We start from the raw sequence: 60,312 nt of genomic DNA, 5'->3' as shown, positions 1-60,312 counted from the left end.
GTCCACAGACGATGCAATCGCCATCACACTGCCCTATCCTATTTGGACAAGAGGAATACCTATGTAAGAATGCTGTTTATTAACTGTAGCTCAGCATTCAACACCATAGTACCCTCCAAGCTCATCATTAAGCTTGAGGCCCTGGGTTTGAACTCCGTCCTGTGCAACTGGGTCCTGGACTTCCTGACGTGCCGCCCCCAGATGGTGAAGGTAGGAAACAACACCTCCACTTCGCTGATCCTCAACCCCTGGGCCCCACAAGGGTGTGTGCTCAGCCCCCTCCTGTACTCCCTGTTCGCCCATGACTGCGTGGCAAGCACGCCTCCAACTCAATCATCAAGTTTGCAGATGACACAACAGTAGTAGACTTAATTACCAACAACGACGAGACAGCCCACAGGGAGGAGGTGAGGGCTCAGGGGGTGTGGTGCCAGGAAAATAACCTCTGACTCAACGTCAACAAAACAAAGGCGATGATCGTGGACTTCAGGAAACAGCAGAGGGAGCACCCCCCTATCCACATCATTGGGACAGCAGTGGAGAAGGTGGAAAGTTTTAGTTCCTCAGTGTACACATCACTGAAATGGTCCACCCACACAGACAGCGTGGTGAAGAAGGCAAAACAGCCCGTCTTCAACCTCAGGAGGCTGAAGAAATTTGGCTTACTATCTAAAACCCTCACAAACTTTTACAGATGCACAATTGAGAGCATCCTGTCGAGCTGTATCACTGCCTGGTACGGCAACTGCACCGCCCACAACCGCAGGGCTCTCCAGAGGGTGGTGCGGTCTGCACAACGCATCACCGGGGGCAAACTACCCAACCAGGACACCTACAGCACCCGATGTCACAGGAAGGCCAAAAGGATCATCAAGGACAACAACCACCCGAGCCACTGCCTGTTCACCCAGCTATCATCCAGAAGGCGAGGTCAGTACAGGTGCTTCAAAGCTGGGCCCGAGAGACTGAAAAACAGCTTCTCAAGGCCATCAGACTGTTAAACAGCGATCAATAGCACAGAGAGACTGCTGTCTATATACACAGACTTGAAATCACTGGACACTTTAATAAATGGAACACTAGTCACTTTAATAATTTCACTTTAATAATGTTTACATATTTTGCATTGCTCATCTCATATGTATATACTGTATTCTATACTACTCTACTGTATTTTAGTCTATGCCGCTCTAACATTGCTCGTCCATATATTTATGTATTCTTAATTCCATTCCTTTACTTACATTTAGATTTGTTTGTGTATAGGGTATATGTTGTGAAATTGCTAGATATTACATGTTAGATATTGCTACACTGTCGGAACTAGAAGCACAAGCATTTCGCTACACCCGCAATAACATCTGCTAAACACGTGTATGTGACCAATAACATTTGATTTGATTTTGACTCTGATTCTCAACAAGGGTGCCCCACAAGAGTGCATCTTCAGTCCCCTCCTGTACTCCTTGTATACCCACAACTGCATGGCCTCACACAGTTCCCACTCCATTATCAAGTTCGCTGATGACACGAGAGATTAACAAAAACAGCAAGACGGCCTACAGGGAGGAGGTAGGCATTTTGATGGCGTGGTGCCAGGTAAAGCACCTCTCCCTCAACATCAGTAAAACAAACGAACAGATTGTGGACTGAGGAATCAAGTTGGGCACGCCCCCATCCTCATCAACGGGGCTGCCGTGGAGGCGGTCAAAAACGTCAAGTTCCTCAGTGTACACATCTCAGAGGAGTGGAAATGGTCAAGCCACATGGACACCGTGGTGAAGAAGACACAACAGCGACTATTCAACATCAGGATGCTGAAGAAATTCCTCCCGCACACAAAGAGAAAGATGTGTTCTCAGCACTGTGAATATAGGACATACCACACACGCTTTTTGAGACAATTGAACTGTGAGAACTTCTATTCTGAAAATGCCATAAATTATCCATCTCTACATATGTACAATTAAGACTTCAGACACTCTCCAGCCCACTGTTACAGTTGCCCCTTCAATTATTAAAAGAGCCACACTTAGGAAGTTTAAAAATAACAGACAAGTGTTAAATACACCCATTCGAATGCTGAGATAAAGAGTGCTGTTTTCTATTTGGCCTACTATAAAAAAAAAAAATGTAACCTTTATTTAACTATAACAAGAGCGGAAGCTTATGAGTTGTGGTGGTGGCTGGTGTTGTTGTTATTGTTGACATTGTGTGGCTGCTAGTAGTGATGATGTCACGCTTGAGTGAAATGAGCTCCAATAGAGCCACACATCACCAGAGTGAATGCCCCTGCTCCCATCACACAATAGCCGTGGTTCTGTACAGAGTAGGCTAAACCCGCGGGCGACTGGGGTAGCTGGAGCGTTGTAGCACAGCGCTGGTTTTCCATAGCAGTCCATAAGAGTGACTGCAGATGACATAGCACTCCGCGTGACAGTAAATGACGGCGCGTTTTGTTATATCTCCTTCCAAAACACGAGTGTCTTTTTTTTTTATCTCACAAAGGAAGAATATTTTGAGGGATGACCCCTTCGAATTGAACCCTTGCGCGCGCTCATATTTAGACTACACACACGCTCGCGCGCTTAACGCGCACAGGCAGACTGCCACGCTCTTTCTGTCCCAACTAGTGGGAATGCTGAATATATGGGTGACTTTATTGAAAAATGCATTGTTCTAGTCCTCCTTTACTCTCCTGTTTGCGTCTCGGCGCCGGGGATAGGACCAAAAAGTGGAGTTGGGTGGGGCGGCAGACTCGGAAGCCTCCAGCACTTGACTTTGCTTTGATTTCGGCAGACACGAGAACGCAGCAGGGAGAGAGACGAGGGGGGTGGAGTGGTGAGTGAGTGAGTGCAAAGGGGCAGGACTTTTTCGCTCTCCTCTATTAAGAGGAAACTTTTGTGTTTTGTTCTCCAAGTTCAGCTCGGTCCTCAAGCCGTGTTCTCCGCTGCTCTTTTCTTCCATCTTCGCTATTTTCTTCCATTCGCTCCGATGCCTTCATTTTTCTGCGTTTTTACACTTTTCATTGCAATTCAGGATATCGAGATCATGCGCATTCAAACGGGACCTGTTCTGAAAATTGTTTGTTCTTCGTTTCCATTACTGTTTTAGTTGGAATATAAATGTTTCGCCGTGCACTGCTTGTTTTGGGGTAAAGATGACCCGTGTCTTTTGTGCTTTTGCTGGAGTCATGTTGGTGTTTCGCGTTCTTTTGCTGTGCATCGTGGAGTTGCATACTGGCTGCGATGCCGTGCTCGCCGCCGGTCTCACCACTTTCAGGGCTTTCGATCCACCTGCACAAGAGGGTGTTGTGCGGACCGTCGATCGGATTTACCATGGGGGTGGGAAGGTTGGTTACCTACTCTACATGGATGGGAGAAGGTTTCAGTTAGATATGGAGAGGGATGAGTCAATTTTGTCACATCACTTCAGTCCGAAATATGTGATGGCCCTGATGGGGGCGGGAGAAGGCGCCGCGCCTCTGCACCGGGAGTGTGTTTACCGGGGAACCGTGGACTCCAACCCCGAGTCCCTGGCGGTTTTCAGCGTCTGTGGTGGGGGTCTAGAGGGGTTTTTCGCTTTGAAACACGCACGCTACACAATCACACTTCTCATCCGAACCAAGGGACACGATAACGACATGCGTTCGCTGGATGACAAGGATGCGGAGAGCGCGCTCCACTACTTCACGCGGGAGAGCTTCAGCTTCGAAGCCATGCCTGTGAGCGAGAGCTGTGGGACCAAGGAAGGGCGCGGGCGCATGGATGCATCTAGGAAACACCAGCGTAAGGGTCGAGGGAACGGGAAACGCGACCGGCATGGTGTCACCCTGGACAGGGGCGAGGAGCGCAGCAGAGGATTGTGGACACAGTTGTCCAAACCTGCCTCTCCACCCTCACTGGGAAGTCGGCGCAAGAGGTCGGTTTCGCGCGCTAGGCACGTGGAGCTCCTGCTGGTCGCAGATGAGTCCATGTCCAAGAAGTATGGCAAGGACCTGCACCACTACCTGCTCACGCTGGCTTCCATCGCTTCCAAGTTGTACGGCCATGCCAGCATCGAGAACCCCATCCGTCTGTCCGTTGTGAAGGTGACCATGGTCACGGAGAAGGAGAAGGGGCTGGAGGTGTCCAAGAACGCAGCCACCACCCTCAAGAGCTTCTGCAAGTGGCAGAACCAGCAGAACCCACTGGACGACGACAACCAGCACCACCACGACGCCGCCATCCTCTTCACCAGGCAGGTAAACAAATAAACAAAACCACTGAGTCCGACTCTCACCCCCCCCCCCCCCCCCCACACACACCCCACCCCCCATCACCTGGCGGACAAAACACATACCACTGCGCGCCAGGTCCATCCCTTCCCACTCACTGGACTAGAGCGCATTTTACACTGAGATGTTACGCCAAGCATGACGTCAGTGTTTGTTGTTGTTATGGTACTGCTTGCGTGACAGACCGGTTCTGTGCTCGTACCTGTTATTCGGGGGAGTCATTTGGCCCTAAATATGTTTATTACATTGTTGTTAACAAGCAGAAATCTGCTTCGGTTTAGTGTTTCCAATTTGAGTGATTGTGTGCGTCACTCTCTATATATTTCTCTGTCTGTCTTGCACAGCCTCCCTCCTCTGTGTGGGCTCTCGCGCGTGTCTTATATCAACCCTAAAAAAGAGCGTTTCCTCCGCTTGTGTTTTTATGGGCAGCCTCTTCTGTCTGACTCTCCCAGTCCCCTGACAACCAACGTCTCGAGCCCGTGTGATCTATCGCACACGCTGCGCACGCACATTCTTCCACGGTTGAAGGGATGTAGTTGAAATCAGCTGCTGGTTAGAGTTCAGAATGTTACTCTCAACCAGAAACCGCAGCCAGCCTTCAGCCTTAAAAAAATGTTCCCTTCATTTTTTCCTTCCAGTTTTCTTTTTCTTTTTTCCCCCTGCTACATTTTTTTTCTCTGAGCAGAGCTGGGACTGTCAAAAAAGCAAACACATACACTACCATTCAAAAGTTTGGGGTCACTTAGAAATGTCCTTGTTTTTTAAAGAAAAGCACATTTTTTGTCCATTAAAATAACATCAAATTGATCAGAAATACAGTGTAGACATTGTTAATGTTGTAAATGACTATTGTAGCTGGAAATTGCAGTTTTTTTATGGAATATCTACATAGGCGTACAGAGGTCCATTATCAGCAAAGTCACTCCTGTGTTCCAATGGCACGTTGTGTTAGCTAATCCAAGTTTATCATTTTAAAAGGCTAATTGATCATTAAAAAACCCTTTTGCAATTATGTTAGCACAGCTGAAAACTGTGTCCTGATTAAAGAAGCAATAAAACTGGCCTTCTTTAGACTAGTTGAGTATCTGGAGCATCAGCATTTGTGGGTTTGATTACGGGCTCAAAATGGTCAGAAACAAAGAACTTTCTTCTGAAACTCGTCAGTCTATTCTTGTTCTGAGAAATTAAGGCTATTCAATGCGAGAAATTGCCAAGAAACTGAAGATCTCGTACAACGCTGTGTACTACTCCCTTCACAGAACAGCGCAAACTGTCTCTAACCAGAATAGAAAGAGGAGTGGGAGGCCCCGGTGTACAACTGAGCAAGAGGACAAGTACATTAGTGTCTAGTTTGAGAAACGGACTCCTCACAAGTCCTCAACTGGCAGCTTCATTTAATAGTACCCGCAAAACACCAGTCTCAACGTCAACAGTGAAGAGGCGACTCCGGGAGGCTGGTCTTCTAGACAGAGTTCCACTGTCCAGTGTCTGTGTTATTTTGCCCATCTTAATCATTTCTTTTTATTGGCCAGTCTGAGATATGGCGTTTTCTTTGCAACTGCCTAGAAGGCCAGCATCCCGGAGTCGCCTCTTCACTGTTGACGTTGAGACTGGTGTTTTGTGGGTACTATTTAATGAATAGAGTTTTTTTCCCTCTGGTTGCACATTTAACATGCTGATAGAGACGAGGTAAAACGGATGTAAGTTTCCCTGCATTAAAGTCCCCGGCCACTAGGAGGGCCGCCTCTGGATGAGCGTTTTCCTGTTTGCTTATGGCGGAATACAGCTCATTGAGTGCGGTCTTAGTGCCAGCATCGGTCTGTGGTGGTCTGTAGACAGCTACGAAAAATACTCTCTAGGTAGATAGTGTGGTCTACAGCTTATCATGGGATACTCTACCTCAGGCGAGCAAAACCTTGAGACTTCCTTAGATATCGTGCACCAGCTGTTGTTTACATATATGCATAGCCCGCCACCCCTTGTCTTACCAAATTCCGCTGTTCTATCCTGCCAATACAGCGTATAACCAGCCAGCTGTATGTTGATAATGTCGTCGTTCAGCCACGACTCCGTGAAGCATAAGATATTACAGTTTTTAATGTCCCGTTGGGAGTTTAATCTTCCTTGTAGGTTGTCGATTTTATTTTACAATGATTGCACTTTAGCTAGTAGAACGGAAGGCAGGGGGGTGTTTATTCGATCGCCTACGAATTCTCAGAAGGCAGCCCGACCTCACGTCAGGCTCGTCGGGCTTGTTAAAGGAAAAAAAAAGCTTCTGCCAGTTCGTGGTGAGTAATTGCTGTTCTGATGTCCAGAAGTTATTTTCGACCAGAAGAGACGGTTGCAGCAACATTATGTACAAAATAAGTGAAAAAAATAAGTTACAAACAACACAAAAAAACGAACATAAAAACATAATCGGTTAGGAGAATGTAAAACGTCGGCCATCTTCTCCGGCGCCATCTTCTCGACATTTTATGTTACCCCTCTGAAAACCAATAGCCTACATTGACCAAGACCACACTCGTTTATACAAGATCTCATGGTTTTGCCAAATTGACTTCAGATTCTGAGCTATATTCACATTTCTCCAAACATCACATTTCGAAGTTGCTCCAAATGTCAAATTTCGAATTGTTTTTGTCACACTGTGTTGACTCCTCCTGCTCAGCATCTTTTCATTTCTGCAAACATTACATTTGAAGTTAAGGGTTAAGGTTTTCGATAGGGTTACAACAAAGTTTAGGCCTTTATTCCGAATGGTTATGGGTTAAAAGAAAATTTAAAAAATAAAAATGTGTGTCTACCACAGGGATTGAATATATGACCTACGGATCCAAATCATGGGATTAAAATGGGATAATGATGGTATTATGATGTTGCCCCTAGTGGCCGGTTGTGAAGGTATTTCCGGATGTCCTCAGGACATGGACAGCCCTCCAATTTCTAAGTCAATCTTGAGTGATCTGCCTGCATTTAACACACACACACACATCTCAATCCCACTAACATCTCTGCATTTTTCACCCCTCTGGTGGGGTTTCTTGGTCCGTCAGCTGTGGTTGAGGTGTCAGGTATCTTTCTTGCCTCAGGATTGTGGTGCGTGTAACTAAGTCATGCAAGGTTTTTTTGTGCTGGAGACAGCTCCCAATACCAGGGAATGCCGAGGTAACTTTTTTTTGGCCCCGGCGCCCGGGTGGATCCTGTTGGCAGGGCCACGTGAGCATACCTGGGCTTGGTAGGTTGGCAGAGCAACTGTGTGCCAACTATTACCACCACCACCTGCATGGACATGGACTTCCCACCCACTTGGCAGTGCTTTCCCTCTGTGTCACCTGCAGGGGGTAGGGTGGCATGGTTGGCACAGTGGCTGGCAAAATGGGCACGGAGATACCTGGCGCTGGCACTACCCAGGGGCAAGTGACCGGTCATAACAACGGTAACAACTCCATAGCATAACAACATGATAACACCTGAAAGGTGTTTGGAGTGGGTCATGACTTATCAAAAGGTCAAAGGTCAGTGAACCCCCTCAGCCGATAGGATTTGAACTCTGATTCCATGATTGGCTGTAGTGTCAGATCACTGTATCTTTAAAACGCAACCCTTCCATTCATTTGTCTCTTATTGCTGTAGCTTGTCATCAAAGAAGTTAATGTCGTAGCTTGGGTGAGTCACACTCATTCAATGGAAGTCAAATCCCTCAGCAGACTGCATTCTCACAGTCAGAGACGAGACCCATCCATTCTTTGGCGATGTAGAGGGGGGGAGTTTATTGGAACATGGGGTTATTCATGCATGGGTCCAATTACTCCGGTCCCAACACCCCCGTGTCCTGAGTGAGCAGACCCTTGTGCCAGTGTCACCAGGCTCCGTGCATGCCGCACCGCGACAGAACAAGAGACACATTGAGGGGACTCAGTGTGTGTATGCATTTGTCATTTGTATGTGTATGCAGTTGTGAGTGCGTGCATGCGCTTGTGTATGTGCGTGCCTGTGTGTGATTATTAGGTGTTACGTCACAGTGTGACCGGACGCATGACTGCTCTCGCCAGGGACCGGGACATTAAACAAAGCCTCACTGTGAGGAGAAGAGCTCTCTACTGACAGAACCTAGAGCAGGGATCATCGACTAGATTCAGCCGCGGGCCTATTTTTTTCTGGAGCGGATGTTCAGGGGGCCGGGACATAATTACAAATAATTTGTAGACTGAAAATTAACCGCCAGAAGCCCAAACAGATATAATATTTGACTAAAACATAATCATTTCAAACCTTGCTTACATTTGTATACGATCACATATATCTCTCTATTATGTGTGAGAATACTTTGAAACAGATTTCCAAAATTAAAATCACTTGGAGTTGATTTGCTGGTGTTTTTACAGTCTATGTCCAACAATAACAAAAGTAATTTAAAAACAAACAAGTTTTTTGCTCAGAAAACTTGGGAGGCCAAATAAATTGTCCCGTGGGCCGCCAGTTAAGGAACCCTGACAGAAAGAGCCCAGAAATAATTAACTTGAAATAGCCAAGAAAACATCATTAATTACATGAATATGCAGCATGGAAATATTCACCATAAATATTACATCCTCGAGTTGATCATGTTCATTGTAGTCTCTTACTTTGATCGTTCCCTCATGCACTAGGACATACGTGTTTAAGGTTTTCTTGTTGCCAGAGAGAGAGAGGTAGAGACAGAAAGATAGAGGGGGGGTAGAGTGATAGAGAGAGGACATAAAGAGAGAGGGAGCAAAGAGCGTGTGTTTACTCTGAGAAAGAGACGGGGAGAGAGGGGGGGACGGAGCGAGGATTCTGAGAACGAGAGAGTGTGACTGCAGAGAGCAATGAAAGCATAGAAACGTTAAGCTACGTCTCCGTATCTGTTGACGGTTAAGGGCACGTATTCGCCAAATGTCCCAAAGTAGGACTACTGATCTAGGAACAGATCCGCCCTCTTATTCATAATGAGAAGTTCAATTATTGTTGTCTCTATGTTAAAGTACAGTACCCTGCAGATGTCCCTGTTAGTCTCACCAGACAAACAGACATGTCACCCCAGTGGTGCGCAGCCCAGTGGCTTTGCTCAAACCAATAACACCTCGGTCATTGTCACTTTATACACAAGACACACAATCACCTTATGCAGTTGCCGGGTCTGAAAAGTGAATTCATAATCTGTGAGGCAGAATAGCCTATCACACACTCTTACTAGGCAGCTATGGCATGTAACAAGATGTTCCTTACCAGTCACGTGGACCGAGTGATGGGTCGAAAGTTGAATGGCAGAGTTTATATAGGCATGAAATATAGGACCTGTGAAATACCCCAGTCTTATAACAAATAGAGGAGATATTAGGCCTACCTATGGGAGGAGAGGACCGGGAAACACACACCTTAAACACATGCGCGCATGTTCGCACACATGCATACACACACATGCATACACACACACACACACACACACACACACACACACACACACACACACACACACACACACACACACACACTATTTAAGCAGACACACACCGTACACACAGTACACACACACAATCGAAAAGCACACACACACACTGTAAGCAGAAACACTGTAAGCAGACACACGCACGCACACATACTGTAAACACACACTCACACATACACACAACAAACATGAGCGAGGAGAAGAAGCGACAGGAGGGCACATAGGACATACTCTGTTCAACACGTGCGTACATACTCAGTTGTACACGGCACACAATAGAATGTGCACATGTGCACTGGAGTTGGAATGATAGAGTATGGACATATGGACGTTTTGGAAGGGGGTCTGTCTGTTGCTGTCTGATTCGTTTAGTAGACAAAACAACGCCATGAACTGAAATGATCAGCTAGCAGTTAAGGTCTGGGATGATATTCCCCAAGCGGCTCAGAGTAGAATTGCTGCTCAAGGATTAAACCTTTTTAAATCCTACCTCTGGAATGACGATCACAGTCTCTCTGATAGGCGGATGTGGTTGAATATGAAGGATACTACCAGGTTATTAGATGAAGGTAACCTCTTAGATGTGTGAAATAGGTCACTGTGCCAGGAGTTTTGTCAGGGCCTGACCAGGAAAACTTTTAGGGGTGGGCTCTAGCCTAGTACGATTGCCATTTAATAGGCTAATGTCACTCTCACCGATGATTGGCAGGCCATTCATTTCACGGTTCGTTGACACTTACATTGTTGACACTGATTTTTGAGTGACAAGGTGTTGTGGTTAGACTCTCTGGACTCTCTCCACGATACAGTATTAGCGGTGTTTGGGTGTGTGTGTGTGCATGCGCGCTAATGCCACATACTGACAGTGTGTGCGTGTCTGTGATTGACGCTCTCCTTTACTCAGAGTGGCAGTGTGTTTTTCCAACGCAGCTAGGGTGTGTTCCCCGGTTGACCCGAGACTCGCACACAAACACACGTACACATGTACATGTACACGCAAACACACACACACACACACCGGCTCTCTTTCTCACACACAGACACACACACACACTCAGTCTTCTTATATGATCGTCTACTGACCTAAATACCTTACCACCGGCGCTGAGGTTGTTTTTCTCAACGTTTCCATGACGGCCCATTCCCTCCATTCTTTCCTCCTCTCTTTTCATTTCCTCCATCCTCCCATCCCTTTCCCCAGGTGTCTGATTCCATAACTGTGTTTCTCTTGCTCTCTCTTTCTCACCCGCCCTCTTTCTCTCTCTCGCTCACCCTCTCATATGTCTGTGAAAGCCCCTTAGGATAAAAAGGAAAATACCAAGCTGGAAACACACTGGAGAGCGGGAGGGAGAGGAGAAAAAAGAGAGACAGGCAGAGAGTGAAAGGGAGAGAGACACAGAGGGGACATGAGAGAGACGGGGACAGAGTGTAAGGGCAGTGGGAGGCAGAGAGAGTTAGGGACAACAAGTTCAAGTGAACAAAAGAGAGTGAAAGTGAGAGAGAAAGAGAGACAGGGACAGCTAGTAAGTAAGAAATAGGAAAACCAACACATCTATGGTGAACATGTTGGTTTCTACAATGTCCCTCCCGATTGGCTAGGGAGATTAACCCTTTCTTCAATGTCCCTCCCGATTGGCTAGGGAGATTAACCCTTTCTTCAATGTCCCTCCCAATTGGCAAGTTCATCTGATAGCGACAACAAGGAATTCAAAACATGTCATGTCTATTCTCTCCATCTACACACACATCAGTGGGCAAAATCTTAACATGACCAACACAATGCATTTAGTGGAATGGAATCAGACTGGACTGTATTTGACTTTGTTTTTATCTCTCCTTTAGTACGTAGGGGACTTTCTTTTTGAAGAGTCTCTGTCTAAAGAAAAAGTGTGTCCAAAATGTCACCCTATTTCCTACATAGTGCATTACTTTTTACCAGAGCCCTAAGCAGTTCACTATATAGGGAATAGGGTAAATAGGGTACCACACTAGGGCTACGGCCGAAATGGCACTGATGGCCCTATGGACCCTGGTCAAAAGTAGTGCACTATGTAGGGAATAAGGTGTCATTTCGGACACAGCCAGAGTTTGTGTCTAGAGTAAGTATAGGAGGCGTTCCCCCCTGTTGGTCATGTGTTGTAGAGCCCAGAACAGAACATAGACGGGTTTGTTCCTAAAGTGTTTCATCCGAGACGAGTAAATACACACCCCAGAGAGTCTCTCACACACGGCACAGCGGGCCTGTCAACATCACTTAACAGGGAATTCATCTTGTCCCCAGGGTGTGTGTGGGAGGGGAGCCTGGGGTGGTGGGTGGAGTGGAGAGGAGTGTGTGTGTATGTGCCCTTATCTCATTCATAGATGACGCGTGCACTTTTACAGTTAGTCATGTACACACTGTATGTATACTGTGAGAGTGTGTGTGTTTGTGTGTGCATGCTTGCATGCCTATGTGTGTCTGTGTGTGCATGCATGCTTGTGTCTCCGTGTGTGTGTGTTTCGGAGAACGAGACAGTCGATGGCATAGGGACACAGTGTTTGGTTGACTGATTGATTCCTCTACACAGCAGAGTAGCTTCAAGCCCTCTGGGCATCATCTGTATAGATCTGTGTGGGAGCTGGAACACTGGTCAATACACAGTGCCCTATCTGAGAGAGAGAGAGAGAGAGAGAGAGAGAGAGAGAAAACCCCAAAAAGACTAAAATAATGATTTTCCAGAGAAGATCCAGATCTCAGGGAATTAGACCAAAGTTCTCAATTGGTACAAAATATATAGAGTACTGTACACACTACAATTACTTAGGTTTAAAAATAAGCTCAACTGGACACCTTAATGAGGCAGTGAATGAACTGAGAGAGAAAGCACGCAGGGCATTCTACGCCATTAAAAAGCAAATTCAAATTGAAATACCTATTAAAATTTGGCTAAAACTAATTGAATATGTCATTGAACCAATTGCACTTTATGGCAGCGAGGTGTGGGGTCCACTTGCAAAACAAGATTTCATCAAATGGGACAAACACCCCATTGAAACCCTACATGCAGAGTTCTGTAAGATTCTCCTACGTGTCCAGAGGAAAACTACAAACAATGCATGCAGGGCAGAATTAGGCCAATATCCACTAATTATAAAAACTCAAAAAAGAGCAATTAAGTTTTGGAAACATCTAAAATACAGTGACCCCCTCTCATATCATTACCAAGCCCTGCAATGCCAAGAGCTGAGCAAAGAAAAGAGTCCCCTCATCCAGCTGGTCCTGGGGCTGAGTTCACAAACCTGTTCTACTAACACACTGAAGCCTCAGGACCAGAACATCCAATCAATCAGAATAAACCAAATTACAACACAGTCAAAACAAAACTACATTGCTTATTGGGAAACACAAGCACAAACACAAAGCAAAATGCAGTGCTATCTGGCCCTAAATCAACAGTACACTATGGCTAAATATTTGACCATGGTTACTGATCAAAACCTTAGAAAAACCTTGACAAAGTACAGGCTCAGTGAGCACAGCCTTGCCATTGAGAAGGGTAGACACAGGAAAACCTGGCTCCCTGTAGAGGAAAGGCTGTGCAACCACTGCACAACAGCAGAACCTGAGACGGAGCTGCATTTCCTGACAAAATGTCAAAAATATAAAACAATTAGAGAGTGTCATTTCCCCAAATTTGAAACCCTTATTCAAGGTTTTAAAGACCTCTCTGATGAGGATAGGCTACCCATCCTGTTGGGGGAGGACGCAGAGAGCTGTGGGTTGGCAGCGCACTACATTGCTGCCTGCCATAAGTTGAGGGACAGTGTCTGACAGACCAATAAACCTGCACATGTCCTCAACTGTATGATTATTGTTATTGTTGAATGTATGGTTATATTGACCGTTGGTTATTGTTGTTACTGTTGTCCCGTTGACAATTTTTGATTCTCATTTTTATTTATTTTTTATATTGTAAATATCCAAAGTAAGCTTTGGCAATATGTACATTGTTACGTCATGCCAATAAAGCGAATTGAATTGAATTGAGAGAGAGAGAGAGAGAGAGAGAGAGAGAGAGAGAGAGAGAAACAGGGATTGGAGAGAGAGAGAGAGAGAGAAACAGGGATTGGAGAGAGAGAGAGAGAGAGAAACAGGGATTGGAGAGAGAGAGAGAGAGAGAAACAGGGATTGGAGAGAGAGAGAGAGAGAGAGAGAAACAGGGATTGGAGAGAGAGAGAGAGAGAGAAACAGGGATTGGAGAGAGAAAGAGAGAGAGAAACAGGGATTGGAGAGAGAAAGAGAGAGAAAAACAGGGATTGGAGAGAGAAAGAGAACAGAGGAAAGAAAGAGCAGAAATAGAGAACTCAATAGCATCAACAAATTATGGGTCAAATGTCTATTGACATCTGATCTCTCATTTCTCATCTGTAATCTATCCGGCTTGTCCTTGCATTGTCTGTGTTTTGGTGTGTATGTGTGATTCCTACAGTATATGTGTGTGCCCTAAATTTACACTAACTTAAAATCAACATTTAACATGATACATACATTCAATCTCAGGTGATGGACAAAGTAAAGCAATATTTATAAAGTGCAGGCAGGTATTTTTTTAATGTCATTTCACCCTTTCCACCAACCCGTTTGCTTGTGCCCCCCGTATAGGACCTGTGTGGGCACCACTCGTGTGACACACTGGGCATGGCCGACGTTGGCACCATCTGTTCACCAGAGAGGAGCTGTGCCGTCATAGAGGACGACGGACTCCATGCTGCCTTCACCGTGGCACACGAGATAGGTTGGCACCGTTCACACACCTGCCTACAAACACACACACACACTCAATTACCTGCCAATACATGCATACACACTCACATTCCCACACATTCGTTTTATGTACGTAAGCACATGCAAACACACATACAAACTCTATTGCTATCACTGTCACCTGAGGTCTCTTCATAGTCCCCAAATCCAGAGCAGACTCTGGAAAACGCACAGTACTACATAGACCCATGACTACATGGAACTCTATTCCAGATCAAGTAACTCAAGCAAGCAGTAAAATCTGATTTAAAAAAATAGATACAACTACAGGTTATGGAACGAAGCTGACTGAAGACACAAACAGAGACACACACGCATATGCAGACACAGGCTAACACACGTACATTGTAATGTTGTAATATTGTTGTATTGTGGTATTATACATTTTGTATTGTAGATATGTAGTGGTAGAGTAGTGGTGTAATAATGTGTTGTATGTTGTACTGTTTTATTTATTTTTGGACTCCAGGAAGAGTAGCTACTGCCTTGGCATAAATACAAATATACACTCTCAAGAACACAATGCTCAGTGTGTAACCCCCTCCAAAAATGATTTGTATTTCTGTCTGCCTACCTGTCCGTCTTTCTGTCTGTGAACCAAAGGTCACTTGCTGGGCCTGTCCCACGACGACTCCAAGTTCTGTGAAGAGCGTTTCGGCGCCAGCGCGGACAAGCGTCTCATGTCGTCCATCCTGACCTCCATCGACGCCTCCAAACCCTGGAGCCGCTGCACCTCAGCTACCATCACTGACTTCTTTGACGATGGCAACGGTAAGAAATGAAGAGGGGGATGAGGGGAGGAGAGCAGGGAAGAATGTCAGGATAGGATAGAGGGGGGTGAGAAGAGGAGAGCGGAGAGGAGTTGACTAGCCCTGAACTAACGGTAAGGGAGGTAACCAAGTCTTTTTTGTAAAAGTCAGGAGAATACCTCAATGACTTACTTGGTTAACAAATGAGGGTTGGGCTCACCTACTGTACATAGTTAATGTGCTGTTGTCTTTGATACATTTAATCCAATGTCCCTTCACACCTATCGAGTGGCAGATTAGAATGATCGGAGGATTGACAAACCAGACAAACAGCCTTTGGCATTGGACCATGTCCACCCCTCTACCCCTCTACAGCCGAGTGTCTCCTGGACCCCCCTCGCCAGCCCCTGCTCGGCTCAGAGGAGCTGCCCGGCCAGAGCTACGACGCTGTGCGCCAATGCCGCCTGGCGTTTGGACCTGAGTACACGGTCTGCCCAGGCATGGACGTGTGCGCCCGCCTGTGGTGCGCAGTGATACGCCAGGGGCAGATGGTGTGCCTGACCAAGAAGCTGCCCGCCGTGGAGGGCACGCCGTGTGGCAAGGGTCGCATCTGCCTCCAGGGCAAGTGCGTGGACAAGACCCGCAAGAGACACTACTCGGTAAGGAGAGGGCGGAGGGCGAGAGGGAGGGAGGGGAGGAGAGGGATTGGGAAGCAACAACGCAATAGGCTGACAGCATAGACAGAGTGGAAGGTAGTGAAAGAACAGAGTGCTACTTTATTATTATTATGTATTCTCGAGAGAGGGAAAGGGGGAGGGAGGAAAGGAGGGGATGGGAAGGTGAGGAAGAGTGTTGAGAGAGGGAATGGGAGGCTTAATGCAATAAATAGAAATAAAATGCATTGTCACAAACACAGGATAGGTGCAGTGAAATGTGTTCAGCCATAGTAGTACTGCACCCCTGGAGCACGTTAGGGTTAAGTAGCTTGCTCAAGGGCACATCGACAGATTTTCACTTTGTCGGCTCAGGTACTCAAACCAGCGACCTTTCGATTACTCGCCCCACGCTATAACCACTAGGCTACCTCCTGCCCAATAGGGTGACAACATAGAAAAGTCTCTCAAATTATACTACTTGGTGAGAGGAATGGTGGGAGAGAGGTAGTAGAGGGGGGCGGGTGGACTGTGGAGTAGGGTGAGTAGGGTGAGAGTGCCAACAACAGCAATGAGAGACACTATAAAACAAGGAGAGAAGGAATGAGGGAGGGAGTGTAGAGAGAGGGACAGAGAGAATGGGAGGCAGGGATGGAGTTGGGTGAATGTGTGGACAAGGGCCACAGGAGATATATACTGAGTGTACAAAACATTAAGGACACCTGCTCTTTCAATGACATAGATTGACCAGGTGAATCCAGTTGAAAGCTATGATCCCTTATTGATGTCACTTGTTAAATCCACTTCAATCAGTGTAGATGAAGAGGAGGATACAGGTTAAAGGAGGATTTTTAAGCCTTGAGACAATTGAAACATGGATTGTGTACATGTGTCATTCAGAGGGTGAATGGGCAAGACGAAAGATTTAAGTGCCTTTGAACGGGGTATGTTAGTATTGGCCAGGCATAGGGCTGTGGTGGTCATGAAATTTTGTCAGCCGGTAATTGTCAAGCAAATAACTGCCGGTCTCATGGTAATTGACCGTTAATTACCACATTTAGCATCTCCTAGCTTCCACACACAGCCTAAAAGCCACTGATGCAGACCTTTTGAACTACATTTTAAGTCTAATAAATCCATGTAATATAGCCTACACCATCACAATAAATCCATTATTTATTTTAGACAGGTCTAAAGAAACATGATTTGAAGAAAATGTTTTCTATTTCAGAAGAACAGAATAGCATACTCTGAGTTGTCCTTATGTTAGGCCCTGATCTGTCTATGCCATATGGCTGTGGGCTACACTAGTTAATTTAGTAGACAAGATTTGTTTAGAATTCCATGGCATTATTTTATATCTTTTTATAGTATGAAGAATAGAATTGAAAATACCTGAATAAAATATAAATTATATTTCCCCCCCGAAAGATTTCAGGGAGTGCGCACATGCGGCTATTCTGTGTTGAGTGGTTAACAAAGAAACGGGTACTCCTATATGCTTAATTTAGAGTTATTTATGTAACTTTAGTTGTGATACAAATGTTGGGCTATATGTTTTAATTTTTAATACATTCTAAGGCTTCATGATTCGACTCTAATGATGATTTGAAAAAACTTGCATGAAAGGCATGAGCTCTGCTTTGTTTTTTAGGGCAGGCTGTACACACTTCATCAGTCTCTCATTCACAATCTAACAAGCACTTGATAGTGCCTCAAATTTCCCAGCTGCATCCCTTTTGTGTGGCCGTAATGCCCCCTAAAAAAGTCAGTGCCTTTTGTGGCCAGTGACCATTGTGCCCTTGGGCTGAATATAACAATTATAATTCCCTTCTCCCGGCTGCGTGCCGAAGGACCTCTTACTCACATGGCTCTCCGTCACGTGATTGTGTCTTTCTCACAGGCTACAAGTGAAGACAGACACATCGGGGATGCAACTGCACACATCCTTATCTAATTCCGAGGAGCATATTGAAGATATTGGAAGACCTGTCCACATTTTACTTTTCGTCAGCCAACAAGATGATTATGCCTAATGAACAGCAAAGCACTAGCCGATGTCAATCTACTATCCCCCATAGTACAAAAGTTAGGCTCTACACCCGTTGTAAAGCAGATTAATGTGCTTCATTTTAAGAAGTTATTTGGCCACTTTAGTGTCTTGATACAAACCTTATCAAAACATATAGGCCTATGGTCTAGGCTACATGAGGTGTGTGACTATGATTTTAAAAAGTCGCAAAAAAAAGGAAGGCACTGTTTCTTGCCTTAAGCTGGGCATCATTCACAAGTGATAATAGTGGTAGGCTAATATTGTCACTCATCAGACTATTCTTGATTTAATATTTTCTTTACATATACAAGGTGTCCGTAATGTTTTGTACACTCCGTGTAGAGGTAGAGGGAGGGTAGGAGAGAGTTGGAAAGAATTAGAAGGTTTCCGTAATGCTTACTGCACATTGTAATTTATTTGGGCTTTACTGTCACAGACTCTCAATTAATCTAATTCCATTGAAATGGATTCGAAACAAGATTACTAGAGGAGTGTCTGTGTGTATTATTGGCAGGTCGGCGAAGGAGGGAAAGAATGTTTCTTTTGTATGTGGGCGTGCCTGTGTGTTTACCCTCCTCTCAGACTGTTCTCTTAACAGGCTGTTTCTGTTTGAGTCTTTTCAACTTTTTTGTTTCAGTCACAGAACTCACTATACTTTAATCGTCACCACCATTTCGGTTGTCTTTGTGTCGAAGCATTACGTTCCAAAAAAAAAGTTTGTTCTATTAGAGTTACAGTGTAAGAGTGTCATTTACTTTTGAGTTATTAAAAGAGACATCCCACCAGAATCACTCTCAACAGAATATACAAAGCCTACTGTATATGTTTTGGTTATTCATATTTTGACTTGTGGCTATTGACACGAATGATATGTCAGGCTATAGTCACCTTACTAGAATATAGTTCTAGACCAACTAGACATCTATATTCAGTGATGTGGAGTAGTGAACTACATGTAGTGCAACTAGTAATTTAACCACACTTTAAAGTAGCTTGTTAGTGTTTTCAGTAGTTAATTACTTTTTTTGCCATGTAGTGGTGTAGCTAATTACTGGAAATATACTCTACTTAAAGAAATATATGGTTGTTGGCAAGAATTTCCTTTTTTTTCAGCAGCGGACCTGCCTAATTCTCACTTGAAACACAGTTTTTGTTTTTAACAGGCTAAATTACACACCCTGTTAAAGTATGACTCCAGAGTGATCTGTTCTTGCAATTTCAGATTTAGTAACTTGAGTTAAGTAAACTATATTTTTATTAAGGGTAGATTTAGGGTAGCTTAACTTATTCCAGTGTGCAGTATTGGGTAGCTTGGTAAACTATATATTCAGAGTAGATTCCCAAACACTGTCTATATTATATATCTAGACCAACTTACTAGACATCTAACTAGAATATACAGTAGATCTATCTAGACCAACAATCTATTTCAAAGTAATCGCAAACAAAATGTTCAATGAAAATATGCATGTTTATTTTGGATGGGAAGAGGAGAGGGGAGGGGATGGGAGGATAGGTGAGGAGAGCATAGGAGAGGACAGGAGGTTTCACACCTGCTGGAGGGGGGTCCCCCTAGGGGGCCTAAGGGTGAAGAGGAGGGGGGTACAACGACCCATTGAGAGCTGCAACAAAATAAAATCAGGACATAAGGGGGTTAGGTTAATCCTAGGATCAAAGGTGAGGGGTTACAATCCATTGTTAGTTTATTGGTTATGTGTTGGGTTAGGGCTATACAATGTTCTACTCCTCACCGTAATGCTACATAGCAACTTCCCCTGTAGGATTTCATCTCTCTTTCATTCTCGACCATCCTACTCACCAGCCTCTGTCTCTCATTCACCAATGCCTCTCGCTCCTCCTTCCTCCTCTCCAACTCCTTCCTCATCCACTCCTTGTCTGCGATGGCCTTTTCTCTCTTCTCTATCTCTCCGTTCTTTATGTCCAGGAGTTTGGCTTGATTTGCCAGAGAGTCCTCGTCTCTCCATCTCTTCAACATTGACTCCTGCCCCAGTCTATTCATTTCCATCCTCTCTCTCTCCATCCACACTCTGTTTCTTTCCACCTCTTTCCTCGCCTTCCTCAGCCTCTCCTTCTCCTTCTCCATCTTCCTTATCTTTCCCTCTGTCAACTCTTTCTCTTTTTCCAGCTGCGCTCTCACCCTCTCCACCTCCTCTCCCTTCACCTCCACCTCCTCCACCTTCACCTTCACTTCATCTGCCCAGTTCTGAACATTCTCCTTCTCCTCCCTGACAGCCATCCTCTCTTCCATCAGCCACTCGCTTTTCAGAACGATCTGCCGCCTCTCTCTTCTCAGAATCTTCCCTTCTCTCCCTGCAGTCTTCTCCATCTTCTCCACCTGCATCTCCCTCTTCTCCACTTCCCTCCTTGCCACCTCCACCTCCTTCCTCTCCTCCACCACCTCCTTCCTCTCCTCCGCCACCTCCTTCCTCTCCTCCGCCACCTCCTTCCTCTCCTCCGCCACCTTCTTCCTCTCCTCCAGCATCCTCTTTTTCTCCTCCGCTACCTCCCTCCTTTCCACCAACACCTGCTCCTCTCTCTTCTCCACCTGCAGCTCCCTCTTCTCCACCTCCACCTCCTTCCTCTCCACCTGCTCCTCCCTCTTCTCCATTATCTCCTCCCTCCTCTTAAACTCCTCCTCCATCCGCCTTAACTCCTCCTCCTTCTTCTGGTTGGACTCCGCCCTCTTCTTATCCTCCTCCATGGCTTTGAGCTGAAGGACAGTCTGTAAGAATGACACTCCGTAAGTCAGTAAGAGAGTACATGTTCATTTTACAGCCTATCTCAGCCCAACAGTCAGTCGCTGGTCATGATGACCCACTCAGACCTGAGTTCAAATACTATTTGAAATCTTTCAAATACCTTGAGCGTTGCTCTATATTGCTTGGAGTGCCAGATGGGTTGGGTTTACCGTTTTGGGACTATTCTATTGGTCTATTGAGCCAGGAAAGCTCAATCGAGCACAAGGTCCTGAACCCAGGTCTGAACCCACTGCAACTAACAACCCATAGATTTAGAATGAATAGAACCCATAGAATAAACCAAGAGAATGAAGTGTAGTGTGATAGAATATAGAATTAGAATGAATTATTGTAGTTATATAGGTTGTTAGTTGTGGTGTTATAGAATTAGAATGAATAGAACCCATAGAATGAATCATTCTAATTCTATGGGTTGATAGCTGTAGTAAGATATAATTCAGAATTAGAATGAAGAGAACCTGTAGAATGAATGAATCATTCTTATTCTATCTAACAACTAGACCTGAGTTTAAAATCTGTGCTTGATTGAGCATGCCTGGCGCATTGGACCCAATGGAATACTCCCAAAAGTGTGAACCCTGCCCATCCGGCACCTCAGACAGGCTTAAGCAAACACTCAGTGTTATATATTTTCTTTGAAGATTTCAAATACTAGGCCTATTTGAACCCAGATCTACGAACAACATTATACCTTTCCATGATGAGGAACTTGTTACCATTAGTCTAATAATATCATGGATGTTTATAAACAGTCAAATACACAAAGTACATAAAATACATGAAGTAAAATACAGAAACTTGACACTCACTTTAGAGACTGCCAGCCTCCGTGACCTCCCCTTCATCGTCAAGACCAAAAACAATACAAGATACTATACAAACAATATATAGAAATAAGAAAGAAATCAACAAAGTCAAAGCAACAAATAAAACAAATAATATGAGGAAAAATATAATGTACAAAAAATCTAGTACAAAAATTGAGTACAATAAAATAGAAATAGAGTAGGCTAAATAGTAGGTTGAATATTTCACCGGTGTTTACAGCTAGTAGCAGATAGTGTTGGTAGCAGTCCAAAAATAAATGGAATCTGATTTGTGCCTGGATGGCGTAACATTGGAATGTTTACACCATCCGTTGCCATGGTAAATGAGCATGTCATAGAGGTAAATCAGGGTAGATGTATCTTTGTGATGTCATCACAGTTCTGGAATTGCAAATATCAACATTCTAAATGATGTAATAATGATATCAACATCTGTGGCCTCTATAATGTTTGTAGGCCCAGTAATTAAGAGGAACTATTAATACAAATATAAAATCAAAAAATCACAGAACAAATAAACGAAGAAGAATAGAGACAATACATAAAAAATCAAGACAGTTCAGATCAGCTTTCTCTCCCCCAATCCTAACCTTAACCATTAGTTGGGAAAATGCTAAAATGACCCAAGATCAGCATCTAGGGGCAACTTGTTGTAGGCTAGCATGTGAGCTAGCATAGCACATTGCTAGAGTTTAACTTTGCCTTGATGTACTGGGTCACCTTTGAACATTACTTTCATTTCTATCATCATGCCGCCCCACACCCCTCTCAATGTATTCCACTTGCACAGACAATCACGTGCATGCAGATACACAAATTGATCAAACACACATAAACACATGCATCACACATGCACAGACAAATGAATAACACACACAGACACACACACACATTTTACACGTGGCTTGGCTGCCGGCCAATCCAACTTTTAACGTGCTCACTAGGCAACTTTAACAGTACTCTCTTATCTCTCTCCTTCCTCTCTCCCTCTCCTTCTCTGATCTCTTCTCTCTATCTCTCTATCTCTCTCTCAATCTCTTTCATATCGCCTCCTTCTCTCCTATCTCCTCTTTCTCTTTCATCTTCCCGCTCTCCTCTCCTCATTCTCCTCTCCAAGGCATCTAACCATGGTAGTTGGAGTTCGTGGGGTCCGTGGGGGGCATGTTCGAGGACGTGTGGTGGAGGGGTGCAGTTAGCCCAGCGTCTGTGTAACAACCCACCGCCCCGAAACAATGGGCGCTACTGCACCGGCAAGAGAGCCATCTACAAGTCCTGCAGTGTCACCCCGTGCCCCTCGCCCAGTGAGTGTAGTACTGCAGATTGACTGGCTGATGCGTGTGATCACATAGTGCTATAGACACACATAAGCACACACAAGTATACATTTGCTCATGCAAATACACAGACTCTCTCTCTCTTTCTCTCTCTTGCTCTCTTTCTCTCTCTTTCTCTCTCTCTCTCTCTTTCTCTCTCTCTCTCTCTCTCTCTCTCTCTCTCTCTGTCTCACACACACACACAGTCTGAAATTCTAATGTTCCCACTCTAACATGTGGTGGAACTTTCCTCGTCTAGGTAAGAGTTTCCGCCAGGAGCAGTGTGAGGTGCGGAACGGCCCCCAGACAGACCCTAAGGGGGTGAAGACCTTTGTGGAGTGGGTACCCAAGTTCGCAGGAGTGCTACCTAAAGATGTGTGCAAGCTGACCTGCCGGGCCAAGGGCACAGGCTACTATGTAGTGTTCTCACAGAGGGTGAGTGAATAAGAGAAGGGCACTGGAGAGTGAAAGAGTGTGAGTGAGGGTACAGTACTTTGGAGTGCTGTCTTCCACTACCACTAGTCCACTACCTTCGGTTAGCACGACTTGTAGTGTCCGTTCTGCTAGTAGGATCATGATAGAGATGATGATATTGATATACCCATGATAATGATATATACAGTGCCTTCAGAAAGTATTCACGCCCCTTGACTTTTCCCACATTTTGTTGTGTTACAAAGTGGGATTCAAATGGATTAAATTGTAATTTTTGGTCAAAATAGTCAGTAATGTTAAAGTGGAAGAAAGATTTGAGCATGTATAAAATATAACAATAAAACAAAAACACTAATATATCTTGATTAGATAAGTATTCACCCCCTTGAGACAAAACATGTTAGAAACACCTTTGGCCGCATTTACAGCTGTGAGTCTTTTTGGGTAAGTCTCTAAGAGCTTTGCACACCTGAATTGTACAATATTTGCCAATTTTTCTTATTCTGTCAGTAGGCCGCACAGGAACATTCAATGTTGTCTTGGAAATCAACTCCAGTGTAGATTTGGCCTTGTGTTTTAGGTTATTGTCCTGCTCAATTGTGACTTCGTCTCCCAGTGTCTATTGGAAAGAAGACTGAACCAGGTTTTCCTCTAGGATTTTGCCTGTGCTTAGCTGTATTCTGTTTATTTTTATCCCCCCAAAAAACTCCCCAGTCCTTAATGATTACAAGCATACCCATAACATGATGCAGCCACCACCATGCTTGAAAATATGAAGAGTGGTACTAAGTGATGTGTTGTGTTGGATTTACCCCATACATAACGCTTTGTATTCAGGACAAAAAGTAAATATCTTTGTAGTGACTGGGTGTATTGATACACCATCCAAAGTGTAATTAATAACTTCACCATGCTCAAAAGGCTATTCAACATCTGTTTTTTTTGTTTTTTGTTACACATCTACCAATCGGTGCCTTTCTTTTGCTTGAAATTCATTACTCGATTGAGGGACCTTAACAGATAATTGTATGTGTGGGGTACAGAGATGAGGCAGTCATTCAAAAATCATGTTAACCACTATTATTGAACGCAGAGTGAGTCCATGCAGTCCGTGTTTTAAGCAAATGTTTACTCCTGAACTTATTTAGGCCTGCCATAACAAAGGGGTTGAATACTTATTGACTCAAGACATTTCAGCTTTTAGTTTTTATTAATTTCAAAAATGTTCTACAAACAAAATTCCACTTTGACATGGGGTATTGTGTGTAGATCAGGCTGTAACACAAAGAATTGAAAAAGTCAAGCGGTGTGACTACTTTCTGAAGGCACTGTACATGATAATATACCCATGATGACTGTGAGAATACGGATGATGATGATGATTAGATTTAGTTTATATACCACTATTCATACAGAATCTCACAGTCGCTTTAAAAATATATATTTCAGGGAGATGGTCTTCCACAGATAAATAATGATGCAGTTCAGTAAAGTAGAGTTGAGTGCAGGTGCCGTCGATAGTTCATCATACAGCCAGCGAGGGAAGAATAACAGTCAGACAGTCAGGCAGTCAGTCAGCTCTTCATCAGGCACCTCTGTCTTTGAAGTTCACAGCTACTTCTCCTTTGTAGGTAGGCTAGAACATCTACCACCGAATCTGTAGCACCCACCTGGGTAATGCTTCTGCAGCTATAAGCGCCTGGGAGACCACCACACCTCGGCAGTAATCAGCAACAATCTCCTACGATGCGAGCCTCTATGTTGAGGATGATGAAGACTACAACAACAACAAAGATGATAATATCTCCTTATGTCTCCTTCTCCAGGTGGTGGACGGGACAGAATGTCGGCCGTACAGCAGCTCAGTGTGTGTGAAGGGCAAGTGTGTGCGTACCGGATGTGACGGCATCATTGGCTCCAAGCTGCAGTTTGACAAGTGTGGCATCTGTGGAGGGGACAGCACTGGCTGCATCAGGGTGATAGGCAACTTCACCAAGAAGAGGTAAGGGAACCCACATACACATATACACACTGAAATGTAAAAAACATTTGGCGTTTACATGTGTATTTGTCTGATGCACAGTACCAAGAAAAGACAAATCAAAACTGAAATTGAGATTTTTCACTTCAAAGTCAAAAAGTCTTCACTTAAATATAAAAAATTCTAAATGTTTGGCTGATTCTTGTTTATTGTGTAATTTATCTCACATGTAGTAGTTGCAGGTGCCAAATGGAAAAAATAGCCATTCAAACTATTTTGAAAAATTTAAACAGAACCTTCTGCTCTGTTGCACTCGATTGTAAAGTGAAAGGGTGTGAGTAAGCTGTATTTTCACGTATCTGTACATCTTGAGTACATTTGAAGGAATGGTCTATAGATTGTCTTCCTCTCCATCTCCATCTTTCATTCAACACATTGACACATTCTTCTTTAAGATATCAATTTCTCACACTCACTCTTTCACTCCCTCTAACATCCACCCGTCTCCCTCATCTCTCTATACATCATGAGTTTGTAATTCTAAATCACACCTTATAATGGTGAAAATAGACATACATCCCTTCAAATGACTGGATTCTGCTATTTCAACCACACCCGTTGCTGACAAAAGTATCAAATCAAGCACACAGCCATGCAATCTCCATAGACAAACATTGGCTGTAGAATGGCCTTACTGAAGAGTTCAGTGACTTTCAATGTGGCACTGTCATAGGATGCCACCTTTCCAACAAGTCAGTTTCCCAAATTTCTCCCCTGCTAGAGATGCCCCGGTCAACTGTAAGTTCTGTTATTGTGAAGTGGAGCAACGACAGCTCAGCCGCGAAGTGGTAGTCCACACAAGCTCACAGAACGGGACGGCCGAGTGCTGAAGTGCGTAGTACGCAAAAATTGTCTGTCTTTGGTTGCAACACTCACCACCGAGTTCCAAACTGTCTCTGGAAGCAACGTCAGCACAAGAACTGTTCGTCGGGAGCTTCATGAAATGGGTTTCTATGGCCGAGCAGCCGCACACAAGCCTAAGATCACCATGTGCAATGTCATGCGTTGGCTGGAGTGGTGTAAAGCTCGCCGCCATTGGACTCTGGAGCAGTGGAAACGCATTCTCTGGAGTGATGAATCACGCTTCACCATCTGGCAGTCTGACGGACAAATCTTGGTTTGGCAGATGCCAGGAGAACACTACCTGCCCCAATGCATAGTGCCAACTGTAAAGTTTGGTGGAGGAAGAATCATGGTCTGGGGCTGTTTTTCATGGTTCAGGCTAAGCCCCTTAGTTCCAGTGAATGGAAGTCTTAACACTACAGCATACAATGACATTCTAGACAATTCTGTGCTTCCAACAAGTTTGGTGAAGGCCCTTTCCTGTTTCAGCATGATAATTCCACCGTGCGCAAAGCGAGGTCCATACAGAAATGGTTTGTCGGGATTGGTGTGGAAGAACTTGACTGGCCTGCAAAGAGCCCTGACCTCAAACCCATCTAACATCTTTGGGATGAATTGGAACGCCGATTGCGAGCCAGGCCTAATCGCCCAACATCAGTGCCCGACCTCACTAATGCTCTTGTGACTTAATGGAAGCAATATCACGCAGCAATGTTCCAACATCTAGTGGAAAGCTTTCACAAAAGAGTGGAGGCTGTTATAGCAGCAAAGGGGAGACCAACTCCATATTAATGTCCATGATTTTGGAATGAGATGTTTGACAGGCAGGTGTCCACATACTTTTGGTCATGTAACTGCTTTCTCCCCTCTCTCCCTCCCCCATGCAGTAAGGGCTACACAGACGTCGTGAAGATTCCAGCGGGCTCCACCCACATCAAGGTCCGCCAGCACAAGCCCAAGGACCAGCCCCGTTACACAGCCTACCTGGCCCTGCGTCGTCCCAGTGGTGACTACCTTCTCAACGGCAAGTTCATGATCTCTACCTCAGAGACAGTCATCCCCCTCAACGGCTCGGTGCTCAACTACAGTGGCTGGAGCCAGCGGGACGAGTGGCTACACAGCATGGGCCCTGGGGCCCTCAGAGAGGCCCTTACAGTTCAGATTCTGGCCACGGACGCCAAGAGGCCCCTGGATATCCGCTACAGCTTCTTCATGCCTCGTCGTGTTTCGGCTCCACCACCGCCACCTCGCCCGCACACCTCCACCACTACTACTACTACTACTACTACTACAACCTCCTCTGCTAGATCAAGCAGTAGAACCACATTGGCCCTGGCTCTCTTTACAGCCCCAGGGGTGTCGACAGCGGCCTCTGGGCCCCAGTGGGTGACTGGCCCCTGGATGATCTGCTCCAGGACTTGTGACACGGGCTGGCAGGGCCGCACGGTGCAGTGCAAGGACCCGCAGGCCAAGCTGGCCAAGGGTTGCCCTCTGGGTGACCGCCCCTCCAGCTTCAAACATTGCCTAGTGAAAAAGTGTTGAGAGGACCAGAAACTAGACTCCCCTGAAAGTAGGAGGTACACACAGACAGAGACACTGGCTAATGACAGTCAACCCCTCCTCTTCCTTACCCCCCGCCCTACTATGCCAGGCCCTGCTTGGCACAGCTACAGACATACGACGGATACATGTGGACACTTCCGAATAGTGCAGCCGCCCAATCAACAACCACCCACTTGTCAAATCCCTCCTCTATCTGAAGGTTTTGTTTGTATTCCTCTGTTAATGACATGTTTTGTGTTTGCTTTTCTGTATGTTCTTGCTACTATGGGTTTGTCTCTTTGTCTTGTGTGACTGCACACCTCCGGACCATGGGCCTCCGTACTAGTCTGTTGCGGGGCACTTTTTCTCCACTTCCCTTCGGGGTCCTCTTTTTTCTTCTTGCTCCCCCCACGGCCAATTCTCCACATACGTTTGGTCTATCCAACTTCCTGTTTGGATTGCGGACCAGGAAGTAGGCTGGGGGCACAACCAAGAGCAAACGATCCGTACTGTAAACAGTCCAGAAATGGGGTTGAACCGCACTGCAAACATCCCAGGTCAGAAAATGGACATACAGTGATAGACTGAGTTGGGGCAGAGTTGTGCCCAACAGCTAGTGCTGAGCGATTAACCTACATTTTGTTTATTATTTTGTTTTTTAAACAACTAATTGACAGACTTTGTTTCAATTATTTGGATTCCATGTAGTTATGTTTTATTTCTGTGAACTCAATGCTCACATTGGGCAGTTTCTCTAGAAATAAATCAGATCAAGCCCTAACTGTGCGAGGTAGTTGGGAGTTACAGTTTACATCAGTCCAATATTCTAAATAGTTTAGTGCAGAAAACATGTTAATTAACTACAATGATCATAGTAGGTTGTGTGCATCCTTGTCCGGTCTGTGTGTTTCTTTTATACCTGCTACATTAGGTTAGTACAGAAGAATGCGCAATCATCAAATTAAACAAATGTAATATACACAACTGAAATATTTTATTAAAGTAATGTGAATAAATGATGGTTAGTAAGTGATAAGCAGTAATGGGCAGTAACTACCATTATTCCTTGTTTTATTCAGTGTTGTTACAGCATTCAACCCACATAATGCATTGTGCATTTAACGTTTTCAAAAATGATTGAAATGGAAAACCATGATTAGATTTGAATAATCAAACCGAAACCGAACCGACCTCAAAAAGCACTAATCGCTCAGCACTACCAACTGCCAATTCCCAGTGACCCCTATAGAGTGACACTGGGCCAAGAGACCATGGTGACCCTTCAACTCTGACCTTTGTGGAGGTTAAAGGTTGTAATTATATAGGATTACATAATGTGTGGGGCTAAGCTTGACATTTGAATGTTTGTCTTTGTGTGTGTGGTGTGTGTGTGTTTGTCTATATTGTGAACATACAAGTGTGAACATATAGTGTTTTTGTCATACTCAGTGTCCTAAACTCGTTTAATGGACTTTTACCCTCAGTTCCATTTGTATCACTATGCGGGTGCTAGAGGGTCGCTACCATTTTGTCACTGTTTATTTGGCTCTCCACGTCTGTTTGTCTGTCTTTCTGTCTGTTTGTCTGATTAGGAAAAAAGCAATTCTTGCTAGTATGACAATGTGTGCACTGGATACTCGCAAATACAGCAAGAGGGAAACTAACCCAGTCATACCTGACCAAATACACTTCTACAGCTCGCTCGCTCTTTCTCTCTCTCCATCTCTCTCACTCGCTCACCCTCTCCCTCCCTCTCCATCTCTCATTCATCATATTGACACGTTCTTGTTTAAGCTATCCATTTCTCACACGCAGTCTTTCTCTCACTCTGACATCCACTACCATCCATTCTCTGTCATCCCTCTATCCCTCATGAGCTTGTAATGCTAAACCGCACACCTTTTGAAGGGTGGTGATAGACATGCAATATACTGGATACATATGGGATCTTGCAACATAGGCACAACTCACTATTTGTCCTACACAGGCACAGACACGCATTCACATAAAGAATACACAACACCCTCAAATGACTTAATTAAGAGTATTTTCACTGTATTAGGCCCACATTAACGCATAATACACACATATGTATACACACATTTTAACTCGCACACTACAATACACATTTAGATAGAAACACCAGTATCACATATGTACAGAATACATTTTGCACACACATAAATATGTAAAGAAAATTAAACCACACGCATGAAAACACACACACACACACACACCAATATACTGTATATGTATTACTGTTTGACTCTTCCCATGGGAAAAGACCCTTTCGTTGAACGACAGAAACACAGCACTGAACTTGTAATTTATTGTTTGTACAACTGGTGTGTGGAAAAAACCATGTGATGAATTTATTTATTATTATGGTAATGTTGTATCATATTTACTATTTAACTAAGAATATGGCTGTGCAGAATAATTCATTATGAAGAAAATTGTGTTTTCTAGTCATCTACATGAATATATGTACATAAAATGTATATATTTAAAAGCTCTGTGTCGGTTTCATTAATTTATTGGATGTATTCAGAACTTTTTTCGATTTTACTAGGAAAGACCTCTTTTGAAAGGGCGACTTGAACTAAAGTAGCAAAGTATCCTCTCTCTCTCTCTCATTCAGACTTTTTACCTTACATACAAGAGGTTAAAGCCTTGTTCCCAGATCATGTTAGATTATGGCCTATGGTCATGCAACCATGCATACAGAGGTTACAGGGAAAGTTGTGCCCCATCACAATGTGATCAGAACTACTCCTGTTGGGTCACGTGACAATGCACTCAGGTCAAATGAAACGTACGGTGATCAGTCCCTTCATGGACTGATTTTAAAATCCCAGTTCAGTCACTCGAAAATCATTATTGACAATGAATGGGCGTTCTTCATTTTGTGAATCGGAATTTAGAGCGCGATGGAGACGGACAGCCAGACTACACCGATCTACAACAGTATAACAGCTAGGAGAGAAGAACGCAAAGACCATTTCCACTCTTTATGAAGAAGAGTGAAAACAACTGACAGGTGATGAATGTATAACCATTATAAATCACAGCATAAGTCACAGTTAAGAAAGGCAACATAAAAACCTAGTTGGCTGCTGTTTAGTGTCACCCTCACCTCATGGAGTTTAAGGAAGACCATACACTTGCTCTTCCCTTCTCTTTATTCAATGGCTGGACCGCATATACAGTGGCAAGAAAATGTATGTGAACCCTTTGGAATTACCTGGATTTCTGCATAAATTTGATATAAATTTGATCTGATCTTCATCTAAGTCACAACACTAGACAAACACAGTGTGCTTAAACTAATAACACAAATGATTGTATTTTTCTTGTCTATATTGAATACATAATTTAAACATTCACAGTGTAGGTTAGGAAAAGTATGTGAACCCCTAGTCTAATGACTTCTCCAAAAGCTAATTGAAGTCAAGAGAACTAACCTGGCGTCGAATCAATGAGACGAGATTGGAGATGTTGGTTAGAGCTGCCCTGCCCCATAAAAAACACTCACAAAATGTTGGTTTGCTATTCACAAGAAGCATTGCCTGATGTGAACCATGCCTCGAACAAAAGAGATCTCAGAAGACCTAAGATTAAGAATTGTTGCCTTGCATAAAGCTGGAAAGGGTTACAAAAGTATCTCTAAAAGTCAGTCCATGGTAAGTCAAATTGTCTATAAATGCAGAAATTTCAGCACTGTTGCTATTCTCCCTAGGAGTGGCCGTCCTGCAAAGATGACTGCAAGAGCACAGCGCAGAATGCTCATTGAGGTTAAGAGTAATCCTAGAATCTCAGCTAAAGATTTACAGAAATCTCTGGAAGATTCTAACATCTCTGTTGACGAGTCTACAATATGTAAAACACTAAATAAGAACGGTGTTCATGGGAGGACACCACGGAAGAAGCCACTGCTGTCCAAAAAAAAACATTCTGAAGTTCGCAAAAGAGCACCTGGATGTTCCACGGCGCTTCTGGCAAAATATTCTGTGGACAGATTAAACTAAAGTTGTGTTGTTTGGAAGGAACACACAACACTATGTGTGGAGAAAAAAAGGCACAGCACACCAACATCAAAACCTCATCTCAACGGGCTGCTTTGATGCCTTAGCTTGCTATCATCGACGGAAAAATGAATTCCCAAGTTTATCAAGACATTTTGCAGGAGAATGTTAGGCTATCTGTCTGCCAATTGAAGCTCAATAGAAGTTGGGTGATGCAACAGGACCACGACCCAAAGGACAGAAGTAAATCATCAACAGAATGGCTTGAACAGAAGAAAATACGCCTTCTGGAGTGACCCAGTCAGTCCTGACCTCAACCCGATTGAGATGCTGTGGCATGACCTCAAGAGAGCAGTTCACACCAGACATCCCAAGAATATTGTGGAACTGAAACAGTTTTGTAAAGATGAATGGTCCAAAATTCTTCCTGACCGTTGTGCAGGTCTGATCCGCAACTACAGAAAACATTTGGTTGAGGTTATTGCTGCCAAAGGAGGGTCAACCAGTTATTAAATCCAAGGGTTCACATACTTTTCCCACCCTACACTGTGATTGCTTACACGGTGTGTTCAATAAAGACATACAAAATTATAATTGTTTGTGTGTTATTAGTTTAAGCAGACTGTGTTTGTCTATTGTTGTGACTTAGATGAAGATCAGATAAAATGTTATGACCAATGTATGAAGAAATCCAGGTAATTCTAAAGGGTTCACATACTTTTTCTTCCCACTGTACCTGCATTTACTAAGGTGTTGTCTTTCACTACAAGATTGATGACGATGATGATAGATCATTTTACCACAATCCCAGGTCAGATGAGAGTAGAAGTGTGTGTGTGTGTGCAGTGCTGGCGTGCGTGCCTTTTCCCTGTTGCTATTTAAAAAGACATCAAAAGGGCATAGGGCATACTGTATGAACTACCACATGATGAGAAGGGACGGATGGAGTGTGATATGCCAAAGTGCAGACGTCACATTAGACACACACGCACACACACGCCTACACACACCCACACACACTCTAGAATGTAGTCACATTGACTCCTTTTTATAGCCAATGGGGATGGAGTGTACTTATTAACCTTCACGCCCTCATATAAATGAATATGTGTGCTAAATCTGGTGTAGTAGACTCCATCTCTCCCTATGACATATCCACTAAGATAGCGTAATAACTGTTACTCCCTTAAGAAACTGATATGTGTACAAGAATCAGAGTGTAGCTGCATATGACATTATATAATAGCCCTGACTCCCTTTACAGAGGCAATATGGGGTTCAGTGATCACTCATTTAAAAGTTTTAAAATGTATGTAGCAATCCCAGATTGATATGTTCTGGTGTATTGCTCCTTTCTAGGGACTTGTAAGAATGCTGTGGAGACACTGTAAGTCCCTGTGTGGCCTGTAGAGTGTATGAATTGATGGAAGTTCCAGTCCGGTGGTACTGAAGTCTGAGAACACTGAGGTCAAATGTGATGTTGTGCTGCCATCTGCAGGCTATAGGGCTTTTGTCACCAATAAATGATCTTCACCAACACAATAATACTACATGACTACGCCTTTGCAAACCCTTTTCTGTGCCTAAATGAAATACCCAATAAAAACCAAGCAACAACAACCTATTGCCTTCACTTGTGTTCCCAAAATACCATTGGCCCTCAGAATAAGTCATTTAGAGATAGCAGAGGTGCCAGTTCCATTGAAATATATGCCATTGAGCAGACTGTTTTATCCAAAGCGACTTACAGTTATGTATGGGTGGCGCCTGGAATTTAAAATCCTGCCGTGCCACGCTCTACCAACTGAGCCATACAGGACAAGATGTCATTCATAATACAGAATTAATTCAAAGATATTGGATTTGGCAATCAATGACCTCTCAACACAAATTGGGACTAAATGCCCCTCTATGCCACAGAGAGGTGTACAGTTAAGGCTGGTATCAAAGCCCTGTTCATTTTATGGCCATTTTTTGATTTAGAATCCCTTATGCCTCCATACCTGGGTTAATAAAGATAGAAATTATGATCTTCCATACAACCAATTTTTTTCCCCCCCCTTACATGTGTGACATGCAAATGCTGAGCCAAAGGAGTCTAGTCTTAGGTGGGACTAGCATGTGCCATGTATTGGATTTATGGCAGTAGTAGAGCCTTTGGTGGTCCTTTGTTACTTTTTACACGGTCCACGTCTGACATCTGTTGGACTACTATGTCACTACAACTATTCTCTCTCCCCGACCTGTTGCGCTTAAGGTGGCCCATCACAATTCTCCCCTCGAAATTGTAAGTTCAATTCATATTATGGGCTCCAACTAATGCGTTAAAAACGCATTTAGTGAATTGATTATAAACGTTTCCCTCATATACTCTACTTGCCAGGCCATACTCATAACAGACTCGCAGTTCACTAAGAGGCTGAGACCACCGTGTATGGCACTTTATTCATCTTATCTCTTGATCTTTATCTCTTGGCTGTTGGTGTTCCTGCACTGTATCTGTGACGTCTTGTTTTGTTCCCGTACGGTATGTACCACTTGTCTGTCCTGTCATCTGGGTGAATAGACTAACATGTACCTGTAAATAGACTTACCATACATAGACACGGCTGGGTTTTGTATTTTTATTCGTGTGTCATGTATCATTATTCAAACGTGATATATAATACTTAGCAAATATTTACTCGGTCACTGGGAGGGGGCGAGTAATCCGTCGATAATTCGTTTGGAAAGGTTCCAGAGTACTGGATTTACACAAGTGATGCGGTTTTCACCATATGTTTGAGAAGAGGAGCTGGGAAGACGAACGCGTGGAGGGGAGGGGGTGTCCGTCCAAGGAGAGGGGCCCAGCCTCGGAGGGTTGAGTGGAGAAGGAGATGCGTCCAAGGGACTATTCCACCTTAAGAACTCACCGGCCCCTCTGCGCTCCCTCTCCCCGAAGAGCTACGGAAACCCGCCAGGCCGCCACCGCGCACAGCTCGCTTGGCACTGAGGCTATGCAAACGACTCCTCGCTCCCGGTATCGAGCCCCGGTGCGATGGTTGCCATGTCTGACCTGCTATCCCCACATCTCCAGTTTCACAGACACCACACCACTGCCACAGATAAACCACTGCCACCTTCATGAAGTATCATTTACATTCAACGTGTGGGTATAGGCTATACGAGCACAGCGTAAAAGTAGCAGGGGCGAAAAGTATGAGAGTTTTTAGTGTAAATGATGAGAACATTTAGGGGGAGGACGGGGTATGGGGAGAGGAGTGAGGGCTATAAGTCCCGCCTACAAGCAGAGCAGGAGAAAAAAATTGTTCTGGGCCAAACGCGTCCCACTCCACATTGATTGATTATTATGGCACGTCTCTATGTCTGCGTTTTGTTGCGCACGAGATTTCGTCTCTAAAAGATCAAAGGGGCTTCAGGAAGGGGTGGTCCCGAGTAGGGGGATATATAGGGAGCCGGGGTCTGTCCGTCTTTAATGCAAAATCAGAGCAGAAACTAGACGGCACAGTAGAAAAAAACCTGCGCCCGAAGTCACATAGAAACTCAAACAGCTGTTGAGTATTCAAGAGAGGGCTGAAAGAATCACCAACGTTCCGAAGAGTTGGAATTTATCTACTGCTGTGCTTTTTTCGACCAAGAGACTATAAGAAGACTCGAGCTTGAAGCAACAAGATATGAAGTCTGAGCTGTAGACTATTTTGAATGGGTTTTGCACTGGATTTGTTTCCGTTTTAGTTTTTTTACACTTACAGAATTTCTGGAGGTGTTTTAGTTCTTGGACTGATATTTTTTAGTTATTAGTGGAGTCTTTTACGGATTTTACTTGCTTCCGCCAGACACTTCAATATAATTTTATCTTTCAGTTTGAAGGGTTTAACACGGAATATGAAGTGGTTCGTTTGTGTCTCGTTCAGTTTGATTACCGCTCTGTGCGTGAGCGCGGCGCACGGCACATGGGAGGAAAGTACAGTTATACCGGTCAGACTCGACCCGGTTCGGCCGGAGAGGGAAGCCGAGCAGGGCCGGACCCTTTCGGTAGAGGAGCGAGAGAAGGAGTCGGAGATGCGGGTCTACCGGTTGGACGTATTTGGCAAACGGGTGGTCTTGGAGCTAGAGCCGGACCAGACCTTCCTGGCGCCTGGGTTTGTGTTCCATGTGGTGGGGAGCCCGGAGTTGCTGGGGGAGCGGGAATCTGACAGCAGCGCAGCCGAGACTCGGTGCTTCTTCTCGGGCACGGTGAACGGGGAGGAGGACTCCGCAGCTGCGCTCAACCTGTGCCACGGACTACGGGGCGGCTTCTACCTGCAAGGTGAAGAGTACTTCATCTATCCCAATAATTCGACTGATGCACAGTCTGTTGATGGGGACCTCCACCTCATTCGCCGGAGAGGTCGGGAATCTTTTGCAGAGGAGAGCAGCTCAAAGTGTGGGGTCAACGAGGACGAGGTCAGGTTGCCAGAGAATCAGGAGACAAAAGTAAACCATGGAACCACTAACTCAGACCACCCAGGTATGCATTAACACTTCTAAAACCTTTGACTTGGGTCCCTTTAGGAATATGCTGACTTTCAATCATATTCATATGCCTACATCTTTTAGTAAGAAAAAACAATAAGCCAAGTTGTGTTGTATGTCTACATCATGTATGGCAAACGAAAAGGACTCTGGCCCAATTCCTGTACCAGCCGTGTCCTGGGGCTTCAATTCCTGAAACGGGCAGAGTTTAGCCAGAGGATTTGTCTATCCAAACTACCTCATCTTCTGTCTTGGAGTGATGCGTAAAATACCACTTTTACGCAAACATCTGAGCCTCTAATAATTACACACAGCGAATGCTATATATTTAAATGTTGAGGTAAGGGTGGATAAGCCGATACTTTGACCGGTGCATAGCTAGGGTTAACGGGGAATGGGCTCAGCTTTGACAGTATACGCAGGCAAGGGGAGAAGGGGGAGGGTAAGGCTCGGAGGAAGTGAGCGGGGAGTGACGGAGGGAGGGAGGTACGGGCCGGGGACGGTGGCTGGTGGAAACTAGTCTCACCGCCTCCTGGTACTGCACGTTGCAGGTCAGCACTGTCAGACATTTTCCCAGATTTTTTTTCTCCCCCTCTCACACATAATTTCCACGCAGTGAAGGTACATTTGTGAATGTAGTCCTTAGGAAGAGACGCCCATACAGAGAAAACGATTCCACGTGAAATTTCACAGATGAACTCATGTAAAAACGTGTTTTTGGAACACTAACACATGTAATAATCACATGTGAAATGCATGTGGTTTTTCAGTAAGGGGCTGCTGAGTCACCCAATGAGAGTCGCTGGAGCTGCTCCAGACACATCTGGAGACGTCGATCTCCTCAGTGCTCAGGCGCTCTTCATCTGCCCTAGAAAATACACATTTGTAGCCTTACAAACCATGATGGCCTGTAGTATCACTTGTTACAACTCAAATAAAATCACTTGTGACAACTCAGATATTCGCCATAAGCAATTTGACATTTCATCCTCAAGTCTCTCATCTCTCATCAGACTGTTTACAGACTAACAGTTCATCAATTTAAACCAGAGAAACCAGGCTCTCACAAGAGAACTGTCTTAAAAGTCTGATTCTAGGCCAGTTTGTCTGACCTCTCTCGATTCTTCTCTCTTTCCATCCAGCCCACCACCAGCGGTCCAAGCGCTTCGTGTCCACGCCTCGCTTCGTGGAGATCATGATCGTGGCCGATCAGTCCATGGCCGAGTTCCACGGTGCCGGACTCAAGCCCTACCTGCTCACCATCATGGCGGTGGCATCGCGCCTCTACCGCCACCCCACCATCCACAACTCCATCAGCCTAGCCGTGGTCAAGCTCTTGGTTGTCTACGAGGAGGAGAGCGGCCCCCAGGTGTCGTCTAACGCTGCCCTGACCCTCCGCAACTTCTGCCAGTGGCAGCGGCAGCACAACCCGCCCAGCGACCGCCACCCAGAGCACTACGACACGGCCGTGCTCTTCACCCGAACGGTATGTTGCTTTTGCATTTTAACACTGTTTCACAATGTTTTTACACCTATGTTTACTGTGGTAACAGGCAACACCTTCACAACTACTTGGTTGCTTTCCAAATGGCACCTATTTCACTATATAGATCCCTACTTTTGATTTGAAACCGGGTTCTGCTTTATGATATGGGTTTTGTGTCTGTGTGTGTATGTGGGAAAGCAGTGAGTTTGACAGATGTGTTTTGTCCCTTCTCACCCCCTATAGGACCTGTGCGGCGCCCACTCCTGTGACACGCTAGGCATGGCGGATGTGGGCACGGTGTGCGACCCGGAGAGGAGCTGCTCCATCATTGAGGACGACGGGCTGCAGGCGGCATTCACCGTGGCACACGAACTCGGTAAGATGCCACCCTGATGCCAAGCTGACACATATGCACCATACATTCACATCTCTGTCACTAGCCACACACAGTACACATCTCCTCTCTCAGTCCCAAACCAACCCCTTGTCTCCCCTCTCTCCATTCCTCCCTCTCTTTTGTGCCTTAGGCCATGTGTTCAACATGCCCCACGATGATTCCAAGCAGTGTGCCAGCGTCAACGGTGACCATTGGGGCTCGCACATGATGGCATCCACCCTGTCCAACCTGGACCAACTCCAGCCCTGGTCGCCTTGCTCCGCCCTCATGGTCACCTCCTTCATGGACAACGGACACGGCCAGTGCCTATTGGACAAGCCCCACAAGTCCCAGCCACTGCCTGCCGCGCTACCCGGAACCGTGTACGACGCTGACCGCCAATGTCGCCTGACTTTCGGGGAGGAGTCACAGCACTGTCCCGACCTGAGTACCACATGTGTGGCGCTCTGGTGCACAGTGACCACAACCAACGGACTGCTGGTCTGTCAGACCAAGAACTTCCCGTGGGCGGATGGGACGCTGTGTGGCCATGACAGCTTCTGCCTGGCGGGACAGTGTCTGAGCAAGACGGAGGCCGCTCGTCACCAGGTGGGTGTTAACACTGTTATAACACAGCCCTATGACAAAGTCTTAAAGTCAATGGGAGTGATGGAATTGGTCCATTGGGGGGAAAGGAAGTATAATGCAGCTTTGGGATTGGCTAGTTTTAGCTACATTGGATTAGGTCCAATGTTATGTCTTTTTTATATATATCAGGCTAGCTATAGGAGTGTTGAAATGTTATAGGACTCTCAAACTCAAATCTTGACCTTGAAGCCAGTTCCACTGCAATTTTTCATTGTTACCTTATTATCAGAGACTGATTTTGACCAAGAACACCAGGTGTGTGCAATGAATTATGTGGTAGGACAGAAAACCAGCAGGCTCTGGACTTCATAGGGTAAGAGTTGAGTACCCCTGTTATAGGGGCTAAAGTGTGTTATAGGGGCTAAAGTGTTATATGGGCTAGTGTGTGTGACTATGAATGACGATGATGTCCTCTCCTGTTGCAGACTCCAGTCAACGGTGCCTGGGGAGTATGGGGACCATGGGGAGACTGTTCCCGTACCTGCGACGGAGGGGTGCAGTTCTCCTTCAGGGACTGTGATAGCCCTCTGCCCAAAAACGGGGGCAAGTACTGCGAGGGCAAGAGGATCCAATATCGCTCCTGTAACACCGAAATCTGCCCTGACAGCAACGGTAAGAGCCTCTACTAGCCTCACTTATTACATACTTAGTTCATGCTTATTACAAAGCTAATACACTAATTACTCTTATTACACACACATATTCATATATTTATACTTGGAAATTATACAACCTTATTTAGGCACATAGGCCACTGACTTGCATATTGTACTTATACTTTCTACACGTTTGAGAATAGCCATATTTGAATATCACAGCCTACTGTAAAGTAAACATAAGGCTCAAGCTAATCTAACAGTGAATATCACACCTCTCTCTCTCTCTTCATCCCTCTTTCTCTATAGGTGTGTCGTTCCGCGAGGAGCAGTGTCTGGCCCACAACGATATTTCGTCACAGGTGTCATTCGGTTCTGGAGACGGCGTGGAGTGGGTTCCCAAATATGCCGGCGTCTCGCCCAAAGACCGCTGCAAGCTGGTGTGTCGGGCCAAGGGCACAGGCTACTTCTTCATTCTGAAACCCAAGGTAAGTCAGGTCACACCACAGATACTTTTGCAAAAATGTAGACAAACACTATCTAGGCTAGCTAGACTAACTAACACTGCCTAGGCTAACTAGGCTAACACTGTCTCTAGGCTAAGCTAATGCTGTCTAGGCAAATTAGGCTAACACTTTCTAGGATAACTAGGCTATCACTGCCTAGGCTAACTAGGCTAACACTGTCTCTAGGCTAACTAGGCTAAGCTAATGCTGTCTAAGCTAACTAGGCTAACACTTTCTAGGATAACTAGGCTATCACTGTCTAGGCTAACTAGGCTAACACTGTCGAGGCTAACTAGGCTAACATTTGTTTCTCTGCAACCGTCAGGTGGCTGACGGTACTCCCTGCAGCCCGGACTCCACCTCAGTGTGTGTGCAGGGTCAGTGTGTGAAGGCGGGCTGTGACCGAATCATCGGCTCCAGCCGTCGCTTCGACAAGTGCGGCGTGTGCGGAGGCAACGGCTCAACCTGCAAGAAAGTGTCGGGTGCCCTGGAGCGTGCCAGGTGAGATCAATGACCTATGACCTCAAAACAGCCATCTTTGACTAGAAATTACTGTTTTCTAGTTGAACCCATTTACTAACTTTTACTACAGTCTGTAGAATCCTATTTTTCTCAAATTAATCTATCTCTATCACTCTAAACCCTCTTTTTAACCCAGTAGAGACTCTTACACTTATGCATAACTTTTTACCATTGGCTATGTTTGACCGTTGTGTTTTTCTGTCCCTCAGGCCTGGTTACCAGAACGTCGTGACCATCCCCGCTGGCGCCACTCACCTGGACGTGAAGCAACGTGCCCCCGGCGGTGGTCGCCATGACAACAGCTACCTGGCAGTGTTGCGCCAGGACGGCACCTACCTCCTGAACGGCGACTACAAGCTGATGACTCTCGAAACAGACATCGCCCTCAAGGGGGCGTTGCTACGATACAGCGGTAGCTCCGCCTCCCTGGAGCGTCTACGCAGCTTCTCGCCCCTCCCCGAGGCCCTGACCATCCAGGTATTGTCTGTAGGCGACTCGCCCCGTCCCCGTGTCAAATACAGCTACTTTGCCCCGAGACCCGCTTTGGCGTCACCTAGTGGTGGAACGGTGGCACGCCGCCAGTCCATCAATGCCATCCGGGAGCTGGGGGACGCTGAGTGGACCCTGCGGGAGTGGGGCCCATGCTCTCAAAGCTGTGGGGGCGGTACTCAACAGAGGGAGGTGCTGTGTCTGAATCCCCAGGGGCGGCCATCACGGGAGTGCCCGGAGGAGCTGCGCCCGTTGGCTTCACGCCCCTGCGCCCCACAACCCTGTCCTTCATGGTTCCTGGGGGAGTGGTCGGCGTGCTCCAAGAGCTGTGGCCGCGGGTTCCGCAAGCGCCCGCTACGCTGCGTGGGACACAACGGGCGTACGCTTGCCCACGAGAGCTGCAACCCCAAAGACAGGCCTCGACCACTGCTGGACTTGTGCAACCAGAGCGCCTGCTAAGACTGTCGGGACTCACCTCATTACTACGTCCCTGAAGAACAGCTCATGAAAGAAAGAAAGAAATGTCAGGGGAGCTGAGATGGAGGAAGAGTTTAAGTGGACACTTCTCTTTCGAAAAAGCATGCTGCTTTAGGTGCCAATGACATGCTTGTGTGTGTGTGTGTGTGTGTGTGTGTGTGTGTGTGTGTGTGTGTGTGTGTGTGTGTGTGTGTGTGTGTGTGTGTGTGTGTGTGTGTGTGTGTGTGTGTGTGTGTGTGGTGGGGGGGGGGGCTGTCTGTCCTAGCTGGACTGGACAGACATCTTGGGGGGACTATATATGCCAGATGTATCACTGTACAGAATTGGCTACCTTGGGGTGAGGATGTATGTATATGTGTTAGAAACAAATGAATGGTCTCACTGCCACACATTCCACTTCCTGTATCGGTTGGAGGCACTTCCTGTTTCAAAGGGTGCAGAACAGAAGACAATCCGAATTGTCCCTCCTAATCCATACAACTTTGTATGCAACCAAACTAACTCAATACAGTTCATTTCAATCAACTTCGGTCATTCCTGAATAAGTTGATATGTGCTGCTAATATTCCAGTAGAATCTCCCAATAGACTCATTCCAATAGACTTATTATTCAATATGCATCCTGGACTGAACAAAACCAATTTCAAAGCCATATCTCTCGGCCCTGTCCTAGACCAAAGAGGTGTGTGAGCAAGCGAACGCGGTGTGTGTGTGTGTGGCTTCTCTCCTGCTACTACTTCATAAGTAAGTCTCTCCTGCCTTCCGAGAAGGTTTTTTTTTTTATGATGATGTTTTGTACAGAATATCCAAACATAATTTATTTTTGTTAAATATAATCTTGTTGCTTTTTATTATTATTGTTGTATTTTTATTTGTTATTATATTGAAATAACAGAAGGATGTAGAGTATATAGAGTATTTATACAGTATTATATATATGGTCCTAGGTTTATGAATAATAAAGTATCACGTTGATCTATATACTGGTGTCACGAGTGTGGTGTGTCTTGGTATTCTTACGCACACCTCAATCTATTCCACTCTATGCGCGTGCACACACACTCACACACGCACAAACATACTCACAAACATGGCCCTCGTCAGCAAACATATTTGTGTAATAAACATAATTCCTTTACATACTCATATGTCTGATCATGTCTCCCTTATGGACAATGTGTAATAAACATATTATCCACTGGGTGGCAGTGTTTCAGTGGCCCCTCCTGAATTTCTCTGGGTCTCAGGATAGGAATGCTGATCTCAAATCAGTACCCCCTGTCCATGTAATCTTATGCATTATGATCTCAGCACTCCTATACAGGCTCTGATGTATTATCGGTTTAGCCTTTTAGTCAATAATGAGTTAATAGATAACATAGACAGCATGAACCTGATCATAGATCAGTACACTTATTCTTATTATAGAAGCTTTATGAATACGGCCCCCGATGTAGGATTTGCAAAATAAATTGTCCATAATGAATAAGATTATATAGACAGCAGAGACCAGATCCTAGATCAGCACTCCTACTTTGAGACGCTTTGTGATTGCGGGCCAAGACTCAAAGGAAGTCATTATGCTGTAATTATGGGAGAAGAAGACTCCAACATCAATGTAATTTGGGTAACACCATAATTGTCTCATCTCAAATGGCACCCTATTCCCTATATAGTGACCTACTTTTGACTGACCAGGGCCCATGTGGCTCTGGTCAATAGTAGTGCACTATAAAGGGAATAGGTTGCCATTTGGGACACACATAATGTGGCAGCAGATTCTGTAAACAACAGGTTTGCAGAACAGAAAAAGAATGTCCTGAATCTGTATTCCCTCTAAGTTTAGCTTATGTTGACTATAAAAAAAAAAGCGAATGGAAAAGAGAAGCCCAAACCGTTAAAGCTCAATGCTAACTTCTCCACATTACAGTGATATATGTTTCAACCACTGAAAAGACAGACTTACAATTTATTGAAAGAGCATATAAAATCTACTACAACAGATATTGGACTAGATATATTAAATGCTGTGCTCTTCCCATAAGCACTGTGGAGTTGCCACTAAGGTAGCCTACCACATTTGTGTTGCTGTTGTTGCCAATGGAAAATGCTTATTTCCTTGGGAACTGGGAACTTTATAGAATACAATTACACTATTGTTGTACTTCTGTTAAGTTTTCCCATCTCTGCCTGCCGGTGCAAGACAAAAGGCAAAAACTCCCACCAACAACACCCAATTAGTTAACTGCCTAAAACCCCTGTCATCTGTGAGCAATTATGAATGGGTGGCATTTCTGTAAAAGGTCATGGTTCCCTATGAAGTTAAATATGATCCAACAGAATAGTAACGTGGGAGTTGAAGATTGCACTTCCTGCAATAAAGCTGTCATAAGAATGACACGATGCCACTCTGAGGTGCCCCTAGACTATGGTCGTGGGTCAGTTTTGCATTTTCCCCACTAACGGTTAAGGTTATTGTTGGGGGTGGGGAAGCTGATCCTAGACCTGCACCTAGAGGAAACTTCAACTAGAACTAATGCGTTACATTTTAGAATGAATCTATCTATATATCCAAGCTCCTCTTTCATGCATCATGGCAAAGCCAAACCTGCGATTCACGCTTATTCCGTCTTTATAAGCATTAGAATATATATTCGTAATAAAGAGATACTGGACTGTTCTCACCTAGAACAATTAGTATTTTATGCAGAATGAGTGGCCCTATATGAAGGCATAACCATGTTTGACTGTCACACAAGGTAAATAGGCCTAGGTTGATTAAAGATGGTGTTTAAGAGGGGGGTCATTCAAGCCTACAAGCTTGAGCAACCCATTTAGCCTACATTTTACACGATGAAGAAGTTTAGTTATAAGTTATATCAAACAAACGTCGTGCTCCTTGAACATTTAGAATAGAGGCTCGTGGATGTTTTGTAGGACATGTTGAGAGGGGCAGGGTGGATATTGTATGGTTTCTGACGAGGGACGTTGGTAAACACAGTTTAAAAAAAAAAAAAAAGTATATTTCCTCTCAAAATGATCGTGAGGTGTGTGTGTGTGTGTACACGACATAGACCTATATATATCTTTTTCATTTTCAAAGTGGTCGTGATGGCGGGGGCGTCTTTTATGCCGGAGAGATGCGAATGTTACTGAGGTACTTCCATCCCTTTTCCCACCCAGTCAACAGAGTCGTTTGAGAAAATAGCTGCTGCGGGGGAGGGGAAGCGCTAGGACCCACTCCAGGGGGAAAAGGGAACAGAAGAAAACAGCGAGGAAAGAGTGAAGGAAACACTATTAGAGATACGAACACGTGGAAGAAGAAAAGGAATGAGACTTTTCATTCTGATTTGAGCATTTTTATGACTGGAGCAAAGATCCGTTCATGGCTCTCTTCGATGGAACTTTTTAGAGAACTCAATTTAATTGCGCATATCAGCGATGTTTCGGCGAGCGACTATATCCCATAGTCTTCTTTGTAGGCGCATATCGATGGAAACCGCGGACGTTATCGTTGGAGAATAACTGTGAGCAACATTTAGAACAAGTAGGCCTATGCTATCAGTCGATATGGAAAGAACGGAGGCAGCGGGGTGGAAATTCCTACGGGACTCTCTCCTACTTTGTCTTTTTACCGGTAAGAGTTCGTTCATTTGTCCCTGGTTCTCTATAGGATGCTTTTGTCGTCATCAACGTGCGCAAATGTTTTATTATCAGCAAAAGTGTTCCTTTAACAATGGTTTACTTTTTTATTCGGCTAATTGTGAATGTGAACTCATCAACCCTATGCATGGGTGGTTTCACAACGTAAACGAACGGTAGCGATATCGCTAAAATCCGTGCTTTAAAGTAGCGGTCCATCAGACATACCCGTTCATTTACTCAATGGTAAAAGAGTCCCTGGGTAAATAAAACTACTGTAGCTTACTGTATGTATCGCCACTTCTACAATGAAAAAGGCTCAATTGATCTCGTAAATGTAACCCAACAATTTGCATAAACCCTTACATCAAAACTCTGAAGCGATATACTTAGAAGACAAAAGTGTGTGTGTGTGTGTGTGGGGGGGGGGGGGGGGGGTACAAGCCCTGCTCGGCGTTAGTCGCAGAACTATACTGCCATTGTCCCCAGCGTAAAAAGCGACAGGACCTGGAGGTTGGGAGATAGACCTCAAGGGACCACCCATATAGACTCCCATCGTTGGATGACACGCACATCAAAGTAGTTACACTCCACACTTCACAGGGAGAAATGTGTTTTGAAGCCCAAATGGCGCCCTATTCCCTACACAGTGCACTACTTTTGACCAGAGCCCCATGGTCAAGGCTACTATTATAGGCCCACACAGCCTTTTCAGGGTTGGAAAATACAATCTGCCATCAATCAGTTTGTAAGGGATGCGTTGAAAATACACCAGCTTTTGAACAAAGTGAGAATAAAGCTGGAATGAAGATGAAAATCCTTGAACACACACACAAACACACCAGTAATTTGTGGCAGTATGCTTGAAGGTTGAGAAACTGCAGGGCTGTGTCTGGGTTATATTATGTGGGGGTTGAGGAGGGCAAACACTGAGATATAGGACATACAACCTATAGACAGACCGTGTGTGTTCGAATACCACAAGTAGTGTTTCCAAATGTCCTTTATTTCAAGTGCTTTCTCATTTTGAGACCACTCTCCATAAGCCATCCCATTCATTTCAAGTTGTCACGTATCCATGTGTCTCCACTGAAGGACTCTCACAACCAGGGGCCGGATTCACAAAACATTACTTACGAAAAAAACGTAAGAAATGTCTTCTTAAGAAGGTTTTGTGAATCCGGCCCCAGCTCTCCAAAGCCTCGGAGTGCCTGTAACCTTCAGTGCTTCATCTTTGTCGTGCTCACATACACACACAGGTTTACACATTTTTAGATTACATTTAAGTCATTTAGCAGATGTTCTTATCCAGAGCAACTTAACAATGAGTGCATTCATCTTACGATACTGTAGCTAGGAGAAACAGCACATCACAATCAACAAAGTATTTATCAGAAAAGTCAGTTCAAGGCTAACAGGGTATACAAAGGGAAAAGCTTTGTTGAGAGAGAGGTATCTGCAGGTTCAGACTAGTGCAGAGAGAAAGAACACAGAGGTGAAGTTAGTGAATAGTGCAGTTGACTAAAAGTTTACGCTTTCACATAAAGCAAATCTTTTCTGAAATGTCTTGTATGATCTCCATTCACATCGCCCTGTTGTCACACAGCTCCTCTTATTATCACCCTTCTCGATGTGTCGTGTTTGTGTTTAGGTCCCACTCTACAGGATGAACAACTTTTAAGGCTTGATGAAGCCTTCATAAACCCTCTATAAGGACTATATGTTTCCACTTATCAAATATCTTAGTTCGTGTTTTGTGAGTTTAAGTGCAAAATGGTTGTTTTACTCTAGTGGGAAAAAAACTCTTAAGTTACTCTTTAAAAAGTCTTGATCTTAGTGACATTTCCATATTTAGAAAAGGTTCGATTAAGCAAAAGACAAAGTTTTAAGTGTATGTGCCGTAGCTGCTCTCCATTGTGTTTTTAACCTTTTGTAATATGAAAACAGCATTTTGATTTTGGCCTTTAAAGGGTTTTGGAAATCTTGATTCCAAAGAGCACTCTCTACCTTTCTCTCAGCATATTAGATGCAGGGTGTGTGAGTGTGTGCATGTGTCCGTAGTAGAGGTAGGTGTGTGTGTGTGTGTGTGTGTGTGTGTGTGTGTGTGTGTGTGTGTGTGTGTGTGTGTGTGTGTGTGTGTGTGTGTGTGTGTGTGTGTGTGTGTGTGTGTGTGTTTATGCGTCTCCATATAATGTATTGCATCTCTCCTGCAGGTCACAGTGAGGCCCTGTGTGATGGCTGTGTGGAGTACTGCTGTGAAGGCTCTCCCCCTTTCTGCTGCTCCTACTACGCCTTTATGGGAGATGTCCTCTCGTAAGTACACACACATATGCTCACACACAATGTCACCTATACATACACACATACTCAGTCACCCTCAGTCTAAAAACACACACTCACCAACTACACACACACACACGCACACAATCACTTCTCTACCACTTGCCCTTTCCACATGCAGTGCATGACCCCTCTGAGAGATTTGACCTTCGTCATTTGGCTCAAGACAGCTGGCCTCTCGCTTTCTCAGTCCTCCTCACCAGTCCACCTATGGAGTATAACACATGCTACCTGCTACAGTCCACCAATGAAGAGAATAATGATATTAAAGTGTTGTGTAAGCATGGAACATTAATTAATACCACAGTTCAAATTCACCCTTTTTACACCATAAAGTTGATGCTAAATATGGTTTCACAAAAAAGTGCTATTGAATAGGCCCATTGAATGTGGACTCATTTTATCTAGCCATATAATGTAGCTCTTTCAAGGCCATGGTTGTCATAAGGTAATGGGGAGGAATAATGGTTCCTTGTCTCAAGAGAGATATCTCATCTCATTCTACAGCCTCTCCACAGCCTTTTAAATGGATTTTGACCACATACATACACAAAAGCACACGTGCATGTACACACATACACACTAACACACACACACAGGTCTGAGTCATATAATCAGATGTTTGAGCAGATCTCCATGGTTGCACCACAGACATGTTTGGTCATTCATCTTAAGATAGCTAGGTGAGACAACAACATATCACAATCTTACTGCATTGCTGCTTGGATTCCACCTGGCGATCTGTTCACCGTTTGCCCTGGCCAGTCTCCCCCTGTCTGGTATCCCCCCCTCTCCCGAGCTTTTGCTCGCCTCCAGCACACATGCACTGTTGGGGCGAGTGACTCTGAAGTCGTTATATGTTTTCTTTTTTTCTAGAATCTAGAATCGGCTTCCTATTTCCCAAACAAAGCATCCTTCACTCATGCTGCCAAACATACCCTCGTAAAACTGACCATCCTACCGATCCTCAACTTTGGCGATGTCATTTACAAAATAGCCTCCAATACCCTACTCAATAAACTGGATGCAGTCTATCACAGTGCAATCTGTTTTGTCACCAAAGCCTGGTTAAATAAAGGTGAAATAAATAAATCAAATAAATGAACTGGCCTCTGTAAAATGATATAGAATCAGCTTGATCCCCTCTGTCGAAGACGCTTGGACCTTCTTTTTTTTTACATTTTCAGTGGTATTGTTAACAAACATGCCCCCATAAAGAAAATGAGAATTAAAAACAGGTTCGACCGTGATCTTGCAGAGTTACTCCACCTCAAGAATTGCATTTGGCGAAAGGCTCGGCACACGCATACTCAGGCTGACTGGCTCTCGTTCAGGCAAATGAGAAATATGTGCACTCAGGCTATCCGGAAGGCCAAAGTGAGTTACTTTAAGGAGCAGTTCTCTCTCTGTGGGTCTAACCCCAAGAAGTTCTGGAAAACAGTTAAAGACCTGGAGAATAAACCCTCCTCACAGATGCCCATGTCCCTTAAAGTTGATGGTGTGGTTGTTACTGACAAGAAGCACATGGCTGAGCTCTTTAATCACCACTTCATTAAGTCAGGATTCCTGTTTGACTCAGCCATGCCTCCTTGCCCAGCCAACATTTCCTCATCTCCCACCCCTTCTAATGCGACTATCCCCAATGCTTCTCCCTCTTTTTCCCCTACAAAGTTTCTCCCTGCAGGCAGTCACTGAGTCCGAGGTGCTAGAAGAGCTCCTGAAACTTGACCCCAAAAAACATCTGGGTCAGGTGGTTTAGAACCTTTCTTCTTTAAGGTTGCTGCCCCTATCATCGCCAAGCCTGTCTCTCCTTTCTGGGGAGGTTCCCATTGCTTGGAAGGCAGCCACGGTTCGTCCATTATTTAAAGGGGGATATCAAGCTGATCCTAACTGTTATAGGCCTATTTCTATTTTGCCCTGTGTCACGGCTGTTTGAAGGATTGGACCAAAATGCAGCGTGTTCGTAGTTCCACATATTTATTAACTGTGAAACTGAATGCAATACACTTAAATTACTTGAAAACACAAAAACAACAAACCGTGACGCAGAGAGGAAAACACACTACTCAAAAGATAATAACCCACAAACAACAATGAGAAAAACCCCTACTAAAATATGATCTCTAATCAGAGGCAATGAGGATCAGTTGCCTCCAATTAGAGATCAACCCCAAACAATCCCAACATAGAAATAGACAAACTAGAACTTAAACATAGAAATAGAAAACATGGAACAACCCAAAACACCCCCTGTCACGCCCTGCCCTACTCTACTATAGAAAATAGAAAATGACATCTTACTAGGGTCAGGATGTGACACCCTGTTTATCAAAAGTGTTGGAAAAACTTGTCAATAATCTACTGACTGGCTTTCTTGATGTCTATAGTATTCTCTCTGGCATGCAATATTTTTCCCGCTCAGGTTATGGATGTGTCAGCTTTTGATACAGTAGACCATTCCATTCTTGTGGGCCGGCTAAGGAATATTGGTGTCTCTGATGGGTCTTTGGCTTGGTTTGCTAACTACCTCTCTCAAAGAGTGCAGTGTATAAAGTCACAAAATCTGCTGTCTCAGCCACTGCCTGTCACCAAGAGCGTACCCCAAGGCTCATTCCTAGGCACCACGCTCTTCTCAATTTACATCAACAACATAGCTCAGGCAGTAGGAAGCTCTCTCATCCATTTATATGCAGATGATACAGTATTATACTCAGCTGGCCCCTCCCCAGATTTTGCTTTCTTAGTGTTCAACAAGCTTTCTCTACCTTTAACCCTGTTCTGAACACCTCCAAAACAAAGGTCATGTGGTTTTGTAAGAAGAATGGCCCTCTCCCCACAGGTGTGATTACTACCTTTGAAGGTTTAGAGCTTGATGTAGTTGTTTTTTTTATTTTTTATCCCAGCCCCCATCCCCGCAGGACGTCTTTTTCCTTTTGGTAGGAATTTACAATGACTTGCCTAGTTAAATAAAGGTTACCGTAAATAAAATTTAAAAAAACACGTTTTCCCTCAACAAAGTAGTTTTCAACAAAATAGCCTTTTTGGGGGAGGCGGTGGCCGTGGGATTTATTTAAGATACTCTTTAAAGAGGTAGGGAGGTGAATTGAAATTCTATGCAGAATTGATTTGTGAGAAGATGAATTGGATGAGATGACTTACCAGCAGCCACGAACTAGAATGAAAAGGGGAGCATTCAGTCAAAGTGACAAACGTGTGTGTGTGTGTGTGCGTTTTCTAGGGGCACGGCGATCTCGGGCATCGTGTTTGGTGTGGTGTTTCTGATGGCAGCGCTGGCAGCCTTCTTCCTGTGTGTGTGCATGTGTGTGAAGAACGGGCGAGGGGCCCAGGTGGACGTGTTCAACACCTCCTACATCAACACTGTGTCCCAGGGCTACCCAGGTAAGACTGATCTAGGATCAGGTCCCCCCTGTCCATATAATCTTATTCATTATGATCTAAAATGCTAAACTGATCCTAGGTCAGCTCTCAGGGTCCATATAGTTTAAAGTTGTATTAGTCAAATGCACAAGTACAGTGAAATGCTTAAAGGTCCAATGCAGCCATTTTTATCTCAATATCAAATCATTTCCGGGTAACGATTAAGTACCTTACTGTGATTGTTTTCCATTCAAATGGCGAAAAACAAACAAAATTAGCTTCTTAGCAAAAGAGCAATTTCTTATGCAAGAATTTTGCTAGGACTGTCTGGAATTGGTCTGGGTGGGGAGAGGAAAACTGAAAACGAACTGTTATTGTCAGAGAGATTTGGAACTCTCTTTCTTATTGGTCTTTTAACTACACTGAACAAAAATATAAACACATGTAAAGTGTTAGTCCCATGTTTCTTGAGCTGAAATAAAAGATCCCAGAAATGTTCCTCTAAATGGGCATTATCATAATTTTCACAATTTCACAGTATTATTCCATATATATAAAACACAAGAAAATAACATTTTTGACTGCCCTGGTCCTTTAACCCCTTACACTTGTGAAAATTGGCCGATATAGATAGGGACAAATGTATATATATTTACAAGAATAACTATAAAAAGCATATACATGAGCATGGTAGCAATTGAAAGAGAACACTTTGGAGATTATGGGGAATTTATCAGACCAAAGGTGAGGACAAAACAGTTCACCTTACACGAGACTGATTCCAAACATTACACTGTTGATTTTATGTGCATCTTACATTTACTTTACTTTCATTGAAATGGCGTGGAAACAACATTGATTCAATCAGTGTGTGCCCCGTCGTCTGCTAAGTTATAAAATACGATCTTACGGTGTCAGGCTTTCAAAAGGCACAGACAAACAGATTGTAATTTTGATGCACATAGAATGGAGTCATTAGTGCATCCAAGTGCATGTTTAAATAACATTAAAAAGGAACATTGTGCGCTTTTATGCACGTTGCATGCATACACACACTTGCATTGAAACTTGCATTGAAACACACGTGCACACACACGGGACACACACATACACAAATGTAAATAGTGCCACACATGCACAGAAACGCATATATTTGGCCTTCCTGTCATGATTTTTGTTGTCTTTGATGTCTTTTGTTTTTGCGTTGTTGTTTTCTGTTGTTGTTTTCCGTTGTTTTTGTATTTTTTCTCTTTTGTTCTTTTTGTTGGTTGTTGGCGCATTGGGTCGGTCGGTGGTTTTGGTTGGGTTGGAGGGGGATGGTGGCGGGTGGGGAGTGGGGGGAGATTTTTCGAGGCGGACTTGTGGGGGATTTCTTGGATGGTTGAGGGGAATCTCTTGAGTGGAACTGTGGGGAGATCTTGGAAGGTTGGAGACCTGGCGCCTGGGAGCTTGGGCCGGTGGCCGAGAGGTCGCTGGTTCGGGTCCCCGATTTGAATGGGTGGGGATCTGAATGCCAAGAGCGTGCAAAGCTGTCATCAAGGCAAAGAGTGGCTACTTTGAAGAATCTAAAATATATTTTGATTTATTTAACACTGTTTTGGTTACTACATGATTCCATATGTGTTATTTCATAGTTTTGATGCCTTCACTATTATTCTACAATGTAGAAAATAGTAAAAATAAAGAAAAAGCCTTGAATGAGTAGATGTGTCCAAACTTTTGACTTGTACTCTACAGTCAGTGCATATAGTCCTTGGTGGAGGTGGGCAGCTATTGTCTATCTGTATAGAAGTCTCATTGCTTGGAAGTCTCATAAGCTGTCTCGGAGCCTGTTGGTACGAGACCTGATACTCTGGTACCGCCTGCCGGACGGAAGAAGAGAGAACAGAGGTGCCTGGAGTCTTTGGTATTTTTCAGGCCTTCCTCAGACACTGCTTGGTGTGTATGTCCTCATCTTATTCGTTATGGTCTAAAAGGGCAAACTGATCCTAGCTCATCACTCCTACTCTGAGACTCTTTATGAATACAGGCCTTAACCACTGCTTCTCCACTAACCGGCTGAACAGAAAATTACCCGGCCTCCAATTTACACATTTCCCTGCAGTGCAATGATTCCACCAATAGAGGACATTGCTCCTCCACCAATGACCAACACATACTGAAGTCTAGAACGTTTCTACCAGTGGAGGCTGCTCATAATAATGGCTGGAATGGTATCGAACATGTGGTTTCCATTGGTTGATACCATTCCATTGACTCCAATAAAGTCTGGTGGGAGGAGCTATAGGAGGACATGCTCATTGTAATAGCTTGAATGGAATCAATGGAACGGAGTCAAACGTGGTTTCCATATGTTTATTTAGTGTTTTTTTCTGTGTTTGAAATGAGCCTGTCCTCCTATAGCTGCTCCCACCAGCCTCCTCTGATTGACTCCATTCCAGCCATTACTATGAGCCGTCATCTCCTCAGCAATCTCCACTGGTTTCTACAGCCCCATCAAAGCAGATACAATGACATAGCAGGGTCTGTTGTATCTGTGTAGTATGTGTGTATTGGCATAATCTTTATTTATCCAGCAACTACTGTTAACAAACATGCACTTTTCTCTCTCTGTGTCTGTCTGTCTCTCCCTCTTTCTCCAGGACCCCCACCTCCCTACACCTATGACTATGAGATGTACCCTTCGGCCATGCGCCCCCCTCCCTACACTCCCACCCCACCTAGGACAGACAGCTACTCCCCTCCCCCTCCGTATCCGGGCTGTAATCGCAAATGACTTGGAAGACAAAATGGAGAACCCTGACCAGGCTACTTGCCTTTCTGAAGGAGCACATCATGGATTAAGCTTATGCAGTGTAGCAGAGAAAGATGAGACTGTACGCATATCCTTTCGAACCTCTGGATCACTTAAAATGACTGCATGTGGACTGGACCACTTTGACCTTTTCTTGTGGGTGTGATTGGGTCAATTAAACTGATTGGTGTTTTGTGTGTGTGGGGGGCGGGGTTGAAAACCTCTGAATCACTTAAAATGACTGTGCGGACTGATCTGCTTTTGACCATTTGATGTGGGGGTCAATCCAACTGATCAGCTTTACGGGGGTGAAAACCACTAGTAGTATTTGACTCATATTCTATGTCAATGAATATGAGTGAGGGGACAAAGTACGTAACTTTATTTGAAGATGTGGATCTTTGTTGTACCATTTCTCTGGTAGAGATGTCTGTTAGCTGGCTTTCCTTCAGGTCGGTGCTCTTCCCTATCTTATTTCTACAAGGCAAAGGAGAGAAAACTGTAGCCTAGTCCTAGATATATGTTTGTGCTGTATTGCCAATTCCTTTATGTGGCAATGACCTGAGGACATGGCGAGACAGCACAAACAAATCTGGGACCAGGCAAGGAAAACTGTGAATTGTGCCGTAGAAACAGGATGGTAAACATACGGCTCCAGGGTGAAGTTTCCCCTAGGTACAGATCTAGTATCAGCTTCCCTTCCCAACCTTAACTATTAGTGGAGATACTACAAAATTGACCCAAGATCTAAAATCTAAATCAAACTTTATCAAACTTTATTTGTCACATCCGCCAAATACAACAGGACCTTACTGTGAAATGCTCACTTACAAGCCCTTTTATTTTTATTTATTTTACCGTTATTTTACCAGGTAAGTGGACTGAGAACACATTCTCATTTACAGCAACGACCTGGGGAATAGTTTCAGGGGAGAGGAGGGGGATGAATGAGCCAATTGTAAGCTGGGGATGATTAGACAGCCGTGATGGTATGAGTGCCAGATTGGGAATTTAACCCTTAACCAACAATGCAGTTCAAGAAAGAAAAAATATTTACCAAATAAACGAATGTAAAAATTATAAAAAGTAACACAATAATATAACAATAATGAGGCTATATATGGGGGGTACTGGTACCGAGTCAATGTGTGGGGGTACAGGTTAGTTGAGATCATTTGTACATGTAGGTAGGGGTAAAGTGACTATGCATAGATCTTCCCTGTGGCTCAGTTGGTAGAGCATGGTGTTTGCAACGCCAGGGTTGTGGGTTTGATTCCCACGGGGGGCCAGTACAAAAATGAAATGTATGCATTCACTACTGTGAGTTGCTCTGGATAAGAGCGTCTGCTAAATGACTAAAATGTAAATGTAGATAATAAACAGCGAGTAGCAGCAGTGTAAAAACAAATTTGGGGTGTCAATGTGAATAGTCTGGGTGGCCATTTGATTAATTGTTCAGCAGTCTTATGGCTTGGGGGTACAAGCTGTTAAGAAGCCTTTTGGTCCTAGACTTGGTGCCCCGGTACCGTGACTGGAGTCTTTGACAATTGTTTGGGCTTTCCTCTGACACCGCCTAGTATATAGGTCCTGGGTGGCAGGAAACTTGGTCCCAGTGATGTACTGGGCCGTTCGCACTACCCTCTGTAGCGCCTTACGGTCAGATGCCGAGCAGCTGCCAAAGCAGGCGTTGATGCGACCGGTCAGGATGCTCTTGATGGTGCAGCTGTAGAACTTTTTGAGGATCTGAGGACCATTGCCAAATCTTTTCAGTGTCCTGAGGGGGAAAAGGTGTTGTCGTACCCTCTTCGCGACTGTCTTGGTGTGTTTGGACCATGATAATTCGTTGGTGATGTGGACACCAAGGAACTTGAAACTCTCGACCCGCTTCACTACAGAGCCCGTCGATGTTAATGGAGGCCTGTTCCACCCGCTTTTTCCTGTAGTCCACGATCAGCTCCTTTCTTGCTCACATTGAGGGAGAGATTATTGTCATGGCACCGCACTGCCAGGTCTCTGACCTTCTCCTATAGGCTGTCTCATCATTGTCGGTAATCAGGCATACCACTGTTGTCATCGGCAAACTTTATGATGGTGTTGGAGTCGTGTTTGGCCACGCAGTCATGGGTGAACAGGGAGCACAGGAGGGGATTAAATACACACCCCTGAGGGGCCCCAGTGTTGAGGATCAGCGTGGCAGACGTGTTGTTGCCTACCCTTACTACCTGGGGGCTGCCCATCAGGAAGTCCAGGATCCAGTTGCAGAGGGATGTGTTTAGTCCCAGGGTCCTTAGCTTAGTGATGAGCTTTGTGGGCACTATGGTGTTGACCGCTGAGCTGTAGTCAATGAACAGCAATCTCACATAGGTGTTCCTTTTGTCCAGGTGGGAAAGGGCGGTGTGGACTGTGATTGAGATTGCGTCATCTCTGGATCTTTTGGGGCGGTATGCGAATTGGAGTGGGTCTAGGGTATCCAGGATGATGCTGTTGATGTGAGCCATGACCAGCCTTTCAAGGCCACTTCATGGGTACAGACATGAGTGCTACAGGCGGTAATCATTTAGGCAGGTTACCTTCATTTCCTTGGGCACAGAAACTATGGTCGTCTGCTTGAAACATGTAGGCATTACAGACTCGGTCAGAGAGAGGTTGAAAATGTTAGTGAAGACACTTGCCAGTTGGTCCACGCATGCTTTGAGTACACGTCCTGGTAATCTGTCTGGCCCCGGCGGCTTTGTGAATGTTGGCCTGTTTAAAGGTCTTGCTCACATCGGCTACCGAGAGCATTATCACACAGTCGTCCAGAACAGCTGATTTACATTTAAGTCATTTAGCAGACGCTCTTATCCAGAGCGACTTACAAATTGGTGCATTCACCTTATGATATCCAGTGGAACAACCACTTTACAATAGTGCATCTAAATCTTTTAAGGGGGGGGGGGTTAGAAGGATTACTTTATCCTATCCCAGGTATTCCTTAAAGAGGTGGGGTTTCAGGTGTCTCCGGAAGGTGGTGATTGACTCCGCTGTCCTGGCGTCGTGAGGGAGCTTGTTCCACCATTGGGGTGCCAGAGCAGCGAACAGTTTGGACTGGGCTGAGCGGGAACTGTGCTTCCTCGGAGGTAGGGAGGCGAGCAGGCCAGAGGTGGATGAACGCAGTGCCCTTGTTTGGGTGTAGGGCCTGATCAGAGCCTGAAGGTACGGAGGTGCCGTTCCCCTCACAGCTCCGTAGGCAAGCACCATGGTCTTGTAGCGGATGCGAGCTTCAACTGGAAGCCAGTGGAGAGAGCGGAGGAGCGGGGTGACGTAAGAGAACTTGGGAAGGTTGAACACCAGACGGGCTGCGGCGTTCTGGATGAGTTGTAGGGGTTTAATGGCACAGGCAGGGAGCCCAGCCAACAGCGAGTTGCAGTAGTCCAGACGGGAGATGACAAGTGCCTGGATTAGGACCTGCGCCGCTTCCTGTGTGAGGCAGGGTCGTACTCTGCGAATGTTGTAGAGCATGAACCTACAGGATCGGGTCACCGCCTTGATGTTAGTGGAGAACGACAGGGTGTTGTCCAGGATCACGCCAAGGTTCTTAGCACTCTGGGAGGAGGACACAAGGGAGTTGTCAACCGTGATGGCGAGATCATGGAATGGGCAGTCCTTCCCCGGGAGGAAGAGCAGCTCCGTCTTGCCGAGGTTCAGCTTGAGGTGGTGATCCGTCATCCACACTGATATGTCTGCCAGACATGCAGAGATGCGATTCGCCGCCTGGTTATCAGAAGGGGGAAAGGAGAAGATTAATTGTGTGTCGTCTGCATAGCAATGATAGGAGAGACCATGTGAGGATATGACAGAGCCAAGTGACTTGGTGTATAGCGAGAATAGGAGAGGGCCTAGAACAGAGCCCTGGGGGACACCAGTGGTGAGAGCGCGTGGTGCGGAGACAGATTCTCGCCACGCCACCTGGTAGGAGCGACCTGTCAGGTAGGACGCAATCCAAGCGTGGGCCGCGCCGGAGATGCCCAACTCAGAGAGGGTGGAGAGGAGGATCTGATGGTTCACAGTATCAAAGGCAGCAGATAGGTCTAGAAGGATGAGAGCAGAGAGAGAGAGTTAGCTTTAGCAGTGTGGAGAGCCTCCGTGACACAGAGAAGAGCAGTCTCAGTTGAATGCCCAGTCTTGAAACCTGACTGATTAGGATCAAGAAGGTCATTCTGAGAGAGATAGCAGGAGAGCTGGCCAAGGACGGCACGTTCAAGAGTTTTGGAGAGAAAAGAAAGAAGGGATACTGGTCTGTAGTTGTTCTCTCATGCATGCTTCAGTGTTGCTTGCCTCGAAGCGAGCATAAAAAGCATTTAGCTCGTCTGGTAGGCTCGTGTCACTGGACAGCTCGCGGCTAGGTTTCCCTTTGTAGTCCGTAATAGTTCTCAAGCCCTGCCACATCCGACGAGCATCAGAGCCGGTGTAGTAGGATTCAATCTTAATCCTGTATTGACACTTTGCCTGTTTGATGGTTCGTCTGAGGGCGTAGCGGGATTTCTTATAAGCGTCCAGATTAGTGTCCCGCTCCTTGAAAGTGGCAGCTCTAGCCTTTAGCTCAATGCGGATGTTGCCTGTAATCCTTGACTTCTGGTTGGGATATGTACGTATGGTCATAGTGGGGACGACATCATTAATGCACTTATGAAGCCGATGACTGAGGTGGTATACTCCTCAATGCCATTGTATGAATCCCAAAACATATTCCAGTCTGTCATCTGACCACTTCTGTATTGAGCAGGTCACTGGTACTTCCTGCCTTAGTTTTTGCTTGTAAGCAGGAATCAGGAGGATAAAATGATGGTCAGATTTGTCAAATGGAGGGCGAGGGAGAGCTTTGTATGCTTCTCTGTGTGTGGAGTAAAGGTGGTCTAGAGTTTTTTTTTTGTCTTGTTGCACATTTGACATGTTGGCAGAAATGAGGTAAAACAGATTTAAGTTTGCCTGCATTAAAGTCCCCAGCCATTGGGCGCATCGCTTCTAGATAAGCATTTTCTTGTTTGCTTATGGCCTTATACAGCTCATTGAGTGCAGTCTTAGTGCCAGCATCGGTTTGTGGTGGTAAATAGACAGCTACAAATAATATAAATGAGAACTCTCTTGGTAGATAGTGTGGTCTAGAGCTTATCATAAGGTACTCTACCTCAGGCAAGCAATACCTCAAGACTTCTGTAATATTAGACATCGCGCACCAGCTGTTATTGACAAATAGACACACACCCCCACCCCTCGTCTTACCAGACATTGCTTCTCTGTCCTGCCGATGCATGGAAAATCCCGCCAGCTCTATATTATTTGTGTCGTCGTTCAGCAACAACTCAGAGAAACATAAGATATTACAGTTTTTAATGTCCCATTGATCGTATATCATCCATTTTGTTTTCCAATGATTGCACGTTGGCCAATAGAACGGATGGTAGTGGAGGTTTACTCACTCGCCTACGAATTCTCAGAAGGCAGCCCGACCTCCGCCCCTTTTTTCTCTGTCTTTTCTTCACGCAAATGACTAGGATTTGGGCCTGTTCCCGAGAAGGCAGTATATCCTTCGCGTCTGACTCATTAAAGAAAAAAAATCTTTGTCCAGTTCGAGGTGAGTAATCGCTGTTTTGTGGTCCAGAAGTTATTTTCGGTCATAAGAGATGGTAGCAGCAACATTATCTACAAGTTCAAAAATAAGTTACAAACAACACGAAAAAAACTAACATTTGGTTAGGAGCCCGTAAAGCAGCAGCCATCCCCTCCGGCGCCATTGTCCAGATCAGCGTCTAGGGGCAACTTCACCCTACTCTGAGCAAGGCTGCCTGCGTGTGCACAGTGAAGACGGGTCTGGACCTGCTCTCGGAGGACTGGAGAATGATGAGTGAATGATTAAATTAATCCTATGATGGTGATGTTTCTCAACAATCTTTCAGTGTTGTCGCTATGAACATGTTCAGGATGAAAGTTTAATTAAAGTTTCCAAATCATATTGTCTACTCTGCCTCAATAAATACCCAAGAAAACTTCTAAACACAGTACACCAGTCAATGGCCGTGTGTGTGCATGCACAAGCACGTACCCGCGCGTGTGTGTGAATTGGTAAGTGTGAATCAGTGAGTGTATACCAGAAAGGATGTAGAAGGGAGAGAGCACAACAACAAGTCCAGCCTAGACATAATTTGTGCTCCATATTCAAGTAAAAGTAAGCCTCTGCATAAAGGCTATTTGAGGTGTTCATTCTGCTCACACAAAGGAGAAAGACAGCACTTCGCTGCAGTGAAATTGCTAAGCAAATCAACCCTTTTATTCAATAGGGTCGTGCAAGGCAATTTTCCCACTCCTTCAAAATGGCTCATATTGAAGTTCAATCCAATTTGTATTTCCAACTGAAAAATATTCTACCTCTACCATGTTATTCAGCTCCAGGGTGAAGTTTCCCCCTAGGTACAGATCTAGGATCAGCTTCCCCTCCCCAAATCCTAACCTTCGCCATTAGTCTGGGGGGGGAAATTATCCAAGATCAGCGTCTAGGCCTAGGAGCAGCTTCACCCTACACATAATATTCATGCCTCGAATAACAACAGGTAGGCTACTGCTAGTTATTGAGGTCATAAGTAGTGCACTATAAGGTGCCATTTGAGACACAAACCTAAGGTTATCGGAGCTGGTATTGACCATTGGTGGTTTTTGACATGTGCTTCATGTCAAAAATGTGTCATTTCCCATGGC

At 44.8% G+C, this 60,312-nt stretch overlaps 3 protein-coding genes across 3 annotated transcripts; all 3 read left to right on the top strand.

Annotated features, from left to right (window-relative positions):
- The first annotated feature begins 2,735 nt into the window (after window positions 1–2,735).
- adamts5 (ADAM metallopeptidase with thrombospondin type 1 motif, 5 (aggrecanase-2)) lies at window positions 2,736–30,298 on the top strand. Its single transcript, XM_029740705.1, has 8 exons — window positions 2,736–4,243; window positions 14,389–14,521; window positions 15,154–15,321; window positions 15,675–15,958; window positions 22,730–22,913; window positions 23,185–23,360; window positions 25,187–25,362; window positions 27,132–30,298. Exons 1-8 carry the CDS (start codon window positions 3,161–3,163, stop codon window positions 27,784–27,786), a joined length of 2,859 nt encoding a protein of 952 aa, XP_029596565.1. The 5' UTR covers window positions 2,736–3,160; the 3' UTR covers window positions 27,787–30,298.
- A 4,871-nt stretch (window positions 30,299–35,169) lies between these two features.
- adamts1 (ADAM metallopeptidase with thrombospondin type 1 motif, 1) lies at window positions 35,170–41,463 on the top strand. Its single transcript, XM_029740802.1, has 8 exons — window positions 35,170–36,321; window positions 37,469–37,812; window positions 38,056–38,188; window positions 38,340–38,797; window positions 39,262–39,448; window positions 39,742–39,920; window positions 40,264–40,439; window positions 40,670–41,463. The coding sequence occupies exons 1-8, from the start codon at window positions 35,697–35,699 to the stop codon at window positions 41,406–41,408; spliced, it is 2,841 nt and encodes a 946-aa protein (XP_029596662.1). The 5' UTR covers window positions 35,170–35,696; the 3' UTR covers window positions 41,409–41,463.
- A 3,061-nt stretch (window positions 41,464–44,524) lies between these two features.
- On the top strand, window positions 44,525–54,404 carry cyyr1 (cysteine/tyrosine-rich 1). Its single transcript, XM_029741377.1, has 4 exons — window positions 44,525–45,063; window positions 47,282–47,381; window positions 50,647–50,807; window positions 53,429–54,404. Exons 1-4 carry the CDS (start codon window positions 44,982–44,984, stop codon window positions 53,560–53,562), a joined length of 477 nt encoding a protein of 158 aa, XP_029597237.1. The 5' UTR covers window positions 44,525–44,981; the 3' UTR covers window positions 53,563–54,404.
- The last annotated feature ends 5,908 nt before the right edge of the window (window positions 54,405–60,312 follow it).

Source organism: Salmo trutta, chromosome 39 (assembly GCF_901001165.1).
Source record: "Salmo trutta chromosome 39, fSalTru1.1, whole genome shotgun sequence".
NCBI lineage: Eukaryota > Metazoa > Chordata > Actinopteri > Salmoniformes > Salmonidae > Salmo > Salmo trutta.
Note: the sequence above shows the minus strand (reverse complement) of the source record. Positions and strands in the feature narration are given on the sequence as shown.

Bases quoted from the DNA above. Each gene is read 5' to 3' on its own strand.
- adamts5 (XM_029740705.1), top strand. From the start codon at position 3,161: ATGACCCGTGTCTTTTGTGCTTTTGCTGGAGTCATGTTGGTGTTTCGC. The intron at 22,914-23,184 runs GTGAGTGTAGTA...TTCCTCGTCTAG, and splicing joins CACCCCGTGCCCCTCGCCCA to GTAAGAGTTTCCGCCAGGAG. The intron at 23,361-25,186 runs GTGAGTGAATAA...CTCCTTCTCCAG, and splicing joins ATGTAGTGTTCTCACAGAGG to GTGGTGGACGGGACAGAATG.
- adamts1 (XM_029740802.1), top strand. From the start codon at position 35,697: ATGAAGTGGTTCGTTTGTGTCTCGTTCAGTTTGATTACCGCTCTGTGC. The intron at 37,813-38,055 runs GTATGTTGCTTT...CACCCCCTATAG, and splicing joins CCGTGCTCTTCACCCGAACG to GACCTGTGCGGCGCCCACTC. The intron at 38,798-39,261 runs GTGGGTGTTAAC...CTCCTGTTGCAG, and splicing joins CGGAGGCCGCTCGTCACCAG to ACTCCAGTCAACGGTGCCTG.
- cyyr1 (XM_029741377.1), top strand. From the start codon at position 44,982: ATGCTATCAGTCGATATGGAAAGAACGGAGGCAGCGGGGTGGAAATTC. The intron at 45,064-47,281 runs GTAAGAGTTCGT...TCTCTCCTGCAG, and splicing joins CCTACTTTGTCTTTTTACCG to GTCACAGTGAGGCCCTGTGT. The intron at 50,808-53,428 runs GTAAGACTGATC...CTCTTTCTCCAG, and splicing joins TGTGTCCCAGGGCTACCCAG to GACCCCCACCTCCCTACACC.